Genomic DNA, 70,180 nt, shown 5'->3' on the forward strand with positions numbered 1-70,180 from the left:
TGGAGACCTGTGCCATGCCATACGGTATTCCCAATGGGCACTGTATTGGCTACGTATGGCAAGGCTTTGGTAGTGGAGGGGTTAGGGGGTGTTGCAGGGTGGGCTCTGTCAGACAAGGTAAGGAGCTGCCCCGTGTGGTACACAGCCAGTTCCAGCTCCACAGCGGACCCACCCCATGACACAGCTGAGCCATGCGCAAAGGTTGTAGCCCCTCTGTGAAAATGTATTCCACAAAGGGCAGAAACACCAGGCAGAGAGAGGGGGAAGGAGAAAAATAGCGGAAAAGAGCAGAGGGATGATGCATCTCTCACTTGGCTGGTAAAGGAGTCTGGAGTGAAGGAGTAAAGTTGAGCCTGGGACAGGGGAGAGGAAAGGTGCTCGTTATATGTTAGCCTTTTTGTTTTCTCACTACATGAGTCTGTTTTAAGTAGCACAAAGATATTTTTTCCCATGTCAAGGCTGGTTTGCCCACAAGAGTTCTGCTTAGCCATGTCCTTGTGTTTGTCTTGACCCATGAGCTTTCTGATCCAGTTTTCAGTGCCCTGCACCCCACTGAAGGAGGGGAAAGGAGTGAGCAGCTGGTTGAGTTCTTGGTTGTGCACCCACACGTTGGCATGTGCAGAGCGGTACTTTGGTGGTGGTTCCGTTGGCAGGTCCCAGGAAGGAGTGCCTGTCAGCAGCCCTTGGTGGGAGCTGGGAAGGGTAGCCCCGCAGTCACCTCCCGGTAGCAGTGCCAGACTGATGCCGGATGAGGTGGTGGGGTATGGCAGCAGCAAGGGATGGAGCGTTGGGAGCAGCAGCAGCAGCTGCAGGGCCGGGACGGGATGGCTGGTTGCTCTAAGGCTCCTGAGCACTGGCCCCCAGCTACCGTCTGCTCCATTCAACTTGACGGCTGCTCCTGACTGAGGGCATCCAGCAGTGACCCCCTCAATCACACAACACCTGGGGTGGAGAACATGCAGACCAAGCCCAGCTCAAAGCAGGCACAAGTAGAAGAGACTCTTCTTGGCCTTTGCTGGTCATATGCTGGACATCTGCAAAGATGGAGACTCTACAATAATCCCTGGGCAACTGTTTCCCATGTTTGACCAGCCTCACGATAAGAGAGGGCTCCTATGTGTGGCACTACTTGAATTTCCACTCCTGTCCATTGCTTCTTGATTTTTCTATTCTACTGACACTTTGCTGTCTCTCTTTTGCCTGCTTCTTTCTTTTTGGTGCTCTGGTACAAGATCAGGGATCTCCACCCACAACTCTGGTGGTGCCCCAAGATTGGCGACAGACTCACGGTCACGGTAGAGAGCACGTTCTCCCTTTCCATTGCATAGGTGACAGAGGTGACAGCCCTTCAACCGTTCAATTGCAGGGCCAAGCTGAGGCAGAGTAATATCAACCTGAGTCACCACCATGGCAGCAATTTAGCCCGCAGAGAGAGAGACATGGAGCAGACCCAGACTTACCTCGTTCCTCGAGGAAAGTGAAGCAAGAGAGGACGATGCAGGTTTTGGAGCAGCACAGGCTTTTATGCTGTGTCCCAGAGCCCTGTGGGGCCACAAACGTTTCTTTGTTCTCAAAGCATCTTCATGTCTAGTAGTTGCCGCTTGTTGAGGCCTCACTGGTGTTTAAGCCCTTGTCTCTCTCACCTGAAATATTTTGCTTTAAATGAATATCATCTATACAGCAATATAATTGATTTATGTCCAGCTCTCCTAAGACCAATTGGTGCAGAGGTCTCAGGATGCTTGTGAATAGATTTTAAGTGGCTTTCCGTCACACAGATCACATTCCTTACATCACCTTCTTACACAGTGAGCTTGGCAACCAGTCATGGTGAAATTCAGCTGTTAGAGACATTGCAAATCAGCACTCAAGTGACTTCAATGCACAGCCTCAGTTAAACCCTAGGAGACACCTCTCTCCCAGTGAGTCATTGTTTGTGTTATGTTCTGTGCTTAATTGTATGCACATATATATAGAGAGAAAGATTTAGGAAACCTTATAGTAAGCTAGTGTGAACCTTGTCATTCTCAAATCTGTAGTTAAGTCACTGTTTCGATTACAACAAACTCCACCAAATCACCTTGTTAATCTTTAAATTGGCCAATCATTAGGTGCTGCTAAAATTTAACCTTTTGACCTACCTCGTACCATTAATAAATCTCAAATTGCTGCTAAATCAAAACTGTGTCAGCTCTCCGGGGATGTGGCAAAGCTCTGCAACAGGGAGAGATCATTGGGGGCTGGAGGAGGCCCCCTGTGGGCAGGAGTGCAGGCCACGAGGACATTGCTCATCAGGCTCTGCCATGGCCTGTTTTTTCTGCCCACGAGCATGGGGAATGAAGGCAGATTCATAACAATGAAGAGTAGGCCACAGAGTCAAGAAGTTCTTTTTGAAGAAGAAAATCCAGGGGATGGGTAGGGAGTGGAAAGGAGGAAAGTGCTCATTTTCAGCTCTCAACATAGGCAATATGACTTCCAGATGGAGTTAGGGTGGATATTTCAACAGGGAATTGAGCATGCATAGTCATGGTGCCCCTCTTTGTAACTCCACCTACTTGTAGCACTGCTGATGACAGTGGGCATCTTTAAATATTGTGCCAACCCAAATCCTCCATACAAGCCCACTGCCCAGACCGCTTTTTGACTATCAGCATAGCAAATTACACTGCTAGTTGCTTTAATCAATGCTTGAATGAGAGAGGTGAGAAACTTTATCCCCTTTCGGCAGAGAGTCTAGTTGCGAGAGGCTCCTTGGTTTTCCCTTGGCCCACAGGCCATAAGCTGCCAGAGAAATGAGGCTGCCTCAGTTTTTACATACCAGGACCATTGTTACATCCAGTTCCATGATGTCTCTGCAATGCCAGTGTCTGGACATGGTAGGTGAGTGTCTCCAGGGTGACTTCAGATCAGACAGACAGGCCTTTGAGCCATTACATAAAGAACAGATCCCATCGCATCCCCAGATAGCATACCTTCTTCCATTCTCCCTCCAGCCCCTCAGCACACACAGCTCCTCAAGTTGCTTCTCATGCTTTCCCTCTTAACTGCAACCACATCCCACCCTTGCTCTGCATGCAGACAGGCACTACCAGTTGCACCACCTCTATGCCAACTACTCAACGCCATTTGCCAAATAGACCTGCTCCAGAGCCAAAAGGGAATCAGAGCTACTTTAATCTAGTGATGGAAATGATCAGTTTTGCAGGTCATTTGGTATTTTGGTCCATGCTCAGGAGGATAACAATGTTTGTCAGGTCAGTGCTGGAAAAAAAGATCTGGACACACCTATTGCATCAAAACAAGCTCTCTCTTGTCTCTCTGCAAGTCACCCACATCTCCTATTTACTCTCACTTTGTCTCTCCTCAGCTTATTTCAGCCACGCTCTACCTTGCCCCTTCCATAGATCTCCCACGCTCGCAAACCATTCCCCCTACATGCCAATGACCTGCATGGCAGTCATGCGCTTTGTTCAAGTGTTGACACCACTCTACATCCCCAAGAGGCTGGGGGTACTGCTGGGAGGTCACCATCTTCCCTGCAGGAATGTCCCCACTGTAATGTTTACTGGAGGCTTGGAGTGCTCCTCAGATAAATTTGAAAACCCATCTGGGGGCTAATAGCCCAGCTCACAATTATTACCATTCCTGGTTGTCTCCACAGAGCTGCCTTCCCTTCTTCCCTAGAAGCAGCAGGGATGCCAGCTGGAGAGTGAACCCATCCACCCCATGGCAGGATATCCCAGATGCCCAGCTGAGGACAAGGCGCTGGGATCTACAGCCACAGTCCTTGTGGTTAAACCTCCAAAAGCCTCTGGAAGGCTGGTACCTCTCATGCTCCATGCAAGTGTGAACCACGGGGCTTCTAGTGAAGCCTGGACGAAAAACTCCTGGGGAGGCGGGTGTCACTGCACAGAGCATGCTCTCAGCAAGGAAGAGATGTCTGGGGCAGGTAGTTGTGGCCGAGTGGTGAAGCGATGAACTAGAAATCCATTGGGGTTTTCCCCGTGCAGGTTGGAATCCTGCCAACTACTTGGTGCAGTCCCATTTTTGGGCTGCCTCCAAGGACCACGCTGCAGCCGAGTGTCTTGGCTCCATAGACACAGCTCCTGCAGCTGAACAGTGCACCCAGAGACACAACAAAACCCCCTTGCCTCCCACCCTTGTTCTTGCCTCCCTCCGGAAATGCCAGCATGGGTGGGAAATTCTTCTCCCCATTTACAAGGTAGGGAAGTTGATGGAAGAGACCAAAAGAAGTCTAGTTTTGTTCTTTGTTGTGTAGAACTTCAGAGCCTAACCACACATCTGAAGTAGCATAACCCAACCATCTGTCTTCCCTACACCTGAAACTAGAGATGCTCCTCTCCAAAGTGAGCCTGTGCAGCATGGCCCTTATTGCTAATAAAGAAGGGACTCTCATGGATCTGAGATCTTGCCAGCACTCACAACGTCTTCCCCTCCACTTTAGGTCTCATGGAGGCAGACTGGTGTGGAGCAGCAGGCAAGTGGGGTAGAGGGAAATGTCCAGAGCCAACTATGAGCTACAGAAGAGGTCCTTGTTTACGTATATGGACCTCATTGCTGACAATGAACAGAAGACACATCACAGATCTGAGATCTTGCCTCAGGTCCTGAGCATACTCAGCCTGACTCCTCCTTAGCCCCTGCACATATAGACAGCCTTTTCCAGGGGGCTTTCCCAGATTTAGCTTAAGGATGAGATGATGAGGAATAGGTTTCCCTGTGTCCTCCTTTTCTAGGAAAGACGCAGAAGTGCAGAAGAGGACATTGTGGAGACCCTGGCATCAAGACTCCATCCCCTGCCATCACAGCACCTGATGGGTTTACTCTCTCACAACCCCTGAGAGAAAGAGGGGCTGCTGGTAGCCTGCGTGGGGGGTAGAGCATCTTAGGGGAAACCCTGAGGGGCACAGGCAGAGAAATCCCAGAGAAAGAGGAGAAACAAGCCCATTACTGGTGCATGGTCTGTTCCCTGCAGCAGTTCCACTGAGGTTGGCAGTGGCAGTACAAGCAAGGAGAAGCTCAGAGGGGTTGGCAGCATGGATGAAAAAGAAAAGGGGCAATGGAAGGGAGACCTGGAGCAACAGACCTCTTGATCTGCAGCCAAATACTCTGTAGCAGGCAGGCTGCAGCCACACGCCCATACGCATGTTTGAACCCATATCGCAGCCCTCTCCATCCCGCTTTTGCTCTTTTCTCCTCTCTTGTTGTTGCATGCTCTGACCTGTGGATGGGACAGGGAACGATCAAACTCAACCCAAGGATGCAGGCCTCAGGACTGCCACCTTGTTCCTTGCCCTGGGAAGCAGGATCTACAAGCTCAGCCAGTCCAGAGACTTCCTGGAATATCTCACAGGATCTAAGTTTGGTGAGCACTCAGTCTGGCTGGTCTGGCCCTACCCTGGGCTAACAGGGAGCCATCTCCACCCCCAGCTGTGTTGGGCCGGACAGGAATGGCACCGGGCGCATAGAGGAGGGGTTTCTCAGACTCTTTGGCACCCTGCATGGTGGCAGGGGATGCCCTGGGCTGTGGGGGAGCAGCGAGGGCAGGGCTGTGCCAGGAGGGAGGCCAAGCCAGGAGCTGTTGGCACACCACAGCACAGCACAGCACGGGCAGGGGAAGGCCCACACGGCTGCTCTGAAAGGCAAGGTGCTAACTGCTATACAAGTACAACTTGCTTAAAGGAACAAACACTGCCTAGGACTAAGAGCTTTTACCGAAGGGTGACCTGAAGACCTCTCTTAAATCAGCTATCAGTGGCTGAGAACACCCCATGCAGATGACAAAACAATGGTAGATTTGTCATCAAAAAGCACCAGGCATGTAACCACGGCCACAAGTGCGGCTAACCAAAATCTAGTATAAAACCACTCCAAGTACATGTGACAAGAATGTATTGATGGGAAAATCACAAGTTGCATACATTTCCAATATGAACTCATTAGCTCACTCGATAGCATGAGTAAGGTGACTGGTTAGCAGAACTGTATTGTAACATACATAAAACCGTGCTGTCATCCCTACTGGGGTCCTCCATGAATCAGGCTGAGGCATCACTATGTGCACCCCTCGTCCAAGGATTTCCTTCAGCTCCTCCAGAGCCAGCTCAGGGGGCCAAAGAGAAAGTCCCCATCCAGGGTGATGGACAGGAGAGGTGGGGAGAAGGGCAAGGCAAGGCCTTTGAGCTTCCCACCCCAGTCCCACTTCCAGTGAGGTAGCCAGGCAGACGTATCCAGCCTGGGTGAGGGCACAGGATACAGGAAAGGAATGAGGCGTGAGTGCTGGCAGTGCCAGGGAGCATCAGGCCTGGCTGTGAGAAGTCCCAGCTGGCATCCTGGGGGGAGCAGAGTGGTGCAGCGGAAGCGTGCTGGGCCCATAACCCAGAGGTCGATGGATCGAAACCATCCACTGCTAATGGCATTTTTAATTTTTTTTTCTTTCTTGGCGTTCCAGCAGCAGAGTAGCTACCTCTCCCTTGCATCTTTCCCAGCAAGCTTTAACATGCACTGCTCCTGCTCTCTGCGCACCCATGGCCATGGCCCTCCTGAGCTCCCACTCCCTTCTCTCTGCCACTCACCTTATTCTTCCATTGCCTTCTTAGCAGACAGTGCTCCCAAAGCGTCCCTCGGCAAGACAGACAGCTGCGTGTGGAGCAGCAGGCAGAGCTCCCCACACGAGGAAGTGGGTGTCCTGGGCACGCAGTTGTGTTTCTCCCTTCCCATCAGGCTGCTCAATCTCAACTTCCCAGCTGCCAGCAGGGACCTCCGGGAATCTGCAAGTGGGGAGGAGGACACAGTTGAAGCTAGTTTTGGAGACACCAGTGTGATCAACTTGAACACCCGGGCACTTTCTCCATCCTAGTCTGCTGCCGTGCCCACTCGTAGGGCCAGCCAGGAGCAGGGCTGAGAAGGTATTCCCAATGGGCTCGTTGGTGGCAGTATAAGGGTAGGTGTTGGGGTGAAACGTAGAGAAAGGAGTGAGCAACGGGGTGGGTGAGCATCTGTGCTTCTACCAACAGAGGTACATACACATGACCACACATACACTTGAATAGTACATGCAGAACTGGCACGTGTTTGTCCGCAGATGGGGAGCAGCACCATTACCAGCACCCACAGAAGCACCAGCACCACTCACACAGGCATGGACAAGAGAGACGGTCTGATCCTTTTCTTTGCCCCCAGCTGCTTAGGGTTGGAGATCAGGGCTGGACACAGATCCCTTCCCTCCCACATGCACACCAATAGGTCCCTGGTATCCCTGCCCTTATCATAGCTCTGTGCAGCGTCCATGCCCAGATCTCAGTCGTGGTTACTCCAGTGTCATTCTCTAAACCTGGCCAGTCATTGATGCTGATCTCCCCTAGCCAGTGGCTAGTACAGATTGAGGTTTCCTAGCCAACACCTGACACACTCAAAAAACTCCCAGCAACAACCAGCTTGAGGTCATCTGTGTGTGCAGGCGGCTGGGCAGTCTGGGAAGTGGAGGAGCAGGAGGCAGCAGTGCACCTGGAGTGTTGGTGGTAGGTGGCAGAGCATAGCCGCCTTCCAAGCAGTTGACCTGGGTTCCAGTCCTGGACAGCGTAGACAAATTTTTCTTCAGCTGGTCTCCACAAGTGCCTTGCCTCCCCTGCGCGAAAAATCCACCTTTACTCAGCAAACTCAGCTCCCATGGGGCAGTCAAGACGCTATCCTTGGCTCCCCCAGGGCCTTTCATCACAGAGAGGCCTCTGGACATAACCTAATCCGGAACACAAAGGCCTCCCTTGGCAAAAGGAGATGACAGAGACTGCTTTCACCATTCATAGATTCTCAGGGAGTGTTGAAGCACTGGAGCAGGTGCCCAGAGGCCTTTGGAAGTCTCCGTGCCTGGGTATCACACTCAGGTTTCAGTGGGGCTCAGGCACTGCTCTGCCCACCCTGGCTTTGGGGCCAGCCCTGCTTTGAGCAGGCATTGGGCCAGTGATATCCCAAGGTACCTTGCAGTCTAGAGCCTGCCATGAAACAACAAGCCCCAGAGAGAGCTGTGCCCTCCTTCCTCTGCACCATGGGCAGTAAGGGAGCCTCTTGCCCACAGCAACTGGAGCTCAGTCATTGTTCTGCACTTGCACTTGGCACATCTCCTGTCCTTTCTCCTTGACTCTCCAGCCCCTCTCCCACATAGCAACTCCTTGAGACCAGCACAGCATTGCCCCAGGGGCTGGTGTGGCAGAGCCCTCTTTCACCAGCCTTCCCAGCTATGTGCAGGGAAGAAGGAAGCCCCCTTGATGCCCCAGGAAGCGTCCACGAGGCAGCACCCACAAAATCCTCTCTTCCTGCTCCCACTTTGCCCTCCAACAATCCTTCTGCTTGGAAGGCAGGCCAGGGAGTCTGAGACTGCATACTTCTTCTTCAATAGGCTCACACCAGCAGAGCATTGCTTCTCCCTCTGGGTCATAAAATACCCTGAGGACAGTCATTTTGCAGCTTCTCTGGTTCTCTGTTCCCATCCATAGGCACCCTCAGGGTAATGATTTTTGTTCCTGTAGCCAGTTACAAACTGCCTGGTCAATTTCTGACCACAGCTCTCATCGTCCAGCCACAACAGTAGCCTCCTTGTAGGCACTAGGAGGCTCCTATCAGATCCCTCCTAGGCATTTTCTTCTCCCTGCTAAGCAAGCCCTGTGTCCTCAGGCCTCCCTCACAAGGCCAGAGTCCCTGGCGCCTGTCTAGCCTAAGGAACCTCCACTGAACTTGCTCCACTTTATCATCACTTTTACATAGTTCCCTACATAGTCCTTCTTCCCCTTTTCTGGAAAAGAAGGCACCTTTTCCTTCTCATTATCATCAGGGAGCTACCCTGCCTCTGATCCCAAAGCTGAAGAGCACCTGAGATGCATCCTTCTCTCTTTCGGACGCGGTGGCACAGATGGTAATTGCCAATCCAGGACGTGGCATTGACCAGCAGGGTTTCAAGCCAGAGTTTCCGTGAATTGGCAGTTCCTCACCTGCAAACACACCCATCATCAGTGGGAAGAGGGGCAGGAGGCAGTAAAAGCCCACCAGTATGAGGCCAAGAGGGTCATTGCAGGCTCTGGGGCCTTGTGTTCAGGCTGAGGGGTGTGCTCCAAGGCCTAGCATGCATTTCCATTTCGTCTCCCCCGACACTGGGGCATTTCTCTCCAACACTGCTGACAGGACAGAGAAACTCCATGCTGGTGCACGTTGTGATTGAGGGAGATGCTGAAGGAGCTGGGTTTGTTTAGGCTGGAGAGCAGAAGGTGAGGGGTCTTCCGCTGTGTGAAGGTGGCTCTCTGGCTTGCCAAGGCCTGCACTCTGCCAGAAAGACCTCGGGAGTGCAGGAGCTGGGGGTGGCCTGTCCTCCTATGTGATCCAGCCTGGCCTGAGCTGCATCTCCCAAGGGCTGGGGAGCTCTGGGAGATCTCTGCCTGCCCACTGAAGCCTCTAAGGTTGGCACAGATTGTCCTCCCCGCAGGGTCCCATAGGGAGGAGTAGCATCAGAGGCTACAGAGGTGGCAGCATTTACCATGGCCTTGGGGAAGCAAATGAGCTTGGGAGCATGTTAGTCCCAGCAGGCAACGCTGCCAGGAAGGAAACCAAGGACAAAATACCCTGAGCAAGGAAGCTGTCTGCACAGGCCCATACAGCTGTTCATACAGAGCCCCTCTGGGATCCCCGAGTGCTGGGTGAGACCAGTGATCCTGGGAAGAAGCCCAGGAACATCCTCTGTTGCTTGGAGATCCACTGTCTGACCCCAGAAGAGACATGTCCCCTCCGATGGCAGTACCGCACATGGATGGGAAAATGCTGTCCCTTTCCCTGTGCCGCAGCCCCTGGAGGGGGGTTTCCTCCACCTTTTTACAAGGCCTTCAGAGACTGGGCCCTGCTCTCGCTGCTCCCACCCACCTGGGCCCTGCAGATCCCAGGGATATGTGAGGAAAGCCCTCAGCAATGCTGATTCTCTGGGACAAGCTTTCAGAGTTGTGCCTCTGTAGAGATTCAACCCTTCTCCAGTGATTAGGTGTTTCTCCTGCCTCCTCTGAATGTGACCTGGCATTTGATATCTTAGGCTTGGGTATGACGGCACGCTCTGTCGTGTGGGTTCAGAAGTACCAGATGCCAGCCCAATGCTTTAGGAAGTGCAAAGGTACCAGGAGGTCATGTCCTCAGTGTCCTGGCCTAAGTCTGAGATCCAATAGAGTGTCCCCACATGGGTTTCCTCCTGTGTGACTGCTGGGAGGAAGGGCCCTGCTTTCAACACACAGGCTCAAACCTTGGCAGAAGGAGGAACGCACCACTGCAGCTTTTCCTGGCTGTGTGCATGGACCCTTTTTGGGCAGGCAGTGTGCTGGTGCCAGGACATGAGGGAAATTTCTCTCAGGCTGGACATTGAAACCTTGCCGAGTCTGGAGCAGTCTCGGGAGAGAAAATGGGGGTTCCAGGGAGGGAGAGGCCACTTTGGGGCACAAGGGGACAGCGAGTCCTGGAAGAGAGGACCAGAGTTTGGAGTCAGCCAAGACTGCCCCAGCAGAGGAAGGAAGTCCAGCTTGTGCAACACATAACAAGCTACTTTGGATACTCCTGCCAGATCTTCCCTCTACTGAAGCTCATCCCCTGCCCCCTCTCTTGGTCGCCTTGTTCAGCAAGGTCAGGAGCTCGGGTAGGACTGGAACCGGGAGTAAGGATATCTGGGTAATGGCTGCTTAGTATGAGCTACAAGGTGAGAAACAGGAGAGGCAATAACTTACACAGGCAGATGGACACACTGTCCAACCTGGGGGCAAAGGGAGGCAGCAGCAGAGACCACAAGTGCAAGGACTGAACCTTCAGCTGCTGGGCCATGAATGTATCATTTCAGGTGCACCATGGAAGAGGTTCTACTGGAAACTACCTAACCTGGTCCAAGTAGGCAAAAGCAAGATTCTCAGCGGTTACCAACCTGGCTCTTGTAAGAGAGGGCATGCGAGGCTCGTACAAAGAGCTCTGCCACTCCCTTGAAAGGCCCGGTGAGTAGAGAGCGGCCAGTGGTCCTGGAGGAAGACTGCACTTGGTGATGTCCACGGAGATGGAGAGACAGCCAGGCTCAGCCAGGAGTAGAAGGCACCACGAGGGTGGCCTCAGGGGAAAGACAGTGCTTGTGAAGGAGGTCCCATGTGTAACGGTAAGCACTCTGGGCTCTGAATCCAGCGGTCTGAGTTCAAATCTCAGTGGGACCTCAGCCTTTCAGCTCTCCCAGGACATTTCTCGACATGGTTACACATAACAGCCTTTCTGTCAGCTCTAATCAGGTTGACCTTACTCTGATCTTCCTTCCTTTCCTGTGCTCCCAGCCATGGGACTGAAATCAGTGCTCGCTTTTGTGCCTTGTGCCCACCAAACCTCTGCAGCTTTCTTGAGCAGTGGCCCCCAGCTCCTGTCTGCTCCATTCAGCTTGACCGCTGCTCCTGCCTGAGGGCTTCCAGCATTGGCCCACCCAATCACACAACACATGGGGTGGAGAACATGCAGACGAAGCCCAGCTCAAAGCAGGCACAAGTAGAGGAGGCTCTTCCAGGACTTCTCTGGTCATATATTGGACATATCGAAAGATGGACACTCTACAGTACTCCCTGGGAAACTGTTTCCCATGTTTGACCAGCCTCACGGTAAGACAGGGCTCCTGTGTGAGGCACTACTTGTACTTCAAATCCTGTCCATTACTTCTTGATCTCTCCATTCCACTAACCCTTTGCTGTCTCTCTTTTTCCTTCTTCAATATTTTCGGTGCTCTCATACAAGATCAGGGAGCTCCACCCACAACTGTGGGTGCCCCAAGATTGGCGACAGACTCAACGTCACAGCACAGAAAAGGTTCTCCCTTTCACTTGCAGAGGACTTGGCAAAACGGGGAAGGAGCAGAAAAAAAAACCACGACATTAGCCTCCAGCTATGCTGCACAAAGTCTTTAATGAGAAGGAGGAAATGCAGTGGCACAGAATAGAGACCAAGAAACACATCTGCAGTGTTGAGGAATGCACACAGTATGGCCAGTATCCTAAGGACAAACTGCACACAAAGTGCTTTCCTTTTCCCATTCTGCTCACCCTGGTGGCAATGGCAGCCCACCAAGAGCGGTCCCTAACTCCAGCACCCTCTCCCCTTCAGCAGGGGGTTCAGCAAAGCAGAAGAGAACGAGCCCTTTCTGGAGGGCTCAGAGAAAAGAAGAGCTAGAGGAGACATGGCCACGCCAGCCGTGCAGCGAGGAGAAGTGGACACAGGTCACTCCTGCCAGGTGGCATGAGGACACCCAGCCTGCCTGCAAGACATGTCCATGACCTGCTGCTGCAGGGTCCCGTCTTCCATCCTACTGCTCCCGAGGGGATGAGCCGCCAGCTTCAGCAGTTCAGACTGCAGCGGGGGACAGGCAGACACATCCCGGACCCGCCCAGACCAAGGGAGCCCCCAGAAGAGATGGGAACTCCACTGGCACTGAGGGAGCTCCCAACAGCAGCTGACAGAGACGATCCCACGGCTGTGCTCTGAGGGAAAGAGTTGAGGATGGGGCCCGGCAGGGTCACCACCACCGGCGAGGGCTCGATGAACACCGTCGAGTCAGCGCAGCGGGCAACACAGGGCTCACTGCAGCTGCTTGCAAGTGGGGTTGGGCCAGAGGCACAGCAGGGCCGTGGGGGACAGGGTCTGAAGCAAGACATCTCTCGGTGAAGGAAGCAAAGCTGCAACACAGAGCAGGAAGGAAACACAGACCAAAACATCAACTTGGCTCTCATGTCCACAGCTCTCTCTGCAGATACACTTTGCTGCTCTCCACCTCCATTTCCAGCTGCAGGTGCAGGAAATGCCTGCACCTGATCTCTCTAACACACACAACGTGCATGACGTATTCCCCTAAGTTGGATTTGAAACACTGGGAGCAAAGATGTGCCTAACTGGCTGCTGATTGCACCAGGACCTCCTACTGCATTTCCCAGTACAATAGCACAGATGAAGATTGATGCAAGTATCCCAGCACAAATGGGCTGCGTTGAATGGGTGTCTCAGAAATCACCTCTTAAACACACATAGTCTTCTTACAGCTCGTAATGCACTCCTCTGAGTAGCACAGTGCAGGAACATTGACCCACTTTGCGATAGGACCAAGCCCAGTGGGTTTAAAGCACCTGATCATACCCCGTCTCCAGAACAACTGTTGTTGCATTGATGAAGCACTTGGCCATTTGGTTAGAGAACATCTGCTGCAGGCATAAGTTCTGGTGAGGCAGACACCACTAAAGCTGAGCCCCATTGATACCCTTCTGCTTGAAAGAACACCCTCTTCCCATTTCTCCGCATCCACTTCGAGCAAAAGGGACAGAGGCGACAGCCCTTCAACCATTCAAGCTGCGGCAGAGAAATACCAACGTGAGACGCCACCATGGCAGCAATTCTGCCTACAGAGAGAGACACGAAGCAGACCCAGACTTACCTCGTTCCTTCAGGAAAGGGAAGCAAGAGAGGAGGATGCAGAGCCTGAAGCAGCGCAGGCTTTTATGCTGTGTCCCAGAGCCCTGTGGGGCCACAAACATTCCTTGCTCATGAGGCATGTAAACACATAGCAGCTGCCACTTGGGAAGACCTTGCTGGTGATTAAACCTTTAGCTCTTTCATCTGAAATTCTTTTCTCTGACTTTGATTCCAACTAGCATCAAAGAGCGCGTTATGGAACACTTTGGGCTGGAAGGGACCTTTCAGAACATGTAATTCTGACTCTCCTACCATGGGCAGGGACACCTTCCACTGGACCAGGTTACTCAAAGCTTCATCTAATTTGGCATTAATCACTTCCAGGGAGGGGGCATCCACAACTGCGCTGGACATCCTGTTTCAGTGTCTCACCATTTCACTCATTGACGAGGTACAGGTTCTTTCCTCTTCCTTTGTTCTATGTACCTGAAGAAACTCTTCTTGTTACTTTTCATACCCCTAGCCAAGTTCAGCTCCAGAAATTCCTTGGACTTCCCGATATCCTCCTTGCACTTCAAGGCCATTTGCCTATAATCTCCCCACAATGTCTATCCCTGCCTCTGCTGCCTATTCCTTTTGGTTTTGTGTTTTATTTTTCTGAGAGGTCTTGATGTTACCAAGTGGCCTCCTGCCTTCCCTGCCCGACAACTTGCATGTCGGGATTGAGAGCTCTTGCTCCCTCAGAAAAATGTCTTTCATTATCTCCCAGCTCTGGTTTGCTCCTATACCTCTGAGGGTAGTTTCCCAAGGGATCCCATGCACTAGTGTCCTAAACGGGCAACCGCTTGCCTTTCTGAGGTTTAGGTTCCTGACTCTACTTATTACCTGTCCTGCACTCCTCAAAACTGAGAAATCCACCAGGGCGTGACTGCTGCAGCCCAGGCTACCTCCAATCTTGACCTCTCTGATTGCTCTTGCACTCTAGTAAACAACACGTCCACCAGTGCCTCTCCTCTGGTCAGGCTCTGCGTCACATGTACTTGGACGTTGTCCTCAACACACTCCAGTAGTTCCCTGGGTTGCTTGTAGTTCGCTGTGCCGCTTCGCCAGCAGATGTCCTGGAGGTTGAGTTCTCCTATCAGATCAGGGCCTGGTGAGTGTGAAGTTTCCTAATATTGAAATGATCCATCTGAATCTCTGTATCCCAGATTCATAAGGGCAATCAACTCCAAGGTCTCGGGGAAGCCTGGAGGAAGATTTTAGGTGAGGTTGTGTCATACGGATTGCCTTTGTCACTTTGCCCTCTTCATGGTGAGCTTGTCCACCAATCATGCTGAAAATCAGCTACGAAGATGGACACCTCGAGTTATCTCTGAAGTGTTTTCAGTGCTGGCACTCAAGCGAACCCTAAGAGACATCTGCCCAAGCGTCATAGTAGACACACAGTAGAGACTTGAGAAGTTGAGGTGGAAGATCAAGACTACCCAATCCTATACAAGAGAAGAGACTCACCACCTCAGGGATATGGAAAAGCTCAATGACAAGAATGGATCATTGTGGGCTGGAGCAAAGCCCATTGCATGTAGGATTGAGGGCCATGAGGATCTTCCTCACGCTCAAACAGCTCTGCCACAGCCTGTTTTTTATGACCACATGTCCAGGGAATGAAGGCACATTTGTAACAACAGGGAGCAGACCAGAGGATCAGGCAGGTCTCTTTCAGGTAATGTCTCCATGGGATCTCCATCGCCATATCCCTTGATTAACTTAACATTAAGCTTGGTCTGCTCAGAGCAGGAGGTTGTCCCAGAGCCATTCCAGAAGAACCATCCATCCCACATCATTCTGGGCTGCACTCACTCTCGTGGGTCCCTGAGCAGCCACTGGCAGGCAATGCCTTAGAAGGCAGAAGCTGCACGAGTTTGCACAGAAGCACCAGTTGATTCAGGAATGGTGCTAAAATGTGCTTTTCCTTACAGAAAGCCGCAAATTGGGACTATGAGGTCTGGTATCACTGGCACAACTGAGGCTGGGCGACCGTGTCCACTGACGTCCACAGCAGGGTGAGTCACGCTGGCCAGCAGCTCTGGGTTTTTCCCAACTCTTCCACATCATGAAGACTCCCAGGTGCTCTGAGACAGATCCGATGTGTCTTTGTAGCGTGAAATGCATGGCATTGGCCACCCCCTCTCTGAATCAGGAAAAAGGGCCATGAGGTTTTCATTCCCTGCCGTTCACCTCTCCTCCTAATCAGGCAAGCCACACCTCCATCCTCTGGGATGACCTTACAGAGCCAAACGGGTCAATTTGGGTGTGGGTCTCCTTCAGGGAAGGATGCGGGCAAGTTTTGATCACAAAACCAGTCTGTGGTAGAGCCTGATGAGCGTAAACAAGGTCCCTGTGGCCATCATCACCCCTGCCCACAGGGGGCTTCCCTCCACCTCACAGTGGTCTTTCCTTTCCATTGAGCTTTGCCACGTCCCTGGAGTCGTGCGTCTCTCCTCCCATATGGGATTGTGCAGTCTTGAACTTCTGCCTGAAATTACCCATTGCGTCCTGTGTGTCTACGATCACCCAAGAAGAGAATTGTCCCTCTGGTTTTAGACTGAGTGCCTGCAAAGAAAACATTTGAGAGAAGACTTGAGGTGCCCTGTATGGTTGAATTTCACCATGACACGTGGACAAGTTAACAATGAAGAGGGCAATGAGACCAAAGGGATTTGTATGAGGCAAATCAACTAAAAATATCTGTCTGTCCTGCGTAAGAACTCGGAGTTAATTGACTTTATAAACCTGGGATACAGATGAATGATTTTGATGTACGATGGTATGAAAAGGAGGACAATATGTGGGTTGTAAGAAGCGAGGGCTTAATCACCAGGGAAGCCTTGGGAAGCGGAAACTCCTAGGTGTTCAGATGCTTCATGAGCAAGGAATGTTCGTGGCCCCACAGGGCTCTGGGACACAGCATAAAAGCCTGCGCTGCTCCAGGACCTGCATCCTCCTCTCTTGCTTCCCTTTCCTCGAGGAACGAGGTAAGTCTGGGTCTACTCCATGTCTCTCTCTGTACGCAGAATTGATGCTATGGTGGCATCTCAGGTTTATATTTCTGTGGCCTCAGCTTGGCCCTGCAATTGAACTGTTGAAGGGCTGTCACCTCTGTCCCTTTTAATGGATGTGACTGCGGAGAGCTGGGTAGAGGGTGTTCTTTCAAGCAGAAGGGTATCAATGGGGCTCAGCTTTAGTGGTGTCTGCCTCACCAGAACTTATGCCTGCAGCAGATGCTCTCTAACCAAATGGCCAAGTGCTTCATCAATGCAACAACAGTTGTTCTGGAGACGGGGTATGATCAGGTGCTTTAAACCCACTGGGCTTGGTCCTATCGCAAAGTGGGTCAATGTTCCTGCACTGTGCTACTCAGAGGAGTGCATTACGAGCTGTAAGAAGACTATGTGTGTTTAAGAGGTGATTTCTGAGACACCCATTCAACGCAGCCCATTTGTGCTGGGATACTTGCATCAATCTTCATCTGTGCTATTGCACTGGGAAATGCAGTAGGAGGTCCTGGTGCAATCAGCAGCCAGTTAGGCACATCTTTGCTCCCAGTGCTTCAAATCCAACTTAGGGGAATACGTCACGCACGTTGTGTGTGTTAGAAAGATCAGGTGCAGGCATTTCCTGCACCTGCAGCTAGAAATGGAGATGGAGAGCAGCCAAGTGTATCTTCAGAGAGAGCTGTGGACATGAGAGCCAAGTTGATGTTTTGGTCTGTGTTTCCTTCCTGCTCTGTGTTGCAGCTTTGCTTCCTTCACAGAGAGATGTCTTGCTTCAGACCCTGTCCCCCACGGCCCTGCTGTGCCTCTGGCCCAACCCCACTTGCAAGCAGCTGCAGTGAGCCCTGTGTTGCCCGCTGCGCTGACTCGACGGTGTTCATCGAGCCCTCGCCGGTGGTGGTGACCCTGCCGGGCCCCATCCTCAACTCTTTCCCTCAGAGCACGGCCGTGGGATCGTCTCTGTCAGCTGCTGTTGGGAGCTCCCTCAGTGCCAGTGGAGTTCCCATCTCTTCTGGGGGCTCCCTTGGTCTGGGCGGGTCCGGGATGTGTCTGCCTGTCCCCCGCTGCAGTCTGAACTGCTGAAGCTGGCGAATCATCCCTTCGGGAGCAGGACGGAAGATAGGACCCTGCAGCAGCAGGTCATGGACATGTCTTGCAGACAGGCTTGGTGTCCTCATGCCACCTGGCAGGAGGGACCTGTGCCCACTTCTCCTCGCTGCACAGCTGGTGTGGCCGTGTCTCCTCTGGCTCTTCTTTGCTCTGAGCCCTCCGGAAAGGGCTCCTTTTCTTCTGCTTTGCTGAACCCCCTGCTGAAAGGGAGAGGGTGCTGGATTTAGGGACCACTCTTGCTGGGCTGCCATTGCCACCAGGGTGAGCAGAATGGGAAAAGGCAAGCGCTTTGTATGCAGCTTGTCCTTGGGGAACGGGCCATCCTCTGTGCGTCCCTCAATCCTGCAGATGTTTTCCTTGGTCTCTGTTCTGTGCCACTGCATTTCCCCCCTTCTCATTAAAGCCTTTGTGCAGCAGAGTAGAGAGTCGTGGCAGTTTGTTCTTCTCTCCCAGCTAAGCATCTTCTCTGCAAGGATAGGCAATGGCTTCTGTCCTGAGCTTAACAGTGGTTGTTGGTTAAGTTCCCTGGACTCATTGCAGAGCACCAAAAAGCCTCGTAGGTATTGAATATGGGCCTGTAACCTGGTGATTATGGCCCTGGGGGTCATTTGCGGAATTCTCCATTGTAAAATTTAATACGTATATTTTGAAATAGCATTTCAGTTCTCTCAATTGTTGTTCACAAAATCGTATGAAAAACAGACCTGGCAATTCTCTCTTTTACTATTTTGGTGTGGGAATAAACTCCAGGGGATGGGTATGGAGTGGAAAGGAGGAAAGCACTGGTTGTGATCTCCAGACGGAGGCAGTTTGACTGCCAGATAGGGTTCGTGTGGCATTTCAGCAGAGAATGAATATAGACATTCACGATGCCCCTCTTCATAATTCCAGAAATTTGTAGCACTGCTCCTGACAGAGTGGGAGTCTGGCAATACTGTGCTAACACAAACCGTCCATAGAGGCCCACCATCCAGAATGGTTTCTGGCTATCAGCACAGCAAGGAAGGTGGCTTGTTTCTTTAAGAAACCCTGTAATCAGAGAGTTGGGAAGCTTCACTCCCTTCCAGTAGAGTCTAGCTGAGAGAGGCTCTTGCTTTTCTCTTGGTCCACAGGCCACAAGCTGCAAGAGAAGAGTGTATTATTTCTCTGTCACCAGGATCATTGTTACACCCAATCCCAGTAAAATTCAGGATGTATGTGCAATGTCAGAGCCTGGACAGGGTAGGTCAGTGTCCCCAGGGTGAGTTCAGACAGACAGACGGGCCTTTGAGCCATAACGTAAAGAGGAGTTTTGCTTCCACCAGCCAGCCAAATCGCATACCTGGCCTCATGAAGCACGGTCTGTCCCGTGGCCATCACCTAGGAATTACTGATCTTCATCTGCACCCTGCCAGGTGCAAGCAGCCACAGCAGCAGCAGGACCAGCTCTGTGTCAGGCCAGAAAAGCCTCTCTCCTGGCTCCTGTACCAGCTCTGTCGTGAGGAGCCCAGCTTGAAGCTCTCCCAGCCAGCAGAGACTAGAGAGCACTGGTCTCAGCGGGCCTCAAGGCTGCAGGGAAGACGGGGAGTGGCTTGAAACCCCAGGGGAAAGATGGGTGGTATTTGAGCAAAAGAGCTTGTGTGCAGAATATGTTCAGGCACCTGTGCTGGAGCCAGGCTGGAGAGACATTTGCCAGTATTGGCCAGGAATCAAAGCCAGGTCAACTGCTTGGAAGGCAGCCATGCTCACCACTATTCCAGCAACACTCCTGGGGGCACTGGTTCCTCCTGCTCCTCCAGGTCAGAGCCTGGACGGCCTCCTGCTCCTCCACTTCACAGACTGGCCGCATCCCTATTTCAGCCCTCAGCACACACAGTTCCTCAAGATGCTCCTCACGTTCCCCTCTTGACTGCAACCACCTCTCGTCCTTGCTCTGCATGCAGAGAGGCACTGCCACAAGTACCATCTCCACACAAAGTCCTTACAACCACTTTCCAAATATCCCTGCTCCACAGCCAAAAGGCCATAGGGGCTACTTTCATCTAATGCTGGAAAATATTGTTTTGTGGATGTTTAAAATTTTGGTCCATGCTCAGGAATATGGCAATGCATGCTGTTTTGCCAATTGACGGGGTTAACACAAAGGACGCAGACACCAAGCTAAAGAAATAGGCTTATTTTACTTTAGTTTAAAATAGCAGAAAGAATAAGCAAGGTAATGCACCTAGACATTACTATTTAAAGCTAGCTACAGTGATTAAGAAAGATACATCACCAATTGCCCTCATACTTTACCATCATCCAGATCCGTGCATCAGTAGAGGAGCCCCCTCACGGCGAAGGGTCGGAAAGCCTTTCCCGGCAATTGGGAAGTCCTACGCAGTGCGTCCACTCGTAGGTGAGGTCTCCGTCTTTGCTGTGAGAGGGTCCAGCTTTTATACAGTTTAACAAACAAGTCTAAACAAAACGCACAGGAGATATCTGGTAGATTGATATGCCTCACTCAGGCATGTCCGGATCTGGCCAGGATCTGGGCATGTCTGAGGAGTTTCTGTTTTTCTTTACATTTGGGATTTATAGTTACTTCCTATTGTTTACTTATAGTTCCCAGGGATTGTTCCCAGGGTTACATTTTCATGCTGATAAGATGCCGGTTGCTTCAGTCTGCTGATAAGATGCTGATTGCTGGTCGGGGAATTCACTCAGAAGTCAACTTTGGTTTGAGGCTTATTGTTTGGGCCCCTTTTTGTTTCACATGCCGGGGCAGGGAAAACAAAACAAAACAAAACCAAAAACAATAAAACTGGACATGCCTATTACACCAAAGCAAGCTCTCTCCTATCTGCCTACAAGTCATCCACACCTCACATTTACTCTCACCATACCTTTCTTCACACCTTTTTGGAGGTGCTGCTGGGAGATCGCCATTTTCCCCTAACTAGTGCTCCAACCGTACTGCTCACTGCAGGATTGGAGTGTCTCTCAGATAATTTTGTAATCAAAGGTAGGGGTTAATAGCCCACTCCACATTTACTAATGTGCTTGGTTATAGCTACAGAGCTGCCTTCCCTTCTTCCCTGGAAGCAGCAGGGATGCCAGCTGGAGAGTGAACCCATCCACCCCATGTCAGGACATCCTAGATGCCCAGCTGAGGACAAGGCGCTGGGATCTACAGCCACCGTCCCTGTGGTTAAACCTCCAAAGGCTTCTGGAAAGCTGGTACCTCCCATGCTCCGTGCAGGTGTGAACCACGGGACTTCTAGTGAAGCGTGGATGAAAAAATCCTGGGGAGGCGGGTGTCACTGCACAGAGCATGTGCTCAGCAGGGCAGAGAGGGCTGCGGCAGGTAGTTGTGGCCGAGTGGTGAAGACGATGGACTAGAAATCCATTGGGTTTTCCTGCACAAGTTTGAATCCTGCCAACTACGGGGTGCAGTCCTGCTTTGGGCTGCCTGCAAGGACCACGCTGCAGCTGAGGAACTTGAAACCCCCTTGACTACAGCACTGCTAATGCAACTTTCTTAGCGGAATGCACACTGTCTAGGACAGTGACCTGAAGACACCCCCTAAACTGACTCTCAGTCACTGGGTATTCCACTGTCAATAGCTGCCAATTCCATGAGGGGCTTCCTTGCCTGATGTGCTTCTTGGCATATGGGTAGGGTTGGCCGGTCCTATCAGCCAATCACAGGTCTTCCTGAGAGAAGGTGGTGGGCATAGCGGGGCCAAGAACTTGCTGTTAAACTCTCACAGAGCAGTATGAAAACATCTTGGTTATGATGTGGAATAAGAAAATGGCATCTCCCTGCCACAAAATGGCAGCTGAAAGGAAATGGCAGCCCCCGTGTGTGCAGGGGAAAGTCCTTCCTTGTCAGATGTACTTGCAGGGATATGGGGAGGGGTGGCAGGTCCTTCCAGCCACTCACAACAGACCACATCACAGGGAGAGGGCACTGCCTTCAAGGGAAATGGTACACCTGGCTGTCTGCCAGGGACAGTTGAGGCCAAGGGGCCTATTTGGACCGAAGTGGAGGGCAGAACACCCGGTCTGCCTTATCTGGGGTAAAAGTACTCCCTCTACTACTGACAGCCATCACTCCAAGTGATCAGTGATGTGGAGGTGAGGGATTTGCTGTGGGAAATATGGGATACGACCCAGTCTGGGCCAGTGGGCATAGGGATTGACCAAAGCAATCACCCACCACCCAACCCACTAGCTGCACAAGGCAGATTTTAGCTAAGAAATAGTAGAGTCCTGTGTCACAAGAATTCGCAAGTGGCCTGTGCTGACGGAGGAGAGAGCCTGGGACTCAAAGTATAGAATTACAAGAGCACATATGCAGGCATGTGCACGAGGTGTCCCGGCAAAAGTAGGGGCACCCGGAATTTAGTTTTGCAGGGAGTACTTACACCTTTCAAATGTTCAGGTACAACACAACTTGACTGACCAGCAAGACCCACATTACTCACAAGTTGCAACGGGGCTAATGCCAGCTGCCCTTCTGTGAAACGAAGGGACAGGGGGTGCAGAGTGTCCCTGGAAGAGCTGCCCAAGACATAGTGACCTCTCCACCAGTGACAGTATTCTTAAGTCAGTGGGACAAGGCACGGAGCCTGCTGAGGTAGCTGAGAAGTTTGGTTCGCTTGGAGCAGCGGACCAGAGCAAAGGGCTTCCAGTGGTTCTTTCCAACCGTCATTACTCTGGGGGACACTGAGTCTCATGGGCCCTTGAGCAGCCACCAAAAGGCAATGCCTTGGAAGGCAGCAGCAGCACAAGATTGCACAGAAGCACCAGCCGTTTCATCAACAGTGCTAAAATATGTGGAAATTTCCTTGAGGAAAGTGGCGCTTTAGGACTATGAGCTCTGGTATCCCTGGCACATCTGAGGCTGGGCCACCATGTCCACTGAAGTCCAGAGCAGGGTGACTCATGTTTGCCAGCAGCTCTGGGTTTTTCCCAACTCCTCCACATCACGATGACTCCCAGGTGCTGTGGGAGACTGATGTGCGATGCCCGTTTGGAGATTGAAATGCATGGAACGTGCCGCCCCATCCCTGACCCAGGAAAAATGGGCATGAGCTTTTGGCTCTCTGCCCTGAGCCTCTCCTGAAAAGCAGGCCATCCAGGCCTCTGGCTTCTAGGCTGACCGTGCTGAGCTAAACAGGTCATTTTGCCTGTGGGTTTATTTCACGGAAGGATGCACGCATCTCTTTGACCACACTCCTATGCCTCAATTTGCCTGTGTCCCACAGGTTCTCCACATCCCAAGATGACCCCCGAGGACTGGTTGGAAGAATTGTGAAGGCCTTGTCATGTCATCCTAGGGACAGTGCTACTGAGATCCCAAGGAGAGATCGCTTGAGAGAGACCGGCCTCAATCTGTGGCCTACTCTTTCTCATTATGGATTTGCTATGGTCCCTGGCCTTGTGGGGAGAAAACATAGGCTTTTTCAGAGCCTGACAAATGTGAGGAAGGTCCTTGTGGCCCTCATTCCCTCCTGCAAGCAGCTTCCCTCCAGACCACAATGGTAACTTTCCTGGCCTTGCGTTTTGCTCAACAGATGCCACCATCTCCTGTGAGCCCATGATGACTCGCCTAGAGAGAGATGTCTCCCAGTGCTAGCCAAAATATGCCCTAAAGCCCTTTTTCAAGAGCAAGGTGATCAAAGGGGCTCAGCTGTGGGGAGGTCTGTCCACTGGAATTTACACCTTCAGCATATGGTTGCTTAGCAAAAGAACAAGCGTTCACTCTCTGATCTGTGTTTCAGCTTTGACACCTTCACCAAGATATGTTTCCTCCTACACCTGCTGTAGCTCCAACACAGGTGCTGTCCACGCCAGAAACTTCACAGATGGCTCAGTGTGTTAGATCACCCACACAGTTGCTCGCTCACACAGCCCAGCCTGATGCTCCCTGGCACTGCCAGCAATCACGCTTCAAAGTCACATCAAATCAGCTCTGAAGTGCTTTCAGTGCAGAGCCTTGGGCTAACCGAGGGAGACATCTATCTCCCAGTGGGTCTATATAGACTAGCAGGAGATGGTGGGCGAAGAGACTCTCATCTGCAGAGATGCAGTAAAACTCAATGACAAGGAACGATCATTGTGGGCAGGAGTGAGGGCCACGAGGACCTTGCTCACGCACAACAGGCTCTGCAACAGCCTGGTTTTTATGACCACGTTGCTAAAGGAGACTCGAACTCCGTCGTGGGTTACTGTAGGATTTTATTCAGGTCCAGCAGCGTTGGGTCACCTCCGCAGAGAGTGACAACTTACATGAGTTTGCATACATGTATTTATGCACCTACAAAGCATTACCTAATCCAGAATACACAGAATTATACTTTATCAGTCATTATTATCTTGACAGTAGGTTTCACATCTTGTTCTGGAGTCCGACCACTTCATTGTTTGTTTCTTCTTTCTTTTAGTCTTCAAGGGAGATTACCTCAAGTTCTGTACATCTCAGTTCTTAGTAGTCACAATGATAGATCACCCATTGCTTCGGTAGCTAAGGGCCAGTTTCTCATACATCAACATCCTTTGAACTGTCAGGCACATCATTACCTTTGTTACAACATTTTATTAATGCTCTATTCAGTTGACTGCGCATGCAGCCCTGGGCTGGGGCTATACAGGGGACAGAGCTGATAGAACAGCTTATGCAGCAGCACTGCATTGCAACATTTTCCCAACACACGTGTCCAGGGAATGAAGGCACCTGTGTAACAACAGGGAGCAGACCAGAGGATCAGGCAGGTCTCTTTCAGGTAATGTCTCCATGGGATCTCCATCGCCATATCCCTTGATTAACTTAACATTAAGCTTGGTCTGCTCAGAGCAGGAGGTTGTCCCAGAGCCATTCCAGAAGAACCATCCATCCCACATCATTCTGGGCTGCACTCACTCTCATGGGTCCCTGAGCAGCCACTGGCAGGCAATGCCTTAGAAGGCAGAAGCTGCACGAGGTTGCACAGAAGCACCAGTTGATTCAGAAATGGTGCTAAAATGTTGTTCCTTACAGAAAACTGCAAATTGGGACTATGAGTTCTGGTATCACTGGCACAACTGAGGCTGGGCGACCGTGTCCACTGACGTCCACAGCAGGGTGAGTCACGCTGGCTAGCAGCTCTGGGATTTTCCCAACTCTTCCACATCATGATGACTCCCAGGTGCTCTGAGACTCATCCAATGTGCCTTTGTAGCATGAAATGCATGGAATTGGCCACCCCCTCTCTGAGTCAGGAAAAAGGGCCATGAGGTTTTCATTCCCTGCCATTCACCTCTCCTCCTAATCAGGCAAGCCACACCTCCATCCTCTGGGATGACCTTACAGAGCCAAACGGGTCAATTTGGGTGTGGGTCTCCTTCAGGGAAGGACGCGGGCAAGTCTTTGATCACAAAACCAGTCTGTGGTAGAGCCTGATGAGCGTAAACAAGGTCCCTGTGGCCATCATCACCCCTGCCCACAGGGGGCTTCCCTCCACCTCACAGTGGTCTTTCCTTTCCATTGAGCTTTGCCACGTCCCTGGAGTGGTGAGTCTCTCCTCCCATATAGGATTGTGCAGTCTTGAACTTCTGCCTGGACTTACCAACTGCCTCCCGTGTGTCTACGATCACCCATGAAGAGAAATGTCCCACAGGTTTTAGACTGAGTGCCTGCAAAGAAAGCATTTGAGAGAAGACTTGAGGTGCCCTGTATGGTTGAATTTCACCATGACACGTGGACTAGTTAACCACAAAGAGGGCAATGAGACCAAAGGAATTTGTATGAGGCAAGTCAACTAAAAATATCTGTCTGTCCTGCGTAAGAACTCAGAGTTAATTGAATTTATAAACCTGGGATACAGATGAATGATTTTGATGTTCGATGGTATGAAAAAGAGGACAATATGTGGGATGTAAGAAGCGAGGGCTTAATCACCAGGGAAGGCGTGGGAAGCGGAAACTCCTATGTGTTCAGATGCTTCATGAGCAAGGGATGTTCGTGGCCCCACAGGGCTCTGGGACACAGCATAAAAGCCTGCGCTGCTCCAGGCTCTGCATCCTCCTCTCTTGCTTCACTTTCCTCGAGGAACGAGGTAAGTCTGGGTCTACTCCATGTCTCTCTCTGTAGGCAGAATTTCTGCCATGCTGGAGTCTCGGGTTGATATTTCTCTGCCTCAGCATGGTCCCGCAATTGAACAATTGAAGGGCTGTCACCTCTGTCTATTTTTTGTGGAGCTGGCTGTGCAGAAATGGGAAGAGGGTGTTCTTTGAAGCAGAAGGGTATCAATGGGGCTCAACTGTAGGGGTGTCTGCCTCACCAGAATTTGCACCCGCAGCAGGATGCTCTCTAACCAAATGGCCAAGTGCTTCATCAATGCAACAACAGTTGTTCTGGAGATGGGGTATGCTCAGGTGCTTTAAACCGACTGGGCTTGGTCCTATCCCAAAGTGGGTCAGCGTTCCTGCACTGTGCAACTCAGAGGAGTGCATTACGAGCTGTAGGAAGACTGTGTGTGTTTAAGAGGTGATTTCTGAGACACCCATTCAACGCAGCCCATTTGTGCTGGGATACTTGCATCAATCTTCATCTGTGCTATTGTACTGGGAAATGGAGTAGGAGGTCCTGGTGCAATCAGCAGCCAGTTAGGCACGTCTTTGCTCCCAGTGCTTCAAATCCACCTTATGGGGATAGGTCACGCACGTTGTGTGTGTTAGAAAGATCAAATACAGGTATTTCCAGCACCTGCAGCTAGAAATGGAGATGGAGAGCAGCCAAGTGTATCTGCAGAGAGCTGTGGACATGAGAGCCAAGTTGATGTTTTGGTCTGTGTTTCCTTCCTGCTCTGTGTTGCAGCTTTGCTTCCTTCACCGAGAGATGTCTTGCTTCAGACCCTGTCCCCCACAGCCCTGCTGTGCCTCTGGCCCAACCCCACTTGCAAGCAGCTGCAGTGAGCCCTGTGTCGCCCGCTGCGCTGACTCGACGGTGTTCATCGAACCCTCGCCGGTGGTGGTGACCCTGCCGGGCCCCATCCTCAACTCTTTCCCTCAGAGCACGGCCGTGGGATCGTCTCTGTCAGCTGCTGTTGGGAGCTCCCTCAGTGCCAGTGGAGTTCCCATCTCTTCTGGGGGCTCCCTTGGTCTGGGCGGGTCCGGGATGTGTCTGCCTCTCCCCCGCTGCAGTCTGAACTGCTGAAGCTGGCGGCTCATCCCCTCGGGAGCAGGACAGAAGACGGGACCCTGCAGCAGCAGGATCATGGCCATGGCTTGTAGACAGGCTGGGTGTCCTCATGCCACCTGGCAGGAGGGACCTGTGCCCACTTCTCCTCGCTGCACGTCAGGCGTGGCAGTGTCTCTAGCTCTTCTTTACTCTGAGCCCTCCGGAAAGGTCTCGTTCTCTTCTGCTTTGCTGAAGCTCCTGCTGAACAGGAGAGGTTGCTAGAGTTAGGGAACGCTCTGTGCGTCCCTCAACCCTGCAGATGTGTTTCTTCGTCTCTGTTCTGTGCCTCTGCATTTCCTCCTTCTCATTAAAGACTTTGTGCAGCATAGCTGGGGTTTCATGGTGGCTTCTTCGCTTTCTCCCTCAGTTAGCCGTATGCTCTGCTAGAGAGACCAAGTGACCTCTGTCACGAGCTAGCAGACAACTGAGAGTGGAGCTCCTTTGCACAGAAATTAAGTAAGCAGGCAAGAGAAAAACAAAAATGCCTCGAGGAAACGGGGTGTGAGTCTGCAGCCTTTTGATCACAGACCTGTGATATCTCTCAGTGTCAGCCTAGAGTCTTGCCACTGAACGCTCTTAAGAGCTGATCTCAGTTCTCCTGCTAGTGCACCCAGCACATCCTGCATGTACGGTTAGGAAGGGGTGACTCTTCACTGCTCGCCCTCAGTACTCCCTGGCAGAGGAGAGAAGCAGGCTTATGGACTGGGCTGAGGTGACAACACTGCCTGAGGTGGCAGGAGAAAATGGACACGTGTACTCAGCTGAGTTGTAGACGGTGCCTTCAGAAACAGGCAGGAACAAGTCACCTTTCTGATCCTGACCCACAGCCAGAGCCCTGCCATTTGGAAGTTGGGTTTATGCCTCTTTTCCTTTTGGTGATGCACCTTGTTCCTCACAGATGTTTTGGGCGAAAAAAAACACCTCAGCTGCTCAGCAGATAAGCAAGTGTACAGCCAAGCACAAATCTAGATGCAGTGTTGCTGTTGAATCATGCAGATGAGGCATTGCATGAACTTTGGAGCAGGTACCCATCTTCCCCTGACTGAATGCTGTTGCTTCAGCTTTCTCTCTTGGTCTAATCTTCTACCAGCAGCAAGTGGAAAGTCTTCTGAAAAGTTTCCTTCTTCTGCAGGATACCTGGACATCTGGGTGCCAGGTGCCCTTACAGGGACTCCATAGGTGTCACTGTGTGGTCGATCCTTACTTCTGCACAGCTGGGAGCTCTGTCAGCCCTGCTGAACAGACACTGAGGTGATGAAGGTCATGGTGCACGTGCCATAAGAGACCAGGCTGGGAGAGCAGGACCTGGCGAGCCTGGGGAAGGGAAGGCTGAGGTCTCATCTTACGCACTGACAGTGGTGGAAACACAAGAAATGTCACACAGAGTAGCCCTGTTTTTCTGCGAGGGTGATCCAAGACCAGTGTCTCAACTTGTTAGGTGTGAATGTTAATTCAGACATTTTGATAGGTCCTCTCAACTGTTGTTCACAAACTTCTTGTGAAAAGCAACCATTGCAAAGCTCTCTTCCACTGGTGGTGTGGGAATAAACTTCAAGGGTGGGTATGGATTGCAAAGGAGAAAAGCGCTGGTTTCCATCTCTGGACGTAGGCAACGTGGCTGCCAGATGGAGTTTAGAGTGGGCATTCAGCAGGGAAATGAGCATGCACAATCACGATCTCCCTCTTTGTAACTCCCTCTACGCATAGAACTGCTGATGACAGAGTGGGAGTCTGTAAATACTGTGCGAACAGTAACCTGCGGACAACCCTGCTTTTGACAGTCAAGACAGCAAAGAGCATGGCTTTTTAAATTTAATCATCTCTTGAATCAGAGACTTGAGAAGCTTCACAGACTGGCCAGCACACACAGTTCCTCTTCAGGCCACCGCACGCACAGTTCCTCGGGACGATTTTTGAGCTCACACTCTTGACTGTGACCTCCTGCCACTCTTGCTCTGCATGCAGACAGGAATATCCACAGGGACCATCTCCATACCTACTACTACTTAGTGCAATTTGCCAAATAGCGCTGCTGTGGAGCCAAAAGGGAATCAGAGCTATTTTGTACTACTAATGAAACTGATTGTTTTTTCAGGTCTTTTGTTGTTTTGCTCAATGCTCTGGAAGATGACAATGCTTGGTCAAGCTGGCAAAAAGATCTAGACAACCTATTTCACCAAAAAAGCTCTCTCCTGTCTACCTGCAAGTCATCCACACCTCTCATTTATTTTCACCTTGCACCTCCTCAATTTCCTCAGCCAGGCTCTACCTTTCCCTTTCTATAGATCTCTCCCACTCTCACAACACATCCCCCCTACACACCAAGAAGCTGCATGCCAGTCATCAACTTTGCTTTTCTTTGCTGGCAGATACTCCAGCTGGAGAGTGAACCCATCCACCCCATGTCAGGATATCCCAGATGCCCAGCTGAGGACAAGGCGCTGGGATCTACAGCCACAGTCCCTGTGGTTAAACCTCCAAAGGCCTCTGGAAGGCTGGTACCTTCCTTGCTCCGTGCAGGTGTGAACCACGGGGCTTCTAGTGAGGCGGGTGTCACTGCACAGGGGATGTGCTCAGTAGGGCAGAGAGGGCTGGGGCAGGTAGTTGTGGCCGAGTGGTGAAGGCGATGGACTAGAAATCCATTGGTGTTTCCCCGCGCAGGTTCGAATCCTGCCAACTACGGGGTGCAGTCCCATTTTTGGGCTGCCTGCAAGGACCACGCTGCAGACGAGTGTCTTGGCTCATGCCAGGGACACAGCAAAACCTCCTTGCCTACTGCGCTTGTCCTACCCTCCACCCGAGCGTGAAAATCCCGGATGAATGGGAAATCCTGCTCCTCCCTTTCCAAGATAGGGGAAGAGAACAGACCAGTGCTCAGTATTGGCCATGAGAGAGCTCCACTGTTGTTGGTTCTTCCTCAAAACCATGTGCCTGATCTTATCCAACATCCCAAACAGAACAACCCCACCAGCTCTCTTCCCTATGCCTAAAACTGTAGGAGGGACCTCATACGGAGGGTGAGACCGGAGTTAGACCTCACACTGATGTGATGAAAGTCTTGCTCTATTTATTTACCCAAATAGCCCCAAGATATAAAGAGCCAGATGGTCACATGCTCTAGGCTTTACAGTCTATTGGCTAAAAGCTCTTATCAAGCCCCCGGAAGTGCTGTGATAGGTCTGCATCATTAGTACACGTGTATAACCTAAATCTACTTTGTGGTTAGTGTATCCAGGCATTCAAAAAGGAAGGAAGCACCAGCTTGACTTCCACATTCCTTCCCTTCTAGGTGACCTCAAGGGCAGGATTACCACGTGGCAGTTTTCTGCTCAGACACCTGGCCTGGATTGTCCGAACCCTGTAGGATCAGTGTATGACCCTGATCCCCAAAAATCCTACCACATGAAACTTTAGCAGCTGATGTGCAAAGAGAGCCTGCACAACATGGCCCTCACTGCTAAAGAAGAAGGGATGTCACCTCATGCACCTGACATCTTGCCAGCACTCACAAATTGCCCATTAATTTAGGTCTCACAAACTCAGAGAGCTGTGGAGCAGCAGGCAAGTGGGGGGAAGGGGAGGGGCCAGAGCTGACTATGAGCTTCAGAAGAGGTCCTTCTTTGCATACATGGACCTCATTGCTAGCAATGAATTGAAGACACATCATAGATCTGGCGTCTGGGGAATATTCTGCCTGACCCATCTCTGGGTCTCGCACACATGCACACCCTTTCCCGGGGTCTTTCCCAGATTTAGCTTAAGGATGAGATGATGAGGGGTTTCCTCCTCTTCTGGGAAAGACGTGGAAGTACAAAAGAGGACGCGGTGGTGGCTGTGGCATCAGGAGACTGTCCCCTGCCATCACAGTCCCTGATGGGTGGGATAGAAAAGAGCCGGAGGCTTCCCAGAGGGCTTCTTTCAGTTGCATACCCAGCTGCTCCCAACAGAGCAGCAAGCAGAGTAGGAGCTGCTGGTAGCCTGCCTGTGTGGTGCAGCATCTTGAGGAAAATGGAAACCCTGAGGGGCACAGACAGCGAGATTCCGGAGAAAGAGAAGGAGAGACAAGCTCGTTGCTGGTGCATGATCTGTTCCCCACAGCCATGCCATTGAGGGTTGTCGAAGCACTGCAAGGGAAAAAGAACTACAGAGAGATGTGAGGATGAATGAAGAAGGAAAGGGGTAATGGAGAAGGCAGCTGGAGCGGAGCCATGGACGTCTTGCTCCGCAGTGAATGCTTTCCCCTGAGAAATATCCCCCTGCAGCAGGCAGCCTGGGGCCACACTCTCCACACCTACATCAGCACTCACATCCCAACCCTCTCCATCCCGCTTTGCTTTTGCCTCCTCTTCCTGGTTCCTGCATGCTCTGACCTGTGGATGGGACAGGAAACCAGCAAACACAAGCCCAAATATGCAGGCCTCGTCCCTTGGCCTCAATGGGAGGCTCTACCAGCTGAGCCTGCCCAGATCCTTCCTGGGAGGACACGCAGCATTTAAGACTGTCCACCACCCAGTCCGATGGGCCAGCCCTGCCCTGGGATGACTGGGAGCCACCTCCACTGTCAACAGTGTTGGGTAGGACAGGAATGGCACCAGGCATGGAGGGGAGGGGTTTCTCTGTCTCTTTGGCACCCTGCATGGGGGTGGGGGCCACCCTCGGCTGTTGGGGATCAGCAAGGGCAGGGCTGTGCCAGGAGGCAGGCCAAGCCAGGAGCTGTTCAGGGAGGACAGCACAGCACAGCACAGGCAGGGGAAGGCCCTTGCAGCTGGTGTGTAAGGAAAGGCCCTAAATGCTGTACAGCTTCCTCAGAAGAACAAACCCTGCCGAGGAATAAGAGCTTTTACCTCAGGGTCAATGTGACCTGACGATCCATGATAAACTGGGTCTCAGTGGCTGAGAACACCCCATGCAGACTGATAAAACAATAGGAGAATTGTCTTTCAAAAAGCACCCCAGGCATGTAACGACAGTCCTAACAGCAATGGACCTGACTGTAGTATAAACCCCCTTCACCTGCATGGGACATTGGTTTAGAACAGCGAAGGTTAACACCCCGCTGACCATACGTCCACACCAGCTGCACCGGAGAAGCACATACCGATATCCTGAGCAATAATGCCTGATTAGCCCACCCTTAACATGAGGAAGTTCACTGGTCAACACAACTGTATTGTTAACATACATACCCTGCTCTCCTCTATATCAGGGTCCTTTGCGCATTAGGCTGCGGCACCACTATGGGCACAGCTAAAAGAGGGGAATTGATGCCCTTGGTAGTTCTATGCTAAGCGTTCTTGTTTCCCTCCTTGATTCTCCAAGAACTGACTTTTACACCAGGTAAAGTCCCGCAGCCCCCTGGGAGCTGGATTTCTGGGCAGGGTTACAGCCATCATGAGCTCGCTGGAGAACAGCTCCCCTCCGCCCAAGGCTGCTCCCTCTCCCCGGGCTTTCCTTCAGCTCCCCCAGAGCCAGCTCAGGCTGCCAAAGAGAAAGTCCCCATCCAGGTAGATGCAGGAACACAGCGCGGGGATCTGCAGTGCAGCTCCCTGCTGCCCTAGTACCTAATGGGCCAGAAACGAGACAGTCGCTTGGGTGTTGACTGCGAGGTTGCTCTGCAGGTGATGGTCCATCCACGGGAATACTGCTTGTGCCAGCTGCTTGTCTTCATTCCGCAGTGGATACCACTGCGTGCTATGTCTTGTTATATTTGAACACCTCTTGGTCCAAAGGAAGTGGACAGCCCATCAGAGGGAGATCTGAGAACATGAGGGCATGACAATGTCAAAAATGGCCGCCAGGCATTCACAATGCAATATGAGAACCCATGGGGAATGACGTTGTCAGAAGTTGCATCTTCCTCGTGGCAGCTTCCTTGCCTGATGTGCTTCTGGGTACACGGCTAGGATTCCTTGTTCCTGACAGTCAATCACAGGTCTGCCTGAGAGCAGGTGGGCCTGGTGGGGCCAAGAACTGGCTGTCAGCCAGTCACAGAGCATTGTGATCACATCTTGGTTGTGGTGTTTAATAGGAAAATGACAACTGAAAGAAAATGACACCCTCTGTGTATGCATGCGAAGGCACATCTTGGTCAGATGTACTTCGTCGTTCATCAGGGCTCCACGGGGATTCACCAAAGCAATCGTCCACCCCCAAAAACTTGTAGCAGCACAAGGCAGATTTTAGCCCAGGAACAGCTTATGGGTAGAGTCCTGCAAAACAAACTTGCTTATGCTCATGCAGCATGAAACGTGACAGATGCTCATATCTGACCAAGTCCTGTAGATCAAGAAACTTGTGCTAGAAATGATCCACCTGGCCTATTTCCACATTATACAACAGGAATAATAATTTTTGCCCCAGTATTGCCTGCATTTTACTTGCTGATTTCTGAGCTGATACAAGACAACTGTACCAGATATGGACGTATCCAGTGCTTAAGAAGAAACCAGGCAGGGTGCTGTGCCTTTTTAATTCAAACAAAGGCACAGCATGCAGCCACGTTAGCCCAGGAGAGAGTGAACATGCCTCCCTCTGAGCCGGGTGGAGACCTGTGCCATGCCATACGGTATTCCCAATGGGCACTGTATTGGCTACGTATGGCAAGGCTTTGGTAGTGGAGGGGTTAGGGGGTGTTGCAGGGTGGGCTCTGTCAGACAAGGTAAGGAGCTGCCCCGTGTGGTACACAGCCAGTTCCAGCTCCACAGCGGACCCACCCCATGACACAGCTGAGCCATGCGCAAAGGTTGTAGCCCCTCTGTGAAAACATATTCCACAGAGGGCAGAAACACTAGGCAGTGAGAGGGGGAAGGAAGAAAATAGCAGAAAAGAGCAGAGGGATGATGCATCTCTCACTTGGGCTGGTAAAGGAGTCTGGAGTGAAGGAGTAAAGTTGAGCCTGGGAGAGGGGAGAGGAAAAGCGCTTGTTGAACCTTAGCCTTTTTGTTTTCTCACTACATGAGTCTGTTTTAAATAGCACAAAGTTATTTTTTCCCATGTCAAGGCTGGTTTACCCACAAGAGTTCTGCTACGCCATGTCCTTGTATTTATCTTGACCCATGAGCTTTCTGATCCAGTTTTCAGTGCCCTGCACCCCACTGAAGGAGGGGAAAGGAGTGAGCAGCTGGGTGGGTTCTTGACTGTGCAACCACACGTTGGCATGTGCAGAGTTGTAATTTGGTGGCAGTTCTGTTGGCAGGTCCCGGGAAGGAGTGCCTGTCAGCAGCCCTTGGTGGGAGCTGGGAAGGGTAGCCCCGCAGTCACCTCCCGGCAGCAGTGCCAGGCTGATGCTGGATGAGGTGGCGGGCTATGGCAGCAGCAAGGGATGGACGGTGGGAGCAGCAGCAGCAGCTGCAGGGTCGGGACGGGATGGCTGGTTGCTCTAAGGCTCCTGAGCACTGGCCCCCAGCTACCGTCTGCTCCATTCAACTTGACGGCTGCTCCTGACTGAGGGCATTCAGCAGTGTCCCACTCAATCACAGAACACCTGGGGTGGAGAACATGCAGACCAAGCCCAGCTCAAAGCAGGCACAAGTAGAAGAGGCTCTTCCGGGCCTTTGCTGGTCGGATGATGGACATCTGCAAATGTGGAGACTCTACAATAATCCCTGGGCAACTGTTTCCCATGTTTGACCAGCCTTACGACAGAGTCCCTGGCACCTGTCTAACCTAGGGAACCTCCACGGAACTTGCTCCGCTTTATCATCACTTTTACATAGTTCCTTACATAGTTCTTCTTCCCCTTTTTCTGGAAAAGAGGGCAACTTTTCCTTCTCATTATCATCAGGGAGCTACCCTGCCCTCTGATCCCAAAGCTGAAGAGCCCCTGAGATGCATCCTTCTTTCTTTCGGACGCGGTGTCACAGACGGTAGGTGCCAATCCAGGACGTGGCATTGACCAACAGGGTTTCAAGCCAGAGAGTTTCCCTGAATTAGCAGTTCCTCACCTGCAAATACAACCAGCATCAGTGGGAAGAGGGGCAGGCGGGAGTAAAGGCCCACCAGTATGACCCAAAAGGGACATAGCAGGCTCTGGGGACTCGTGTTCAGGCTGAGGGGCGTGCTCCAAGGCCTAGCATGCATTTCCATTTCGTCTCCCCCGACACTGGGGCATTTCTCTCCAACACTGCTGACAGGACAGAGAAACTCCATGCTGGTGCACGTTGTGATTGAGGGAGATGCTGAAGGAGATGGGTTTGTTTAGGCTGGAGAGCAGAAGGTGAGGGGTCTTCCACTGTGTGAAGGTGGCTCTCTGGCTTGCCAAGGCCTGCCCTCTGCCAGAAAGACCTCGGGAGTGCAGGAGCTGGGGGTGGCCTGGCCTCCTGTGTGAGCCAGCCTGGCCTGAGCTGCACCTCCCAAGGGCTGGGGAGCTCTGGGAGATCTCTGCCTGCCCACTGAAGCCTCTAAGGGTGGCACAGATTGTCCTCCCCGCAGGGTCCCATAGGGAGGAGTAGCATCAGAGGCTACAGAGCTGGTAGCAGGTATCATGGCCTTGGGGAAGCAAATGAGCTTGGGAGCACGTTAGTCCCAGCAGGCAACGCTGCCAGGAAGGAAACCAAGGACAAAATACCCTGAGCAAGGAAGCTGCCTGCACAAGCCCATACAGCTGTTCATACAGAGCCCCTCTGGGATCCCCGAGTGCTGGGTGACACCAGTGAGCCTGGGAAGAAGCCCAGGAACATCCTCTGTTGCTTGGAGATCCACTGTCTGACCCCAGAAGAGATATGTCCCTTCCGATGGCAGTACCTGCACATGGATGGGAAAAAGCTGTCCCTTTCCCTGTGCCGCCGCCCCTCGGAGGGGGTTTTCCTCCACCTTTTTACAAGGCCTTCAGAGACTGGGCCCTGCTCTCGCTGCTCCCACCCACCTGGGCCCTGCAGATCCCAGGGATATGTGAGGAAAGCCCTCAGCAATGCTGCTTCTCCGGGACAAGCTTTCAGAGTTGTGCCTCTGAAGAGATTTAACCCTTCTCCAGTGTCTAGGTGTCTTGGTTTGGGATGAAATAGAGTTAATATTCCTTTTCAAGGAGTAGATGAGTGCTTTGTTTTGGATTTAGCTTTGGGTTTTGGTATGAGAAAAATGCTGATAGCACACTGATGTTTTCAGCTGCTACTGAAAATTCAAGGACTTCCAGACTCCCCATGTCCTGCCCGTGCGCAAGGGCACAGAAAGCAGGGAGGGAGCACGTCCACAGCACCTGACCCTAATTGGCCAAAGAAATATTCCATATCATGGAACATCATGCTCACTATATAAAGGAGGGGTGGTTGGGAAGGAGCTCTCTCGTTTCCGGGATTGCGATTGTGGGATCCTGGTATCTCGGGGTCGCTAGCCAAGAACCGGCTGGATATTGGTTAGTGGGTGGTAAGCAATTACGCTCTACATTGTCTGTATATATATTTCTTTTTGTTTTCCTCCTATCGTTCTCATTGTTCTCATTTTAATGCCATTATTAAACTGTTCTTGTCTCAACCTGCGAGTCTACCTTCACCTCTCTAATCCCCTCCCCCATTCCCAGGTGGGGATGTTGAAAAGAGGGTGACCAGCTGCTGTGGTTGGTTGCCGACCAGACCCAAACCACGACACTAGGTGTTTCTCCTGCCTCCTCTGAATGTGACCTGGCATTTAATATCTTAGGCTTGGGTATGACTGCGCGCTCTGTCGTGTGGGTTCAGAAGTACCAGATGCAAGCCCAATGCTTTAGGAAGTGCAAAGGTATCAGGAGGTCGTGTCCTCAGTGTCCCGGGCTAAGTCTGAGATCCAATAGAGTGTCCCCACATGGGTTTCCTCCTGTGTGACTGCTGGGAGGAAGGGCCCTGCTCTCAACACACAGGCTCAAACCTTGGCAGAAGGAGGAACGCACCACTGCAGCTTTTCCTGGCTGTGTGCATGGACCCTTTCTGGGCAGGCAGTGTGCTGGTGCCAGGACATGAGGGAAAGTTCCCTCAGGCTGGACATTGAAACCTTGCCGAGTCTGGAGCAGCCTCAGGAGAGAAAATGGGGTTTCCAGGGAGGGAGAGGCCACTTTGGGGCACAAGGGGACAGCGAGTCCTGGAAGAGAGGACCAGAGTTTGGAGTCAGCCAAGACTGCCCCAGCAGAGGAAGGAAGTCCAGCTTGTGCAAAACATAACAAGCTCCTTTGGGTACTCCTGCCAGATCTTCCCTCTACTGAAGCTCATCCCCTGCCCCCTCTCTTGGTCACCTTGTTCAGCAAGGTCAGGAGCTCAGGTAGGACTGGAACCAGGAGTAAGGATATCTGGTTAATGGCTGCTTAGTATGAGCTACAAGGTGAGAAACAGGAGAGGCAATAACTTACACGGGCAGATGGACACACTGTCCAACATGAGGGCAAAGGGAGGCAGCAGCAGAGACCACAAGTGCAAGGACTGAACCTTCAGCTGCTGGGCCATGAATGCACCGTCTCAGGTGCACCATGGAAGAGGTTCTACTGGAAACTACCTAACCTGGTCCAAGTAGGCAAAAGCAAGATTCTCAGCACTTACCAGCCTGGCTCTTGTAAGAGAGGGCACGCGAGGCTTGTGCAAAGAGCTCTGCCAGTCCCTTGAAAGGCCCGGTGAGTAGAGAGCAGCCAGTGGCCCTGGAGGAAGACTGTACTTGGTGATGTCCACGGAGATGGAGAGACAGCCAGGCTCAGCCAGGAGTAGAAGGCTCCACGAGGGTGGCCTCAGGGGAAAGACAGTGCTTGTGAAGGAGGTCCCATGGTGTAATGGTAAGCACTCTGGGCTCTGAATCCAGCGGTATGAGTTCAAATCTCAGTGGGACCTCAGCCTTTTGGCTCTCCCAGGACATTCCTCGGCATGGTTACACATAACAGCCTTTCTGTCAGCTCTAATCAGGTTGACCTTACTCTGATCTTCCTTCCTTTCCTGTGCTCCCAGCCATGGGACTGACACCAGTGCCCACTCTCGTGCCTGTGCCCACCAAACCTCTGCAGCTTTCCTGAGCAGTGGCCCCCAGCTCCTGTCTGCTCCATTCAGCTTGACCGCCGCTCCTGCCTGAGGGCATCCAGCATTGGCCCACCCAATCACACAACACATGGGGTGGAGAACATGCAGACCAAGCCCAGCTCAAAGCAGGCACAAGTAGAGGAGGCTCTTCCAGGACTTCTCTGGTCATATATTGGACATCTCGAAAGATGAACACTCTACAGTACTCCCTTGGTAACTGTTTCCCATGTTTGACCAGCCTCATGGTAAGACAGGGCTCCTGTGTGAGGCACTACTTGTACTTCAAATCCTGTCCATTACTTCTTGATCTCTCCATTCCACTGACCTTTTGCTGGCTCTCTTTTTCCTTCTTCGATTTTTTCAGTGCTCTCGTACAAGATCAAGGAGCTCCACCCACAACTGGTGGTGCCCCAAGATTGGCGACAGACTCAACGTCACAGCACAGACCATGTTCTCCCTTTCACTTGCAGAGGACTTGGCGAAACTGGGAAGGAGCAGAAAAAAAAACAAGACATAAGCCTCCACCTATGTTGCACAAAGTCTTTAATGAGAAGGAGGAAATGCAGTGGCACAGAACAGAGACCAAGAAACACATCTGCAGGATTGAGGGACGCACAGAGTATGGCCCGTTTCCCAAGGACAAGCTGCACACAAAGCGCTTGCCTTTTCCCATTCTGCTCTCCCTGGTGGCAATGGCAGCCCACCAAGAGCAGTCCCTAACTCCAGCACCGTCTCCCCTTCAGCAGGGGCTTCAGCAAAGCAGAAGAGAACGAGCCCTTTCTGGAGGGCTCAGAGAAAAACAGAGCCAGAGGAGACACGGCCACGCCAGCCATGCAACGAGGAGAAGTGGACAAAGGTCACTCCTGCCAGGTGCCATGAGGACACCCAGCCTGCCTTCAAGACATGTCCATGACCTGCTGCTGCAGGGTCCCGTCTTCCGTCCTGCTCCTGAAGGGATGAGCCGCCAGCTTCAGCAGTTCAGACTGCAGCGGGGGACAGGCAGACACATCCCGGACCCGCCCAGACCAAGGGAGCCCCCAGAAGAGATGGGAACTCCCACTGGCACTGAGGGAGCTCCCAACAGCAGCTGACAGAGACGATCCCACAGCCGTGCTCTGAGGGAAAGAGTTGAGGATGGGGCCCGGCAGGGTCACCACCACCGGCGAGGGCTCGATGAACACCGTCGAGTCAGCGCAGCGGGCGACACAGGGCTCACTGCAGCTGCTTGCAAGTGGGGTTGGGCCAGAGGCACAGCAGGGCCGTGGGGGACAGGGTCTGAAGCAAGACATCTCTCGGTGAAGGAAGCAAAGCTGCAACACAGAGCAGGAAGGAAACACAGACCCAAACATCAACTTGGCTCTCATGTCCACAGCTCTCTCTGCAGATACACTTGGCTGCTCTCCATCTCCATTTCTAGCTGCAGGTGCAGGAAATGCCTGCACCTGATCTCTCTAACACACACAACGTGCATGACGTATTCCCCTAAGTTGGATTTGAAACACTGGGAGCAAAGATGTGCCTAACTGGCTGCTGATTGCACCAGGACCTCCTACTGCATTTCCCAGTACAATAGCACAGACGAAGATTGATGCAAGTATCCCAGCACAAATGGGCTGCGTTGAATGGGTGTCTCAGAAATCACCTCTTAAACACACATAGTCTTCTTACAGCTCGTAATGCACTCCTCTGGGTAGCACAGTGCAGGAACGTTGACCCACTTTGGGATAGGACCAAGCCCAGTGGGTTTAAAGCACCTGATCATACCCCATCTCCAGAACAACTGTTGTTGCATTGATGAAGCACTTGGCCAATTGGTTAGAGAACATCTGCCGCGGGTGCAAATTCTGGTGAGGCAGACACCCCTACAGCTGAGCCCCATTGATACCCTTCTGCTTGAAAGAACACCCTCTTCCCATTTCTCCACAGCCAGCTCTACAAAAAATGGACAGAGGTGACAGCCCTTCAACTGTTCAATTGCGGGACCATGCTGAGGCAGAGAAATATCAACCTGAGATGCCACCATGGCAGCAATTCTGCCTACAGAGAGAGACATGGAGTAGACCCAGACTTACCTCGTTCGTCGAGGAAAGTGAAGCAAGAGAGGAGGATGCAGAGCCTGGAGCAGCGCAGGCTTTTATGCTGTGTCCCAGAGCCCTGTGGGGCCACAAACATTCCTTGCTCATGAAGCATCTGAACACCTAGGAGTTTCCGCTTCCCAAGGCTTCCCTGGTGATTAAGCCCTCGCTTCTTACATCCCACATATTGTCCTCTTTTTCATACCATCGAACATCAAAATCATTCATCTGTATCCCAGGTTTATAAAGTCAATTAACTCTGAGTTCTTACGCAGGACAGACAGATATTTTTAGTTGACTTGCCTCATACAAATTCCTTTGGTCTCATTGCCCTCTTCGTGGTTAACTAGTCCACGTGTCATGGTGAAATGGGCACCTCAATTCTTCTCTCAAATGCTTTCTTTGCAGGCACTCAGTCTAAAACCTGTAGGACATTTCCCTTCCTGAGTGATCGTAGACACACAGGAGGCAGTGGGTAACTTCAGGCAGATGTTCAAGACTGCACAATCCTATATGGGAGGAGAGACGCACCACTCCAGGGATGTGGCAAAGCTCAATGTCAAGGAAAGACCACTGTGAGGTGGAGGGAAGCCCCCTGTGGGCAGGGGTGATGATGGCCACAGGGACCTTGTTTACGCTCATCAGGCTTTACCACAGACTGGTTTTGTGATCAAAGGCTTGCCCGCGTCCTTCCCTGAAGGAGACCCACACCCAAATTGACCCGTTTGGCTCTGTAAGGTCATCCCAGAGGACGGAGGTGTGGCTTGCCTGATTAGGAGGAGAGGTGAACAGCTGGGAATGAAAACCTCATGGCCCTTTTTCCTGATTCAGAGAGGGGGTGGCCAATTCCATGCATTTCACGCTACAAAGGCACATCGGATCAGTCTCAGAGCACCTGGGAGTCATCATGATGTGGAAGAGTTGGGAAAATCCCAGAGCTGCTGTCAAGCAGGACTCACCCTGCTGTGGACTTCAGTGGACACGGTCACCCAGCCTCAGTTGTGCCAGGGATACCAGAACTCATAGTCCCAATTTGCGGTTTTCTGTAAGGAAAAGCACATTTTAGCACCATTCCTGAATCAACTGGTGCTTCTGTGCAACCTCGTGCAGCTTCTGCCTTCTAAGGCATTGCCTGCCAGTGGCTGCTCAGGGACCCACGAGAGTGAGTGCAGCCCAGAATGATGTGGGATGGATGGTTCTTCTGGAATGGCTCTGGGACAACCTCTTGCTCTGAGCAGACCAAGCTTAATGTTAAGTTAATCAAGGGATATGGCGATGGAGATCCCATGGAGACATTACCTGAAAGAGACCTGCCTGATCCTCTGGTCTGCTCCCTGTCGTTTAAAAACGTGCCTTCATTCCCTGGATACGTGGTCATAAAAAACAGGCTGTGGCAGAGCCTGTTGAGCGTGAGCAAGGTCCTCGTGGCCCTCACTCCTGCCCACAATGATCCTTCCTTGTCATTGAGTTTTACTGCATCTCTGCAGATGTGAGTCTCTTCGCCCACCATCTCCTGCCAGTCTATATAGACCCACTGGGAGATAGACGTCTCCCTCAGTTAGCCCAAGGCTCTCCACTGAAAGCACTTCGGAGCTGATTTGATGTGACTTTGAAGCGTGATTGCTGGCTGTGCCAGGGAGCATCAGGCTGGGCTGTGTGAGCGAGCAACTGTGTGGGTGATCTAACACGCTGAGCCATCTGTGAAGTTTCTGGCGTGGACAGCACCTGTGTTGCAGCTACCGCAGGTGTAGGAGGAAACATATCTTGGTGAAGGTGTCAAAGCTGAAACACAGATCAGAGAGTGAACGCTTGTCCTTTTGCTAAGCAACCATTTGCTGAAGGTATAAATACCGGTGGACAGACCTCCCCACAGCTGAGCCCCTTTGATCACCTTGCTCTTGAAAAAGGGCTTTAGTGCATATTTTGGCTAGCACTGGGAGACATCTCTCTCTATGCGAGTCATCATGGGCTCACAGGAGATGGTGGCATCTGTTGAGCAAAACGCATGGCCAGGAAAGTTACCATTGTGGTCTGGAGGGAAGCTGCTTGCGGGAAGGAATGAGGGCCACAAGGACCCTTCCAACATTTGTCAGGCTCTGAAAAAGCCTATGTTTTCTGCCCACAAGGCCAGGGACCATAGCAGATCCATAATGAGAAAGAGTAGGCCACAGATTGAGGCCAGTCGCTCTCAAGCGATATCTCCTTGGGATCTCAGTAGCACTGTCCCTAGGATGACATGACAAGGCCTTCACAATTCTTCCAACCAGTCCTCAGGGGTCATCTTGGGATGTGGAGAACCTGTGGGACACAGGCAAATTGAGGCATAGGAGTGTGGTCAAAGAGATGCGTGCATCCTTCCGTGAAATAAACCCACAGGCAAAATGACCTGTTTAGCTCATCACTGTCAGCCTAGAAGCCAGAGGCCTGGATGGCCTGCTTTTCAGGAGAGGCTCAGGGCAGGGAGCCAAAAGCTCATGGCCCTTTTTCCTGGGTCAGGGATGGGGCGGCACGTTCCATGCATTTCAATCTCCAAACGGGCGTCGCACATCAGTCTCCCACAGCACCTGGGAGTCATCGTGATGTGGAGGAGTTGGGAAAAACCCAGAGCTGCAGGCAAACATGAGTCACCCTGCTCTGGACTTCAGTGGACATGGTGGCCCAGCCTCAGATGTGCCAGGGATACCAGAGCTCATAGTCCTAAAGCGCCACTTTCCTCAAGGAAATTTCCACATATTTTAGCACTGTTGATGAAACGGCTGGTGCTTCTGTGCAATCTTGTGCTGCTGCTGCCTTCCAAGGCATTGCCTTTTGGTGGCTGCTCAAGGGCCCATGAGACTCAGTGCCCCCCAGAGTAATGACGGTTGGAAAGAACCACTGGAAGCCCTTTGCTCTGGTCCGCTGCTCCAAGCGAACCAAACTTCTCAGCTACCTCAGCAGGCTCCGTGCCTTGTCCCACTGACTTAAGAATACTGTCACTGGTGGAGAGGTCACTATGTCTTGGGCAGCTCTTCCAGGGACACACTGCACCCCCTGTCACTTCGTTTCATAGAAGGGCAGCTGGCATTAGCCCCGTTGCAACTTGTGAGTAATGTGGGTCTTGCTGGTCAGTCAAGTTGTGTTGTACCTGAACATTTGAAAGGTGTAAGTACTCCCTGCAAAACTAAATTCCGGGTGCCCCTACTTTTGCCGGGACACCTCGTGCACATGCCTGCATATGTACTCTTGTAATTCTATACTTTGAGTCCCAGGCTCTCTCCTCAGTCAGCACAGGCCACTTGCGAATTCTTGTGACACAGGACTCTACTATTTCTTAGCTAAAATCTGCCTTGTGCAGCCACTGGGTTGGGTGGTGGGTGATTGCTTTGGTCAATCCCCATGCCCACTGGCCCAGACTGGGTCGTATCCCATATTTCCCACAGCAAATCCCTCACCTCCACATCACTGATCACTTGGAGTGATGGCTGTCAGTAGTAGAGGGAGTACTTTTACCCCAGATAAGGCGGACCGGGTGCTCTGCCCTCCACTTCGGTCCAAATAGGCCCCTTGGCCTCAACCATCCCTGGCAGACAGCCAGGTGTACAATTTCCCTTGAAGGCAGTGCCCTCTCCCTGTGATGTGGTCTGTTGTGAGTGGCTGGAAGGACCTGCCACCCCTCCCCATATCCCTGCAAGTACATCTGACAAGGAAGGACTTTCCCCTGCACACACGGGGGCTGCCATTTCCTTTCAGCTGCCATTTTGTGGCAGGGAGATGCCATTTTCTTATTCCACATCATAACCAAGATGTTTTCATACTGCTCTGTGAGAGTCTAACAGCCAGTTCTTGGCCCCGCCTTGCCCACCTTCTCTCAGGAAGACCTGTGATTGGCTGATAGGACCGGCCAACCCTAACCATATGCCAAGAAGCACATCAGGCAAGGAAGCCCCTCATGGAATTGGTAACTATTGACAGTGGAATTCCCAGTGACTGAGAGTCAGTTTAGGGGGTGTCTTCAGGTCACTGTCCTAGACAGTGTGCATTACTCTAAGCAAGTTGCATTAGCAGTGCTCTAGTCAAGGGGGTTTCAAGTTCCTCAGCTGCAGCATGGTCCTTGCAGGCAGCCCAAAGCAGGACTGCACCCCATAGTTGGTAGGATTCAAACTTGTGCAGGAAAAACCCAATGGATTTCTAGTCCATCGTCTTCACCACTCGGCCACAACTACCTGCCGCAGCCCTCTCTGCCCTGCTGAGCACATGCCTTGTGCAGTGACACCCGCCTCCCCAGGATTTTTTCATCCATGCTTCACTAGAAGCCCCGTGGTTCATACCTGCACGAAGCATGGGAGGTACCAGCTTTCCAGAAGTCTTTGGAGGTTTAACCACAGGGACGGTGGCTGTAGATCCCAGCGCCTTGTCCTCAGCTGGGCATCTAGGATGTCCTGACATGGGGTGGATGGGTTCACTCTCCAGCTGGCATCCCTGCTGCTTCCAGGGAAGAAGGGAAGGCAGCTCTGTAGCTATAACCAAGCACATTAGTAAATGTGGAGTGGGCTATTAACCCCTACCTTTGATTTCAAAATTATCTGAGGGACACTCCAGTCCTGCTGTGAGCAGTACGGTTGGAGCACTAGTTAGGGGAAAATGGCGATCTCCCAGCAGCACCTCCAAAAAGGTGTGAAGAAAGGTATGGTGAGAGTAAATGTGAGGTGTGGATGACTTGTAGGCAGATAGGAGAGAGCTTGCTTTGGTGTAATAAGCATGTCCAGTTTTTTTGGTTTTGGTTTTGGTTTTTTTTCCCTGCCCCGGCATGTGAAACAAAAAGGGGCCCAAACAATAAGCCTCAAACCAAAGTTGACTTCTGAGTGAATTCCCCGACCAGCAATCAGCATCTTATCAGCAGACTGAAGCAACCGGCATCTTATCAGCATGAAAATGTAACCCTGGGAACAATCCCTGGGAACTATAAGTAAACAATAGGAAGTAGCTATAAATCCCAAATGTAAAGAAAAACAGAAACTCCTCAGACATGCCCAGGATCCTGGCCAGATCCGGACATGCCTGAGTGAGGCATATCAATCTACCAGATATCTCCTGTGCGTTTTGTTTAGACTTGTTTGTTAAACTGTATAAAAGCTGGACCCTCTCACAGCAAAGACGGAGACCTCACCTACGAGTGGACGCACTGCGTAAGACTTCCCAATTGCCGGGAAAGGCTCTCCGACCCTTCACTGTGATGGGGCTCCCCACCTGATGCACGGATCTGGATGATGGTAAAGTATGAGGGCAATTGGTGATGTATCTTTCTTAATCACTATAGCTAGCTTTAAATAGTAATGTCTAGGTGCATTACCTTGCTTATTCTTTCTGCTATTTTAAACTAAAGTAAAATAAGCCTATTTCTTTAGCTTGGCGTCTGCGTCCTTTGTGTTAACCCCGTCAATTGGCAAAACAGCATGCATTGCCATATTCCTGAGCATGGACAAAAATTTTAAACATCCACAAAACAATAATTTCCAGCATTAGATGAAAGTAGCCCCTATTGCCTTTTGGCTGTGGAGCAGGGATATTTGGAAAGTGGTTGTAAGGACTCTGTGTGGAGATGGTACCTGTGGCAGTGCCTCTCTGCATGCAGAGCAAGGACGAGAGGTGGTTGCAGTCGAGAGGGGGAACGTGAGGAGCATCTTGAGGAACTGTGTGTGCTGAGGGCTGAAATAGGGATGCGGCCAGTCTGTGAAGTGGAGGAGCAGGAGGCCGTCCAGGCTCTGACCTGGAGGAGCAGGAGGAACCAGTGCCCCCAGGAGTGTTGCTGGAATAGTGGTGAGCATGGCTGCCTTCTGTCCCGATCCGATATCGGGGATGTCCCGATTCGATATCAGGGAGGGTTCTTAAACGATCCCAAGAGCGAGATTAAGACACAAACGAGGTCAGATGCCGGGCAACCTTGTAACCTTTATTAAACAAGCGGCTGGTAAGAGCGATAGGACAGGGAGAAAGAGGAAGAGAGAGTTGGAATCCCTAAGCTAGAAAACGGTAAAGATGCGGCAAGATTAATCACCACCACCACGAGCCCGCGATGTCCCGTTGGCTCAGTCTCGGTGCAATCAATGATGGTCCAAGCTCCAAGCTCCGCCGAAGTCCACAAGAGAGATGTTTTGGGAGCCCACATGCACTCATACACACATACGTGCACGCACACACATACGCGTACACACACAAAACGCCCGTACGCAAAACGTCCGCACACAAAAAAAACGCCCGCACACAAGAAACTCACACCTCAGTACAGAGTACGCAGTCCTTTTATCGCCTTAGTCCCCACGATTTCCTGGAAAAGTCCGCCCATTTCCACAGAGCTCGTTGTAATATGTGCCGCCCCGTGGACCTCCATGTGCGCATGCCCCGGTGGTCGTGGTGGTCTCGTTGGCGAGGGTCGGCCCACGGTGCCTTCAGCCTCTGCACATCTTCCTCGCCTCAATTTCCTCCCGACCACGCAGGTGCAGTCTGGCTGGTACTGCCAGGGATGTTGTTATTTGCGCTTCGGGCAGACGTCGTGGTTTCTTCGGGGACTACCCGTCTCCTTCAAGGCGTACTCTGTCGCATCAACAGGATGCGGAGGCCAGGAAGTGGTAGTGGTGCAGCAGCGATGTTGAGACAAACAAAGACCTACACAGTCTCCTACACCACCCCGTGGCTCAACATTGCTGTCTGTCGTGGTGGTGTGAAAGATAACAGAAAAGAAAGAGAGAGAAAGGCCAGAAATAGAGCAATATAACAACAAACTCGCTCCCCGGCAAATTTTCCATCAATAACATGTCCTTAACAATATTCTTAACAAGTACCTAATTTTACAAAACCAAAACATCTTATAAATCTATTCTAAGGCTCCGACTCATTACCAGAAGAACGTGACGGCAGTCGACATGGTTTACATTTACAGCCACAAGAAAGAAGTATTATAATAACAATTAAGAGAATAGTTAACACACTAGAGGCCAACACATGAGTTAAAAGTAAACCAAACAGCAGGTCCATTTTTTAACAAAATACCCCAAAGTATCTGAGGCCCTGGCAGTTCACGCAGTATGGTCTGCCGGAGTTGGGATCAGCATGCGCGGAAGGGAGAATAGCTTTCCACACCCCCTTATCCTAAAGTGCATGCGTCGTTTGGGCCTAGAAATTTCTATTCCCAAATTAAACAAAGGTAATCAAACAAAACAATATCACTGTTCATAACAGCACTAATATTCCAATCAAACATAGAAAAAGGTAACAATAACACTACCAATCAACAGTTTCCTACCTAAACCTACTTAAACAGCATGCGTCTCAGGCTGGGATGAGGGATGTGCTCCCGGACTTTGGGGGCGGGGAGGTGAAGGAGATGGTGGTCGGCGTAAGCATGGGCACTTAAAAGAAGAACATTTACAAGGGCAAAAGATATGTAGTAAGAAGGCAAACAAAGCGAGAGCTACCAACATTAAGGATGCATAATAAAATGCTACCCATACATAAGCATGTTCCATTGTTTACAAAAGTGAGAGCGCAACTGGTCAATCCACCTAGTCCGCAGGGATCTGGAGTCAGGGTCCACATACGCAGCAGGAAAATGGATTTCCACGCCCCCAGCCCAAAGCGCATGTGCTGTTGGAGGGTCTCTAAGGTTCGGTTATACCCGGATGGAAAAAAAACAACTGCAAGGCCCGGCCCAGATCTAGGCAACACGGGCATTCTGGGTAGGCTGCTCATTGCGCACTTGGACCTTCCTCAGTCAAGCCGCTAGCCTGGGGCTGGGCTATCCCAACTAATCTTACCGATCCCGCTGGATTGCAATCTTGGGAAGATGGGAGTAGGGGACGATCCCGTGTGCGCAGCCCTGCTGTTGGGATTTTTCATCGTGTTGGTGGTGATGGTCGTTGCCATCGTGGTATGCGAGGGATTGTCCCGTGGCTGGTGTCGGAGAAGATCGCCGCCTCCCCCCAATCCTCCAAGACCACGAAGACCACTAAGGAGCCCTCTAACCCTTGTTGAGGTGAGGGAAACAGACTTATAGTTCAAAAAAAGAAAATGTTATTCATCAGCGGAGTTACCACACGGCGCATGACTGTTATTCTTGGACTCTCTCTATCGCTATCACCCCCGTGAGCAGGGGTAACAAGAGCTCGAAGGAGAACATCTGAAGGACAGTGCTGAACTCATGGGTGGGGATATCTTTGTTTCTTATTTTCTCTCTTTCTGATTGTGTCGCGTGGGACTTTGCTGGATTGTTATACAGTTAATTATTCTAGTTTCTTGTTTGCTAATAAATTGTTGATTATTGTTTACGGAGTGTCTGATAGTTCATTACTATATGACCCGTACGGTTGACTGTGCAGTTCGGCGCACAGCTCGAATTTGCTTAACGCCATCAGGTGAAACAGTAGTAGCAAATTGCATGTTGGTCACAACATGTTGGATTAACTGAACAAAGCAAGGAATAACACATGGCAAAAACATTAAGGCGACAACTGCACATAGTAGGTAGAATAAAAGCTGTTTCACCCATGGTGCTCCGGGTAACCAAGACCATAAATCACCCTGCCAGCCGTTCCATGTTTGAACGGGGACATGGGCTAGCTTCCTAATATCAGTGGTCAGTTGAAGGACTACTTCACCGACATCGTCTATTTCCAAACAACAATTAGATACATTTAGTTTTCCACATACTCCTCCTTCTTCGGCTAGCAAATAATCCAAAACCATGCGGTGTTGAAGGATTGCCGTGCGCATCTGGCGAGATTGTTGAGTTAAAAGGTTTATTGCATTGGCAGTTTTATTAGTAATAATTTCCAAGACTGCTTGTAATCGGATTATGCGGTTCAAATTATAAATCGGTTCCCTTGCCCCTGATATTGGTTCACTGGGATTCCAGGTGGCAGGCCCATAATGCTCAATTATTCTTTCAGGAGGCCATTCATTTTCCCCCCACTTTTGAGTTCCACCTATGTTAAACTCAACAGATCGCTTGCTGCGGGCAATCCTTGTATTCCCTAATTTATCATATAGTCTTATTCCCAATTGAGGACCACCCTCCTCTGGGAGAAGGAAAAACAGAGGTCGGATAATCCCTACATAACAAATCCCTGACCAGTTTGCTGGTAATTGCTTGTAGGCAGTATATCCACAAATCCAGTAATGGCCTTTTCTGGCTTTGGCACCTTCAGCAAATGGTCCAGCTGCAGCCTTTGGGAACTGGAAATAGGTTGTATTTTCATTTCCCAAAGGGCTGAAAAAACTATTTGGGCTATTGTTTGTCCGGCCTGTACAATACCAGGCACCAGTATAGTTCTTCCACTCACAAATTTGATGGTAAATGTAGTTGCCAGGCCATTGGGCAAATAAGGTTTCATTTTTGGCTGACCAAAATCCTTTAAACCCTCTGCTACGTCCGTTTTCATCAAGCCACATCCATATGTAAACACCTCTATCTTTGTTAACTAATTTATGTGTGAGTGTCCACTGACACCTGCTTTCTCCCACATTGACCCCTCCCTTCTGGGTGCGGTTTAAGCAATATCTGCCCCTAGTAGGAAATTGGATTGGCCATGTTTCACTGTCGTCCCAGGTGGTGTTGTCAGTTTCGCTATAATTGCTTACAATTTGTGCTGGAGTTAGGGGTGTGGAGACCCACGGCCAACTTGATAAACCTAAAGGTCCTCCACAAACCCAACAATGACTCAGATTAAAGGTTTGACTTACAGTTTTTGCTAACAAAACAAACTCATTATCCTTGAAGGGGTCATATGGGTTGGGGGTAAGTGATGGGAGAATTGGCTTCCCTTCACTCTTATAGGTAAATCCACAAAATAATATAGCAAGTATTAACATACACATCCTGATCTGATTACACTAAGATCTGTGTCTGCTTCGCTCCTGCAAGTGCGTCTGTGTCGCTTGCTTCTTCCTGAAAGTGAAACAAAAAGACAAATTCGCTTCTCGGGTTAGAAAGAGGGAACAATCCATCTAGTGTGAATCTTATGGGTTTTCCCACAGGCATCTTTCGCCTTCCAGGTGTATTTATTGAGGGGTGTGTCCAACACCAGTGGTACTTTGCCCACTGTGGGAAGTTCAACCAAAACGGGTTGTCCTGGAAAATAGGATGAATTGCTGGGCTGATCAGGACCATGTGGGGCTGGCATGATTGCTGGAGGTTTTGGACAGAATGCTGTGATCTTTGGGCATCCATTTGCTCCCCAGCGACTGTTGACGCTGGTCACTGCATCCCCCACTCGCTCAGCCCATCCTGGTTTATGCGGTTTGAGGAAGCGTTTTAGCAGACCGTTTGTTCTTTCCACTATTCCATTTGCTTGTGGGTAATACGGGGTATGAAACACCCACGAAATTCCCTCCTGGGCTGCCCACTCTTGGACCACTTTGGCTGTGAAATGTGAGCCATTATCTGATTGGATTGACTGTGGTTTGGGGAAAATTCCAAACCATTCCTTCAGGGCTTTTATTGTGTTTTCTCCTGTTGCCTTAGCACACGCTTTAGCTTGCACTAGTCCAGATATTATCTCTACACCTACTAATACATAGTGTTTCCCTTCTGACTTTCGAAAGGGACCAATGTAGTCAATCTGCCAGGCCTCCCATAGGCCTTTTCCCTCTCTCAAGTGCAGGGGGTCGCCCTCCAGAGGGTGTCTGTCCAGTCGGACACGACATTGCTCACAGGAAGATATACAGGTTTTACATTCTTCCCTGGTAACTGGCCACCCTCGGGCCTGTGCCTCGCAATAGAGGTCCTTCACTCCTGAATGTTTCCATTTTACATGTAGCCATTCCAATAGATTCTCCCAATTTTCTGCTACCTGGGTGCTTTGTAGGGGTGCCAGCCGGGCTAGTTCATCCACCTCAGCATTCCACCGACTCACTGGGGTCTCATCCTGTTGATGAGATGCTACCCATGCTACTGCAAATTTCCCTTGCTTGGCAATAGCAAGGATATCTTGCCATTTTTCCTTTTGCCATACAGGTATTCTATTGACCTCCCATCCATTTTGTTCCCAGAATGGAAGCCATTCAGTGCAGCCTTTGAACACAGCATAAGAGTCAGTGTAGATATAGACAGAAGAAGCAGATTGAGCCTCGTGTTGGAAAACGCTCCACACAGCAATTAGTTCCCCTACTTGTGCGCTACCTTCTCCTTCAGTAATGATCTGTTTCTTGGTGTCTACCTGGAGTGCCACAGCTCGATATTTCCAAATTTTTCCCTCTCGTTTTGATGAGGCATCTGTAAACCAGACGTTCTGCAATTGTCCAGAAAATGGAGGAGCTACTTGTATTACAGACAAAAGCTCAGGTGTTTCCCTATCTGGGTCTACCTCCTCTTGTATATTTAACACTTTTGTGGCTCCTTCTGTTACCGAAAAAATTTCACAATAGTGCTCTATTTGTGCGTACCACTTTCGCACGGAGGCTCTCTGGGCCACCCCGTCAGGGGGTGGAGTTCCTGCCAAAACTGCTTTGATCACTTTGAATGGGCCTCTGAGAACTATAGGCTGTTGCCGAATGGTGCGTTCGGCTTCTCTCAGAGCCAGACTAACCACAAATAGACCTTTTTCCCAGGTTGTATACCTTTTTTCAGCATCTTTAAAGCTGCGAGAATAGAAACCAATTGGCCTAACCGGACCCTCTGGTCCTTTTTGCCATAAATGTATGGACAGTCCAGTCTTGGCAAATCCCCATTCAATTTGAACTGGATCTGTTGGGTGAATTGGACCCAAGGCTTGATAGGCAGTCGCTTCAAACACTAACAACTGTAAAGCCTCCTCATGGACCTCGGTCCATTCCCACTGAGCTCTCTTTCTCAGCAGGTCATACAAGGGCCTAGCAATAATTGAAAAATCGGGAATGTGTTTCCTCCAAAACACAAGCAACCCTAGTGCATGCTGTAAGTCTTTCTTTGACTCAGGCATTTTGATCTGATCGAGGGAGGAGAGAGTATCTGGTGGGATACACGTCATCCCTCCCTTCCACCAGATTCCCAAAAATTTTACCTCACTTGATGGGGTTTGAATTTTCTCAGGTGGAATTGTCAACCCTATACTTTCTAGATGGGTGATAATGTCCTGCTGAGTTTCTCTAACTTCTTCTACCTGACTCCCTCCTATGAGTACATCATCTATATATTGATAAATCTTCACCTCTGATTTTCTGGGGATTGTTTCCAGCTCTTGTGCTAGAGTATGGTGGGCTAGTGTGGGTGAGTGCTTGTATCCTTGAGGGAGTCGTGTAAAGGTGTACTGTTGTCCTTCCCAGGTGAAGGCAAAGCGATCCCGGTCCTCGGGTTGTAAAGGGACCATAAAAAACATATCTTTGACATCAGTTGTTGCCATGACAGGGTGAGATTGTTCCTGAATGCTTGCTATCAATTCAGCAATGTTTGGTACAGCAGCTGTTAATGGTCCTGTATTGGCATTAAGCCTCCTATAATCTATTGTCAATCTCCATTTGCCGTTTGGTTTTCGGACCGGCCATGCTGGAGAGTTGAAGGGGGAGTGAGTGGGAACAACAACCCCTTGTTTTTTCAAATCTTCCAGAACTGGTGTAATTCCCTCCCTTGCTCCTAGAGGCAATGGGTAGGGTTTTACATTTGTCAATTTGGAGGGGGGTAAGGTAGGTGCTGCTTGCAACAACCGCACCTCTGTGCCTGATGTTTCGGTTAATTGCCTGATCTGGGGAACACCAAAGGACCATGAATTTCCCTGGGTGTCCCGCCACTGTCTACCTTTTAAAACATCTATACCTAAAAGATTCATCTGGAAAGATCCTATGGCCACCATAGTGTTGACAGGGTTTTCCTCTCCTGGTAACCAGAGTGTCACCGGAGTCATGGGCATTGACTGTGTTTTTCCCAAGGCATCCAAGACAATTAGATTTCTAGACGGAATTGAAATCCCACATAATTCTGCTTCGGTCCACGTTAGCGCGGTAATTTGTGCCCCAGTATCAATCAGAAATGTTACTAGTCTTTTCCTCGGTCCTACAGCAACAGTAATCAATAAATCCCCTTTTGAATTGCTGGTGAGTTGTCTTACGAACATCCATCCTCCGCCTCCCCCCTCACCTTCGGGGGGCGGAGGGTCTAGTTTCCCGCCACCTTATCTTCCCTGGTCAGCGCATCTCCAAGGTCTATCAAGGGTGGAGCACTAGGGGTCGGTTTGAAAGTGACCCTTCGCTCAGACCATTTCTCCACCAGTTGTTCTAACTTCTGACTCGAAAGACCATCCATCAAGTCTCGAGGAATGCCTTTCTGAAGCCCTAGTTGCCACAGCCCGTGTCGAGTCAGGGGTCTCTCTCTCCCGGGGTTCCGAATTCGGGGTGACACTGAGCCTTGGCTCTTTCCCATGAATGATGGTTGCCTACTAATCTGTTCTGCAGCCCGTACGACTCTGGCTTCTGTTCTTTGGGACGACCCACCAACAGGGCCATATTTTCTCCCAAAGTTAATCAATTCCTGGGCTACCTCTCCCCATGTCCATACTTTCCTCCCTGACTTATGATGGTCAGGGGTCACAGTCCCCTCCAGAGCAGCTGTCATTCTTTCTGCATTGGGGGTGTTTTGAATCTTCCCTTGCAATTGAATGCCAAAGGGTTTCAGAGAATCAGGGAGTCCTCGTATCAGGGGGGTCATCCTCTCTGGGTCCACAGGCATCATCATTGGTGAACCCTGGTTGGGCTTGAGTTCTCGATCATACATCATCTGCAGACAAGCTGCCTTCTGCACACTTTCCACTAACTGATCCACCGTACCTCTTATGGCAAGGGGATCTCCCCTCTCCAAGGGGTTCAGCCCTCCGGCCCAATATGCAGCTCTCTGAGTCAATGACCATGGGGCTCGGCGGTCGCCGGTAGTTAGAAACACACCCGGACCCCAATATCCTTCTGCTTCTTTCTCTGACAACATGATTCCATCCCCTCCTGACAAAGACACTCTCCAAACATACTCTGTCTCTGACTCTTTTGCAGTCCTTGCAAAATCCTTTTTCAACTTTGCCAATTCAGTTGCTGTAAATGGGACTTCTTTGGTGATTACCTGAGGACGGTCGTCGCTCTCGTCCTCGTAAACATACTCTGTTTTAACCAGCGGATACATATGAGGGACCCTTTCTACAGTTTCTTTCGCTTTCTGCAAATCTCTTTGGGGATAAATTTGCCTTATACCCTTCTCCAAAAGTTTAACTCTTGCCTCCGCCAATGTATCTGTCTCTGTCAATAATTGCTCTCTCAATTCATCCTTCAATATTGCATTTTGGTTCCTTTCCTCCTCTAACAAATCTTTGGTTTCTCTCAATTGTTCCTGCAGGGTCTGTATAGCAGTCTTCAGGGAGTCTATTACAGTATCAACTTGCTGAGACTTCTGCTCTCTCTCCTCCACCGCAGCTGCCAGACTTGCTCCTAACACTGCACAAATTATGGCTTTTCCTTTTCCTCTCTTAACCTTAGCTTCCTTCTGCAATACCCTTATCCTATCCACCACACTCTGTGGTTGAAACCAGTGGTTTTTCGCCCAATCTTGTCCCTGGATTGAGGGGCGAGATCGGTGTGCCTCCAAAAGATCATACAATTTATCTATTCCTTCAGCCCCTGAGGGCACATTATCACAAGCATCGGCTGCCTCTGAGGCGACCATTTGTTTTCCTTTTCCTGATGCAAAGGGGATCATCGTCCTGGGAGGGACACACGTCAATGTCAGAGTTCCCCTATTCTCTCCCAGGAGGTTAAATCTGGGTGTAGAACAACAAAAAAGGGGAATTTGTCCTGAAAGGGTCACAGCTTAGTATCCAAGTTTCCCCTATTCGCTCTCAGGAGACTAAAATCTGAATCTCTCACACAAAGAGCAACCAAAATTGGTTTTCGTCCTGAGAGGACCACACGGTTCGCTCTCAAGAGGCCTCACATCACTCAAACACAAAGGCAGTATCACAGCCCACAGTTCCCCCGATTTTGCTCTCAGGAGGGCACACTTCAATGTAACACGAAAGGGGGCTCAATTCATCCTGAGAGGTTTACATCCAACACTGGCAAGGTAGTACGGCACTCTCGTCTCTAGGGATCCTGTCCGTGACGCCAATTAAAAAGATGTCCCGATCCGATATCGGGGATGTCCCGATTCGATATCAGGGAGGGTTCTTAAACGATCCCAAGAGCGAGATTAAGACACAAACGAGGTCAGATGCCGGGCAACCTTGTAACCTTTATTAAACAAGCGGCTGGTAAGAGCGATAGGACAGGGAGAAAGAGGAAGAGAGAGTCGGAATCCCTAAGCTAGAAAACGGTAAAGATGCGGCAAGATTAATCACCACCACCACGAGCCCGCGATGTCCCGTTGGCTCAGTCTCGGTGCAATCAATGATGGTCCAAGCTCCAAGCTCCGCCGAAGTCCACAAGAGAGATGTTTTGGGAGCCCACATGCACTCATACACACATACGTGCACGCACACACATACGCGTACACACACAAAACGCCCGCACGCAAAACGTCCGCACACAAAAAAAAACGCCCGCACACAAGAAACGCACACCTCAGTACAGAGTACGCAGTCCTTTTATCGCCTTAGTCCCCACGATTTCCTGGAAAAGTCCGCCCATTTCCACAGAGCTCGTTGTAATATGTGCCGCCCCGTGGACCTCCATGTGCGCATGCCCCGGTGGTCGTGGTGGTCTCGTTGGCGAGGGTCGGCCCACGGTGCCTTCAGCCTCTGCACATCTTCCTCGCCTCAATTTCCTCCCGACCACGCAGGTGCAGTCTGGCTGGTACTGCCAGGGATGTTGTTATTTGCGCTTCGGGCAGACGTCGTGGTTTCTTCGGGGACTACCCGTCTCCTTCAAGGCGTACTCTGTCGCATCAACAGGATGCGGAGGCCAGGAAGTGGTAGTGGTGCAGCAGCGATGTTGAGACAAACAAAGTCCTACACAGTCTCCTACACCTTCCAAGCAGTTGACCTGGCTTTGATTCCTGGCTAATACTGGCAAATGTCTCTCCAGCCTGGCTCCAGCACAGGCACCTGAACATATTCTGAACACAAGCTCTTTTGCTCAAATACCACCCATCTTTCCCCTGGGGTTTCAAGCCACTCCCCGTCTTCCCTGCAGCCTTGAGGCCCGCTGAGACCAGTGCTCTCTAGTCTCTGCTGGCTGGGAGAGCTTCAAGCTGGGCTCCTCACGACAGTGCTGGTACAGGAGCCAGGAGAGAGGCTTTTCTGGCCTGACACAGAGCTGGTCCTGCTGCTGCTGTGGCTGCTTGCACCTGGCAGGGTGCAGATGAAGATCAGTAATTCCTAGGTGATGGCCACGGGACAGACCGTGCTTCATGAGGCCAGGTATGCGATTTGGCTGGCTGGTGGAAGCAGAACTCCTCTTTACGTTATGGCTCAAAGGCCCGTCTGTCTGTCTGAACTCACCCTGGGGACACTGACCTACCCTGTCCAGGCTCTGACATTGCAGATACATCCTGAAGTTTACTGGGATTGGGTGTAACAATGATCCTGGTAACAGAGGAATAATACACACTTCTCTTGCAGCTTGTGGCTTGTGGACCAAGAGAAAAGCAAGAGCCTCTCTCAGCTAGACTCTACTGGAAGGGAGTGAAGCTTCCCAACTCTCTGATTACAGGGTTTCTTAAAGAAACAAACCACCTGCCTTGCTGTGCTGATAGCCAGAAACCATTCTGGATGGTGGGCCTCTATGGACGGTTTGTGTTAGCACAGTATTGCCAGACTCCCACTCTGTCAGGAGCAGTGCTACAAATTGCTGGAATTATGAAGAGGGGCATCGTGAATGTGTATATTCATTCTCTGCTGAAATGCCCACACGAACCCCATCTGGCAGTCACACTGCCTCCGTCTGGAGATCACAACCAGTGCTTTCCTCCTTTCCACTCCATACCCATCCCCTGGAGTTTATTCCCACACCAAAATAGTAAAAGAGAGAATTGCCAGGTCTGTTTTTCATACGATTTTGTGAACAACAATTGAGAGAACTGATATGCTATTTCAAAATATACGTATTAAATTTTACAATGGACAATTCCACAAATGACCCCCAGGGCCATAATCACCAGGTTACAGGCCCATATTCAATACCTACAAGGCTTTTTGATGCTCTGCAATGAGTCCAGGGAACTTAACCAACAACCACTGCTAAGCTCAGGACAGAAGCCATCACCTATCCTTGCAGAGAAGATGCTTAGCTGGGAGAGGAGAAGAAAAAACTGCCATGACTCTCTAGCTCTGCTGCACAAAGGCTTTAATGAGAAGGGAGGAAATGCAGTGGCACAGAACAGAGACCAAGGAAAACATCTGCAGGATTGAGGGACGCAAAGAGGATGGCCCGTTCCCCAAGGACAAGCTGCATACAAAGCGCTTGCCTTTTCCCATTCTGCTCTCCCTGGTGGCAATGGCAGCCCAGCAAGAGTGGTCCCTAACTCCAGCACCCTCTCCCTTTCAGCAGGGGGTTCAGCAAAGCAGAAGAAAAGGAGCCTTTTCCGGAGGGCTCAGAGCAAAGAAGAGCCAGAGGAGACACGGCCATGCCAGCCGTGCAGCGAGGAGAAGTGGGCACAGGTCTGTCCTGGGTTGAGTGAGTGGTGGAGTTTTTTGGTGCCAGGGGAGGGGGCTATCGGGGCGGCCCCCTGTGAGAAGCTTCTCGAAGCTCCCCCAGCTTCACGTCAAGCTCCACTTCTGTTTGGGAAATTGAGCCAATCGGCTGCGCCTCTGCGATAACGTATTTAAGAAGGGACGTGGTGACGGGCAGTCGGACTTGTGAGGAGGAGTTGCTGCAGCTGCATGAACACCAAGGTCAGTGGAGGAACGGAGGAAGAAAGGAGGGGGGAGGTGTGCCGGAGCAGAGAACCCCCTGTATCCTGTGGTGAGACGGCAGGGCGGCCCCCTCCTGCCACCCATGAAGATCCACGGTGGAGCAGACATTGATTTACAGCCTCTTGTTCCTGCCCGGCTGATCAAGGTTCTGTGCCCGAAGAAGGCCGGGGTCTCATGGAAAAAGGTAGCCCCACTGCTGTAATTCAGTGCTGGGAGGATTGCAGCATGCGGGGGAGTCCCACGCCGGAGCAGCTCGGGAAGGGCTGCAGCCGTGGGAGAGAATCCAGTCGGAGGAAGTTAGTGACCCATGACGGAGCAGTGTGGGGAACGCTGCGGCCCATGGGAGGAATTCAAGTCAGATAAAGTTTGTGGAGGACTGTCTCCTGTGAGAGGGGGACCACGATGGAGCAGGGTGTAACAAGTTTTGGACACTCCCCTCACCGAAGATGAAGGAAGTGGCAGCACTGACTGCACCCCCCATTCCCTGCCCCTGCGCCACTGGGGGAGGAGGTAGAGATATCGAGAGCAGAGCTGAGCCCAGGAAGAAGGGAGGGTGGGGGGAAGGTGTTCTCAAGATGTGGCAATGCTTCTCACTGTCCTACTATGTTATGTGTTGTTAGTGTCTGTAATAAATGTATGTTCTTTTTTTCTTCCCCTAACGAGTCTGACTTTTACTCATGATCATAAAAGGGAGATTTTCCCCCATCCCAGTCCTATCTTGAACCCCAAGCCTGGCTCTCTGTCCCTTCTCATTGCCGGAGGGGAAGGGAGAGAGAGGTGCTGCATTGTGGTTGGCTGTCAATCAGGCTGAAACCACGACATGAGAGGAGAAGAAAAAACTGCCATGACTCTCTAGCTCTGCTGCACAAAGGCTTTAATGAGAAGGGGGGAAATGCAGTGGCACAGAACAGAGACCAAGGAAAACATCTGCAGGATTGAGGGACGCACAGAGGATGGCCCGTTCCCCAAGGACAAGCTGCACTACAAAGCGCTTGCCTTTTCCCATTCTGCTCTCCCTGGTGGCAATGGCAGCCCAGAAAGAGCGGTCCCTAACTCCAGCAACCTCTCCCTTTCAGCAGCGGGTTCAGCAAAGCAGAAGAAAAGGAGCCTTTTCCGGAGGGCTCAGAGCAAAGAAGAACCAGAGGAGACACGGCCACGCCAGCCGTGCAGCGAGGAGAAGTGGGCACAGGTCCCTCCTGCCAGGTGGCATGAGGACACCCAGCCTGTCTGCAAGACATGTCCATGACTTGGTGCTGCAGGGTCCTATCTTCCGTCCTGCTCCTGAAGGGATGATTCGCCAGCTTCAGCAGTTCAGATGCAGCGGGGGACAGACAGACACATCCCGGACCCACCCAGACCAAGGGAGCCCCCAGAAGAGATGGGAACTCCCCCGGCACTGAGGGAGCTCCCAACAGCAGCTGACAGAGACGATCCCACGGCCGTGCTCTGAGGGAAAGAGTTGAGGATGGGGCCCGGCAGGGTCACCACCACTGGCGAGGGCTCGATGAACACCGTCGAGTCAGCGCAGCGGGCGACACAGGGCTCACTGCAGCTGCTTGCAAGTGGGGTTGGGCCAGAGGCACAGCAGGGCCGTGGGGGACAGGGTCTGAAGCAAGACATCTCTCGGTGAAGGAAGCAAAGCTGCAACACAGAGCAGGAAGGAAACACAGACCCAAACATCAACTTGGCTCTCATGTCCACAGCCTCTCTCTGCAGACTACACTTGGCTGCTCTCCATCTCCATTTCTAGCTGCAGGTGCAGGAAATGCCTGCACCTGATCTTTCTAACACACACAACGTGCGTGACGTATTCCCCTAAGTTGGATTTGAAGCACTGGGAGCAAAGATGTGCCTAACTGGCTGCTGATTGCACCAGGACCTCCTGCTGCATTTCCCAGTACAATAGCACAGATGAAGATTGATGCAAGTATCCCAGCACAAATGGGCTTCCTAGAGCTCGTAATGCACTCCTCTGAGTTGCACAGTGCAGGAACGCTGACCCACTTTGGGATAGGACCAAGCCCAGTCGGTTTAAAGCACCTGATCATACCCCATCTCCAGAACAACTGTTGTTGCACTGATGAAGCACTTGGCCATTTGGTTAGAGAGCATCTGCTGCGGGTGCAAATTCTGGTGAGGCAGACACCACTAAAGCTGAGCCCCATTGATACCCTTCTGCTTGAAAGAACACCCTCTACCCAGCTCTCCGCAGTCACTTCCATTAAAAGGGACAGAGGTGACAGCCCTTCAACAGTTCAATTGCAGGGCCAAGCTGAGGCAGTGAAATATCAACCCGATGCACCACCATAACAGCAATTCTGTCTACAGAGAGAGATATGGAGCAGACCCAGACTTACCTCGTTCCTCGAGGAAAGGGAAGCAAGAGAGGAGGATGCAGAGCCTGGAGCAGCGCAGGCTTTTATGCTGTGTCCCAGAGCCCTGTGGGGCCACAAACATTCCTTGCTCATGAGGCATGTAAACACGTAGCAGCTGCCACTTGGGAAGACCTTGCTGGTGATTAAACCTTTAGCTCTTTCATCTGAAATTCTTTTCTCTGACTTGATTCCAACTAGCATCAAAGAACGCGTTATGGAACGGTTTGGGCTGGAAGGGACCTTTCAGAACATGGAATTCTGACTCTCCTACCATGGCCAGGGACACCTTCCACTGGACCAGGTTACTCAAAGCTTCATCTAATTTGGCATTAATCACTTCCAGGGAGGGGGCATCCACAACTGCGCTGGACATCCTGTTTCAGTGTCTCACCATTTCACTCATTGACGAGGTACAGGTTCTTTCCTCTTCCTTTGTTCTCCTATGTACCTGAAGAAACACTTCTTGTTACTTTTCACACCCCTAGCCAAGTTCAGCTCCAGAAATGCCTTGGACTTCCCAATATCCTCCTTGCACTTCAAGGCCATTTGCCTATAATCTCCCCACAATGTCTATCCCTGCCTCTGCTGCCTATTCCTTTTGGTTTTGTGTTTTATTTTTCTGAGAGGTCTTGATGTTACCAAGCTGGCCTCCTGCCTTCCCTGCCCGACTTCTTGCATGTCGGGATTGAGAGCTCTTGCTCCCTCAGAAAAATGTCTTTCAGTATCTCCCAGCTCTGGTTTGCTCCTATACCTCTGAGGGTAGTTTCCCGAGGGATCCCATGCACTAGTGTCCTAAACGGGCAACCGTTTGCCTTTCTGAGGTTTAGGTTCCTGACTCTACTTATTACCTGTCCTGCACTCCTCAAAACTGAGAAATCCACCAGGGCGTGACTGCTGCAGCCCAGGCTACCTCCAATCTTGACCTCTCTGATTGCTCTTGCACTCTAGTAAACAACACGTCCACCAGTGCCTCTCCTCTGGTCAGGCTCTGCGTCACATGTACTTGGACGTTGTCCTCAACACACTCCAGTAGTTCCCTGGGTTGCTTGTAGTTCGCTGTGCCGCTTCGCCAGCAGATGTCCTGGAGGTTGAGTTCTCCTATCAGATCAGGGCCTGGTGAGTGTGATGTTTCCTAATATTGAAATGATCCATCTGTATCTCTGTATCCCAGATTCATAAGCGCAATCAACTCCAAGGTCTCGGGGCAGCCTGGAGGAAGATTTTAGGTGACGTTGTGTCATACGGATTGCCTTTGTCACTTTGCCCTCTTCATGGTGAGCTTGTCCACCAATCATGCTGAAAATCAGCTACGAAGATGGACACCTCGAGTTATCTCAAGCGAACCCTAAGAGACATCTGCCCAAGCGTCATAGTAGACACACAGTAGAGACTTGAGAAGTTGAGGTGGAAGATCAAGACTACCCAATCCTATACAAGAGAAGAGACTCACCAATTCAGGGATATGGAAAAGCTCACTGACAAGAAAGGGTCATTGTGGGCTGGAGCAAAGCCCATTGCATGTAGGATTGAGGGCCATGAGGACCTTCCTCACGCTCAAACAGCTCTGCCACAGCCTGTTTTTTATGACCACATGTCCAGGGAATGAAGGCACATTTGTAACGACAGGGAGCAGACCAGAGGATCAGGCAGGTCTCTTTCAGGTAATGTCTCCATGGGATCTCCATCGCCATATCCCTTGATTAACTTAACATTAAGCTTGGTCTGCTCAGAGCAGGAGGTTGTCCCAGAGCCATTCCAGAAGAACCATCCATCCCACATCATTCTGGGCTGCACTCACTCTCGTGGGTCCCTGAGCAGCCACTGGCAGGCAATGCCTTAGAAGGCAGAAGCTGCACGAGGTTGCACAGAAGCACCAGTTGATTCAGGAATGGTGCTAAAATGTGCTTTTCCTTGCAGAAAGCCGCAATTGGGACTATGAGGTCTGGTATCCCTGGCACAACTGAGGCTGGGCGACCGTGTCCACTGACGTCGAAAGCAGGGTGAGTCCTGCTTGCCAGCAGCTCTGGGATTTTCCCAACTCTTCCACATCATGATGACTCCCAGGTGCTCTGAGACTGATCCAATGTGCCTTTGTAGTGTGAAATTCTTGGAATTGACCACCCCCTCTCTGAATCAGGAAAAAGGGCCATGAGGTTTTCATTCCCTGCCATTCACCTCTCCTCCTAATCAGGCAAGCCACACCTCCGTCCTCTGGGATGACCTTACAGAGACAAACGGGTCAATTTGGGTGTGGGTCTCCTTCAGGGAAGGACGCCGGCAAGTCTTTGATCACAAAACCAGTCTGTGGTAGAGCCTGATGAGCGTAAACAAGGTCCCTGTGACCATCATCACCCCTGCCCACAGGGGGCTTCCCTCCACCTCACAGTGGTCTTTCCTTTCCATTGAGCTTTGCCACGTCCCTGGAGTTGTGCGTCTCTCCTCCCATATGGGATTGTGCAGTCTTGAATTTTGCCTGAACTTACCCACTGCCTCCTGTGTGTCTACGATCACCCATGAAGAGAATTGTCCCTCTGGTTTTAGACTGAGTGCCTGCAAAGAAAGCATTTGAGAGAAGACTTGAGGTGCCCTGTATGGTTGAATTTCACCATGACACATGGACAAGTTAACAATGAAGAGGGCAATGAGACCAAAGGGATTTTTATGAGGCAAGTCAACTAAAAATATCTGTCTATCCTGCATAAGAATTCGGAGTTAATTGACTTTATGAACCTAGGATACAGAAGAATGGTTTTGGTGTTCGATGTTATGAGAAGGAGGACAATATGTGGGATGTAAGAAGCGAGGGCTTAATCACCAGGGAAGCCTTGGGAAGCGGAAACTCCTAGGTGTTCAGATGCTTCATGAGCAAGGAACGTTTGTGGCCCCACAGGGCTCTGGGACACAGCATAAAAGCCTGCGCTGCTCCAGGCTCTGCATCCTCCTCTCTTGCTTCCCTTTCCTCGAGGAACGAGGTAAGTCTGGGTCTGCTCCATGTCTCTCTCCGTGGGCTGAACTGTTGCCATGGTGGCCACTCAGGATGATATTTCTCTACCTCAGGTTGGCCCTGAAATTGAACATTTGAAGGGCTGTCACATCTGTCCCTTTTGCTGGACGTGGCTGTAGAGAAATGGGAAGAGGGTGTTCTTTCAAGCAGAAGGGTGTCGGGGGCAGCCTGGTCTCTCCTTCTAGCAGTGAGATAGAGCTGATTAGGAGGGACGTGCTCAACTTGGCGTCTCGTAATTTGCATACTCTGTAAGCAAACTGTTACACCCCTGGGGCTAAGGACGATTTCTTCCAGGAGGGCTGGTTTCGTAACTAGAGATAAGCACGTGCTATAGAAACAGGAGTAGAAGTCGTTAAGGAGAAGAATGCTGTGAGCTAGCAGAAAATTAACTGCAGAAAAAGTCAAGCTGACCTTAGACGTTAGCCAATCATGAGCTCAATTTTTGCAATATGTATTAGGTGATTAACCATTGTGCCAATCAGCTTAAAACACGTGTCTCTCTTTGTCTGTTTGGAATATAAAATCGGTTGTTGTGTTCAATAAAGTAGATCCTGACTTGCATCGAGCTGGGTCTCCGTCTCTCAATCGCGGCAAATTGGTGACCCCGACGTGATTCGGGATTAAGAACCACCTGTCTGCGTGGCATGCTGCGAGTCCCACAGAACTTTGAATGAGCTGCTGAAAGGAAGCAGGAGCCGGCATTAAGAATCCCTCCGGAGTTGTGAGGTGAGCTGTGGGAGACATGGGAAGTCAGGTGTCTTCCCCAGAGAGGGACGTGTACGAACTTATGAAAGCCCTTCTTGAAAAATATGAAAAGAATCTCTCTGGGCAAGATCTTAAGGTTATGCTCAAGTGGGTACAAGTGAAAATCCCCACTGTAACTGCTTCCAGTATATTAACGACTGAGCTTTGGGATGACGTGGGGGTTAAGCTGTGGGACGCAGCTACAACAGGGAATGCTGAAGCACAGCGCATGCTCCCGTGGTGGAGGACTACCTTTGAAACTCTGAAGGCTCAGGAGACCGTTAAGAATAAAGACACTAAAGACAGGAAAGGTCTCCCGGTCGATAAGAAGACCTCGGAGCCTCTTGAGGTGGGTGCCGCCAAGTACCCCCCAGAGGATGATCCTTTTGATCCAGGACCAGTGGACCCAGAGGAGGAGCCAGATCTCTACCCTCCCGATCCCCAGGACGTATGGGCAAATATTAAACGACAAGCTCTGAAAGAGGGGGACTTGCAACTTGCGAAAAAAATAGTCGCTCCTGTTATCTATCAGGGGAGGGGGGCTCAATGGGAGGCATTATCCTTCCCTGTGGTGAAGGAGTTGCGCCGTACTGTTACCGAGCATGGCCTCTCTTCCCCATATTTCGCGAGTTTGTTATCTTCTGTCTTAGATACTTATGTCATGACTCCGCATGATCTCAAATCTCTCGCACAGTTGCTGTTAACCCCCACACAGTATTCGCTATGGGAGTCGCAATGGGGGAGGGGACTCCAAACGCATTTTTAGGAGGGGCATGTAGCCTCTGTTAAGCCCTTTGTGCTACCTGTGCCTATGATCTTATGGGGACGTGATGTACTGTCACAATGGGGAATGGCTATTCAAACGCATTTTTAGGAGGGGCCATTGAGGTGCGCGACACCCTGAAATTAACCTGGAAAACTAATACCCCTGTCTGGGTGGATCAATGGCCCCTGCCGCTGGAAAAGCTTCGCGCCCTGGAAGAATTAGTTGATGAACAGTTATCCAAAAGACATGTTGTGCCCTCTGTAAGCCCCTGGAATTCACCTGTTTTTGTGATTAAAAAACAAACTGGCAAGTGGCGCTTGCTCCATGACCTCAGAAAAATTAATGACGCTATGGAAGACATGGGAGCCCTGCAACCAGGGCTCCCTTCTCCCACAATGATCCCCCGGGACTGGTCTCTGACAGTCATTGACCTCAAGGACTGCTTTTTTAATATCCCCTTGCATCCAGAAGATTCTCCTAAATTTGCTTTTTCAGTTCCAAGCGTCAACATGCAAGCTCCATTGCAGAGATATCAGTGGGTTATGCTACCACAAGGAATGAAAAACAGTCCCACAATATGCCAATGGTATGTAGCCAAGGTCCTTAGCCCTGTTAGAACAAAGATGCCCTGCGTTTTATTGTACCATTATATGGATGATATTCTAGTGGCAGCACAACATCATGAAGTCATGGAGGAAGCTGTAGCCCTTGTCATAACTGCTGTTAATTCAGCAGGTCTTTGTGTTGCGCCGGAAAAGGTTCAGAAAATACCACCATGGAAATATCTAGGCTGGCGCATACGGGCTCAAACTATAGTCCCACAGCCTTTACTAATTCAAGCAGATGTGAGGACTTTGCATGATGTGCAGAAGTTGTTGGGAACAATTAATTGGGTCCGACCTTTGCTAGGAATTTCCAATGCAGATTTAAGTCCTTTATTCGACCTACTTAAGGGGAGCACAGACTTATGTTCCCCTCGCGCTCTCAACCCTGCAGCTGTTGATTCCTTACAAAAAGTTGCTACAGCTATTACCTTAAGACAGGCACATCGATATGCCCCTGAGTTACCTTTCCTTTTGATCATTTTGAATCCTGCTCGACAGCCTCATGCCTTGATATTTCAATGGGACTTGCAGGAGTCTGACCCGTTGCTTATCATTGAATGGGTATTTTTACCGAATCAACCCACGAAAACCATCTCAACACAGCATGAAATGTTTGCATCCTTGATTGTCTGTGCCAGGCGGCGCTTGTTAATGTTGTCTGGAATGGACTTCACTTGTATTTATTTGCCTATGGTCAGTGATTATTTGCAGTGGCTTCACCAACAATCGGAAGCCTTCAGTATAGCGATAGCTGGTTATACAGGCCAACTCACTTCTCACCCACCTTCTCATAAATTGTTTAATGCTAATTTCCAGCTTGTACCTAGACCAAAGAGGAGTGACCAGCCTTTGCAAGCTCTTACTGTTTTTACAGATGGATCTGGGAAGTCCCATAAATCTGTTATCCTCTGGTGGGACGACCAGCGCAAACAATGGGAATCGGATATAAAGACAGTGCCGGGTTCCCCCCAAATCATGGAACTGACTGCCGTCGTCCGAGCCTTTAGAAAATGGTCTACACCGCTTAATATCATCACTGATTCAGCTTATGTTGCAGGGATTGTTGAACGAGCTGAGGCGTCTGTGTTACGAAATGTCTCACATTTTGCATTATTTGCTTTGTTACAGGAGCTTATTTTTCTTTTAGATTCTCGCATTCATTCCTATTTCATTATGCATGTCAGATCTCACACTTCCTTACCTGGCTTTATAGCGGAAGGGAACCGGCAAGCTGACCTGCTTACATTATCGGTACAGGTACTGCCAGACCCCATAGCACAAGCAAAACTCAGCCACGCTTTCTTTCACCAAAATGCTGGTGGGCTTAAGCGACAATTTGGCCTTACTACTCAGCAGGCAACCAGTATAGTTGCTGTGTGTCCCGATTGTCAAAGGCACTCATTTCCTACAATAGCAGGAGGAGTTAATCCTAGAGGATTGCAAAGTTTGCAACTTTGGCAAACCGACGTCACTCATTTTTCGGAGTTTGGTCACTTAAAATATATTCACTCCTCTATTGATACCTTTTCTGGGGCATTATTTGCCTCTTGTCATACTGGCGAAAAGGCGCGCGATGTTCAACGACATCTGCTGCGTGCTTTTGCCACTTTAGGCATACCTTCTCAAATTAAAACTGACAATGGCCCTGCATATATTTCAACTGCAATTAAAAAGTTTTTGAGTTCTTGGGGGATCAACCACATTACGGGTATCCCTCATTCCCCCACGGGCCAATCCTTAATTGAACGCTTTCATCAGTCTCTGAAACGCTTATTGCAACAACAAAAAGGGGGAATAGGGACCGTTACCCCCGAGGAACGTCTTCAGAAAGCTTTATATGTTTTTAATTTTCTGAATTGTTCTTTGATAGACAGTAACCCTCCCATAGTCCGTCATTTTAATACGAATGCTTCGCTCGAACTGCAAATCAAGCCGCCCGTGCTGATCCGAGATCCAGAAACAGGTACAGTCATGGGACCTTATCCCCTTATTACATGGGGTAGAGGTTATGCTTGTGTTTCTACAGAGAAAGGGCCTAGATGGATTCCCGCGAAGAGCGTACGACCTTTTCGTGAACCCCTGCCACAACCAACTGGAGAGGGACCGGAGTGCTCCAATCAGAATTTTGGACAGCAGACAGAAGAACTGCCCGGAAACATCACAACTGAAGAAGGAATTACATGAATAAGTATCGAGAACTGTCCATTGCAGAAATTACCTGTGGTTCATGTGAAAATTGTGACCCTTGGGTTTTGTGTGAATGTTATACTTGTGCGAAAAAGTGGATTTTTGGTCTTTCAGTCAGCGTTTTGCAGCCTCGTTGTTCCTGCCCGGAGCTGCTGCTGGCAGAGCTTTAGCAACTCTAGACAAACTAGGCTGCTGACTTGCAAAACAAACTAACGCTACAAGTCAGGCACTGTCTGGTCTCTTATACAGCAACTCAAAGAGGGGGTTTCCAAACTTCACCAAGACGATAGTTGGGATTGGCTGGATAAACTGTTTGGAGGTTGGGGCCTATCAGGATGGTTGAGAAGCCTTGTAAAAATGATTGTGTATGCTTTAGTCGTTTTTATTCTTTTGTTACTTTGTTTACCCTGTTTTTTGCAGTGTGTGCAGAACCTGATAGCCAGTTCAGTGAAAAGGGTCCTTATTGTGCAACAAGAAGGGGGAGATGTCGGGGGCAGCCTGGTCTCTCCTTCTAGCAGTGAGATAGAGCTGATTAGGAGGGACGTGCTCAACTTGGCGTCTCGTAATTTGCATACTCTGTAAGCAAACTGTTACACCCCTGGGGCTAAGGACGATTTCTTCCAGGAGGGCTGGTTTCGTAACTAGAGATAAGCACGTGCTATAGAAACAGGAGTAGAAGTCGTTAAGGAGAAGAATGCTGTGAGCTAGCAGAAAATTAACTGCAGAAAAAGTCAAGCTGACCTTAGACGTTAGCCAATCATGAGCTCAATTTTTGCAATATGTATTAGGTGATTAACCATTGTGCCAATCAGCTTAAAACACGTGTCTCTCTTTGTCTGTTTGGAATATAAAATCGGTTGTTGTGTTCAATAAAGTAGATCCTGACTTGCATCGAGCTGGGTCTCCGTCTCTCAATCGCGGCAGAAGGGTATCAATGGGGTTCAGCTGTAGGGGTGTCTGCCTCACCAGAACTTACGCCTGCAGCAGATTCTCTGTAATCAAATGGCCAAGTGCTTCATCAATGCAACAACAGTTGTTCTGGACATGGGTAATGCTCAGGTGCTTTAAACCCACTGTGCTTGGTCCTATCCCAAAGTGGGTCAGCGTTCCTGCACTGTGCAACTCAGAGGAGTGCATTACAAGCTGTAGGAAGACTGTGTTTTTTTAAAGGTGATTTCTGAGACACCCATTCAACGCAGCCCATTTGTGCTGGGATACTTGCATCAATCTTCATCTGTGCTATTGTACTGGGAAATGCAGCAGGAGGTCCTGGTGCAATCAGCGTCCAGTTAGGCACATCTTTGCTCCCAGTGCTTCAAATCCAACCTTAGGGGGATAGGTCATGCACGTTGTGGGTGTTAAAAAGATCAGGTGCAGGCATTTCCTGCATGTGGAGATCGAATGGGGATGGAGAGCAGCAAAGTGTATCTGCAGAGAGAGCTGTGGACATGGGAGCCAAGTTAATGTTTTGGTCTGTGTTTCCTTCCTGCTCTGTGTTGTAGCTTTGCTTCCTTCACCGAGAGATGTCTTGCTTCAGACCCTGTCCCCCACGGCCCTGCTGTGCCTCTGGCCCAACCCCACTTGCAAGCAGCTGCAGTGAGCCCTGTGTCGCCCGCTGCGCTGACTCGACGGTGTTCATCGAGCCCTCGCCAGTGGTGGTGACCCTGCCGGGCCCCATCCTCAACTCTTTCCCTCAGAGCACCGCTGTGGGATCGTCTCTGTCAGCTGCTGTTGGGAGCTCCCTCAGTGCCGGGGGAGTTCCCATCTCTTCTGGGGGCTCCCTTGGTCTGGGTGGGTCCGGGATGTGTCTGCTGCTCCCCTGCTGCAGTCTGAACTGCTGAAGCTGGTGGCTCATCCCCTCAGGAGCAGGATGGAAGATGGCACCTTGCAGCAGCAGGAGCGTGACCATGGCTTGCAGACAGGCTGGGTGTCCTCATGCCACCTGGCAGAAGGGACCTGTGCCCACTTCTCCTCGCTGCACGGCTGGTGTGGCAGTGTCTCCTCTGGCTCTTCTTTGCTCTGAGCCCTCTGGAAAGGTCTTATTCTCTTCTGCTTTGCTGAACCCCCTGCTGAAGGGGAGAGGGTGCTGGAGTTAGGCATCACTCTTGGTGGGCTGCCGTTGCCACCAGGGAGAGCAGAATGGGAAAAGGCAAGCGCTTTGTGTGCAGCTTGTCCTTGGGTAATGGGCCATCCTCTGTGCGTCCCTCAATCCTGCAGATGTGTTTCTTGGTCTCTGTTCTGTGCCACTGCATTTCCTCCTTCTCATTAAAGGTTTTGTGCATCATAGCTGGAGACTTATGGCTTGTTTTTTTTCTGCTCCTTCGCCGTTTGGCCAAGTCCTCTGCAAGGGAAAGGGAGAACCTTTTCTGTGCAGTGACGGTGAGTCTGTCGCCAATCTCGGGGCACCACCAGTTGTGGGTGGAGCTCCCTGATCTTGTAGAAGAGCGCCAAAAAGAAAGAAGCTGGCAAAAGAGAGACAGAAAAACGTCAGTAGAATGGAGAGATCAAGAATCAATGGACAGGAGTGGAAAGAAAAGTAGTGCCACACACAGGAGCCCTGTCTTACCGTGAGGCTGGTCAAAAATGGGAAAGCTTTGCCCAGGGAGTACTGTAGAGTCTCCATTTTCAGAGATGTCCAATATCTGACCAGAGAAGGCCCGAAGGAGACCAGCGAGAGCAGGGCCCAGTGTCTGAAGGCCTTGTAAAAAGGTGGAGGAAACACCCTTCCAGGGGCTGTGGCACAGGGAAAGGGAAAGCTTTTTTCTGTACATTTGCTGTAATGCCATTGGAGGGGACATGTCTCTTCTGGTGTCAGACAGTGGAT

General features: G+C 50.8%; 1 protein-coding gene, 4 long non-coding RNA genes and 2 other non-coding genes across 8 annotated transcripts in view; 4 read left to right on the plus strand and 3 right to left on the minus strand.

The window, feature by feature from the left end:
• Window positions 1-1,635, minus strand: part of LOC116961946 — a 56,521-nt gene extending 54,886 nt beyond the window's left edge. Inside the window, exon 1 of the long non-coding RNA XR_006166632.1 lies at window positions 1,461-1,635. This is a non-coding gene — a long non-coding RNA (uncharacterized LOC116961946). The remainder of the gene's footprint in view (window positions 1-1,460) is intronic.
• Window positions 1,636-11,945: 10,310 nt separating this feature from the next.
• LOC122154589 lies at window positions 11,946-13,513 on the minus strand. Of its 2 annotated transcripts, none has more exons than XR_006166644.1 (3): window positions 13,481-13,513; window positions 13,186-13,395; window positions 11,946-12,731 (listed from the first exon to the last, which is right to left on the minus strand). It is a non-coding gene; the product is annotated as an uncharacterized LOC122154589 (long non-coding RNA). The 2 variants fall into 2 exon arrangements; XR_006166645.1 differs by having other exon boundaries at window positions 12,713-12,731; window positions 13,176-13,395.
• A 2,996-nt stretch (window positions 13,514-16,509) lies between these two features.
• Window positions 16,510-18,039, plus strand: LOC122154593. The gene is made up of 2 exons (XR_006166649.1): window positions 16,510-16,801; window positions 17,256-18,039. It is a non-coding gene; the product is annotated as an uncharacterized LOC122154593 (long non-coding RNA).
• A 7,396-nt stretch (window positions 18,040-25,435) lies between these two features.
• LOC122154581 (beta-keratin-related protein-like) lies at window positions 25,436-27,133 on the plus strand. The gene is made up of 2 exons (XM_042804383.1): window positions 25,436-25,681; window positions 26,443-27,133. Exons 1-2 carry the CDS (start codon window positions 25,451-25,453, stop codon window positions 26,779-26,781), a joined length of 570 nt encoding a protein of 189 aa, XP_042660317.1. The 5' UTR covers window positions 25,436-25,450; the 3' UTR covers window positions 26,782-27,133.
• Window positions 27,134-29,405: 2,272 nt separating this feature from the next.
• On the plus strand, window positions 29,406-29,487 carry TRNAS-AGA. Its single transcript has one exon. It is a non-coding gene; the product is annotated as a tRNA-Ser (tRNA).
• Window positions 29,488-36,393: 6,906 nt separating this feature from the next.
• Window positions 36,394-38,274, minus strand: LOC122154588. The gene is made up of 2 exons (XR_006166643.1): window positions 37,305-38,274; window positions 36,394-36,852 (listed from the first exon to the last, which is right to left on the minus strand). It is a non-coding gene; the product is annotated as an uncharacterized LOC122154588 (long non-coding RNA).
• Window positions 37,515-37,586, plus strand: TRNAQ-CUG. The gene has a single exon. It is a non-coding gene; the product is annotated as a tRNA-Gln (tRNA).
• Window positions 38,275-70,180: the final 31,906 nt, after the last annotated feature.

This window comes from Tyto alba, unplaced genomic scaffold (genome assembly GCF_018691265.1).
Source record: "Tyto alba isolate M040663 unplaced genomic scaffold, T.alba_DEE_v4.0 Super-Scaffold_41, whole genome shotgun sequence".
In the NCBI taxonomy this organism is placed as follows: domain Eukaryota; kingdom Metazoa; phylum Chordata; class Aves; order Strigiformes; family Tytonidae; genus Tyto; species Tyto alba.

What these genes read in the sequence shown, in the direction of transcription:
- LOC122154581 (XM_042804383.1), top strand. Translation starts at nt 25,451, where the DNA reads ATGAATGATTTTGATGTTCGATGGTATGAAAAAGAGGACAATATGTGG. An exon ending in CACTTTCCTCGAGGAACGAG is followed by an intron (nt 25,682 to 26,442) that starts GTAAGTCTGGGT and finishes TCTGTGTTGCAG; the next exon opens with CTTTGCTTCCTTCACCGAGA.